Source organism: Pinus tabuliformis, chromosome 9, assembly GCF_031772625.1.
Source record: "Pinus tabuliformis cultivar Carrire ecotype Pingquan chromosome 9, CPIR1, whole genome shotgun sequence".
NCBI lineage: Eukaryota > Viridiplantae > Streptophyta > Pinopsida > Pinales > Pinaceae > Pinus > Pinus tabuliformis.
In genome coordinates, this window is record NC_142307.1 from 548,885,921 (window position 1) to 548,958,009 (window position 72,089).

At 37.7% G+C, this 72,089-nt stretch overlaps 1 protein-coding gene across 1 annotated transcript; it reads left to right on the forward strand.

Moving 5' to 3' along the window:
- Positions 1–465: 465 nt before the first annotated feature.
- LOC149149682 (inosine-5'-monophosphate dehydrogenase 1-like) lies at positions 466–42,494 on the forward strand. The gene is made up of 2 exons (XM_089440668.1): positions 466–722; positions 42,161–42,494. Exons 1-2 carry the CDS (start codon positions 495–497, stop codon positions 42,230–42,232), a joined length of 300 nt encoding a protein of 99 aa, XP_089296794.1. The 5' UTR covers positions 466–494; the 3' UTR covers positions 42,233–42,494.
- Positions 42,495–72,089: the final 29,595 nt, after the last annotated feature.

Here is a 72,089-nt window from a genome sequence, read left to right on the forward strand (position 1 = left end):
TTTATTATTCGATATTGAATATACATGTTACAAACCAAGTACAATCTGGGACTGCAGTCCCAAACAAAATCTCCTTTCCCTCTTCTTATATTGCCTTTTACCCACTTGTTCATGTTCGTGTTCGTGTTCATGTTCATGTTCATGTTATTAACATGTACGACCTCCCTCTTCATGTTCTGCATTTACTTTCTAACAATTCTGTGTACTGCTATTATGTTGATGTTCATGTTATTGTGTAACATGTACAACTTCTTTCTTCATGTTTTGCATTACGGCATAACAATTTTGTTTACTGCTATTATAAATTACAAGAAAAGAGATCATAATTCCCCCCAATTTATTTGTTGTTTGGCATATCTCTGGTTTTCTTATTTTAACATTAAGACATATTCCTTTGTAATTTTGTTAATTTGGGGCTTATTGACATTTTTATAATTTAAATCATATCTTTCTGGATTCCACAGGATGGGCAACGCCTTAAAAAGTACAGAGGGATGGGTTCTCTTGAAGCCATGGCAAAAGGAAGTGATACAAGATATCTGGGTGATAAATCTAAGCTGAAAATTGCTCAAGGGGTTTCAGGGGCGGTGGCTGATAAAGGTTCTGTTTTGAGAATGATTCCTTATACGATGCATGCAGTCAAACAAGGCTTCCAAGATCTTGGAGTGTCATCTCTGCAGGATGCTCACAACAATTGCAAATCGGGAGTTTTGAGATTAGAGGTATTTCTTTATTATTGTTACAGAACCAAAGGACCTGCAAAAAAAAGATAATCACATGAAACATTCTAGCTTTGGCTTGGCTTTTATTTAATTATTTTATATACATACATGCCTATTTTATTCCTTTCTAATAAAATATTCATGTGATGACACTTGTGTTATCTGGCCCCATGGTCGTGAAAAATTGGATCTGTTTCTGAACCACCTTAATTTCAAATCTGAATCCATCAAGTTCACAATGGAAGTTGAGGTGGATGGATGCCTTCCTTTCCTTGACATTCTCCTCTCTAGAATGGATGATGGTTCTGTTTCTTACCAGGTTTTTCGCAAAAAAACACCCGGAACAATATCTTCATGCTAATTCTCATCATTTTCCTGCTCAGAAATTTGGTGCTCTTAGCACCTTTTCTACCTGTGCTCTGAGAATCTCGGATGAAAACCACCTAGAGCAGGAAAAATCTCATCTCCTTGAAGTTTTTAAAATAATGGGTACAACAGAACTCAGGGCCTCACGGCCTTTCAAAAAAACCTGTAAATGATCTAGAGTTAAAATTGCGCATGTTGATCCTATCTCCAAGGTTCATCTCTCGTTTATTCAAGGGACCACAAATAGGATTGCCCATATCCTTAGAAGGAATAATGTCTCCTCTTCGTTCAAACCTCTAAGGACCATTAGAAATTCTCTTGGTTCGGTTAAAGACCCTATCGACCTGAAGGACATGAAAGGGGTTTACCTGGTTCCATGCTCCTGTGGTATTCCATATATTGGAGAAACGGGTCGATCAATTAACTAGAGGATCCATGAGCACGCTGCAGACATAAGGCACAATCGTTCCCGCTCATCAGCTCTTGCTGAGCATGCGGAGAAATCCAAGCACCATGTTGTATTGAGGAATCCAAAGTCCTTGCTAGGATTGATCATTTCCACCATAGGAAGCTTAGGGAGGCTATTGAGATTGAGAGGCATGCTAGAAATCTTAATAGGGATAATGGTTGGAAACTGAGTAAGAGTTGGATTCCAGCCCTCTCCTTATGATCCCCCTGTCCCCCCTTCCCCCTTTTTTATATTTTTTCCCTCCTTCCCTTTTTTTTAATAGATTTATATCATATTATCTACTTGGCATAATTAAAAATAAAAATAATTTTTCAAGCTCCTTAGTACTTGATATTATAGTAAATATTCCTCCTCGCTTTTTCTTCTTTTTATTTATGACTTATATTATCCCTTTATATTTACTTTGATTCTTTTTTTGACCCTATTTTCTTAATAAATTAATGAACTCCTAATTACTTCATTAATATATATACTCTTAACATCTCTTCACCTTATTCTTTATAATAATTTGGTATTTATCCTTATTAGTATGTAAATATAAATTATTTAGAACTTATTCTTAACCCCTTATTAGTTTTTAAAGTATTCTTAACAATACATTCTCATACCCCTATCTACTAGTCTACAACTTAATTTATAATATTAGATAATTCCCTGTCCATTTTATCCTTCTCTTTACTTCTCTTAACCTTATATGTTATAATATGTTTAATATTATATAACAACTATATTTTTATTAATATTTACCACCCCCTTATGGCTTTTTGTTATTTAATTTATATATAATATCCTAACACTATTTTTTAAACACTTTTAACTTTTTATTAACATCCTAACAACTAATTTATAAATAAATTCAAAATATTAAAATAATTTATAACTAATTTTAGAATATTAAACCAACATTTAGAATATTAAATAATTCTTATATACCTTTTTAAGGTTTTTTTTTTTTTTTTTTGGTTATCCTAAGAATTTAACTAATCTCCAACGACTAACCCTGGGCAATGATGCATCCATGCTATTTATTCATGAAGATTGTATGATTTCTTCCCACCTTGTTCTGAGGATGAACGCATTAGTTGGTTCGAAACGTCGACCAAATCCTAATAATGTGATTAATCCGAAAGACATTTACGTAGAATATTCTTATGTCGGTACTTGTGCATAGCATATGCTATTTGCAAATAATATGTATAGTTCCGTTTTCTTGCTAGCATTGTTGCACCTACGGTATATTATCTCTGGCAACATTTTTGTGATGTTGACACCAGTTTGTTAAATATTAAATAATAAAAGTTTTAGAATCTACTGTGAACTTTAGGGTATTTTTGGTTCTGGTGTCATTATAACTTTATAGTTTTCTAGGATTCCTGGGGTTAAGTGACTATTTTATAGACGCTCTTCTTATCAATTCAGTTGTGCGTAGGCAAATTTTTAAAACCGGAACCGGTGACCGGATCGGTCCACCTAATGAATTGGGTTTTGAACCGGAACCGGTCGAACCGGGACTGGTCAGGTCTAAACGAACTGGTTTTAAAAAAATACATTAAATAATTAATTTTTAATGAAAAAAACTATTTTTAAGATTTAAAACCATGATTCCGAGCCAATAGAAACAAAATATGCAAGATTTTCTCATCTATATATCGTGTAAAGGTGAATATATCAAAATGGCATATAGTGCAATACATATCCGCAACAAAATACATAATCAATGAGGCTCTAAATGGCCTCTAGAGTTCGAAAACAATGCTCTAAGCTATGGGGTCACTGGACTACTACAAGTCTACATATCAGTGATCAACAACATGATCACTTCTCATCATGATCAATCTCATCACCACTACTAGACAAGAGATCATCAACATGAGCTACATAAATAATATGCCTCCGAGTTTGAGGATTGCTAAAACACCTATACAACTTTAGTAGTAGTAGCAAAAATAGACATCAAAACTACAAATCATTGATCAACATGGTCACACATGAAACTCATCATTGATTCAACGCTACTAGAAATACATAAACATCATCAACAAGAGATACATGAACATCATCTAGCTCAAAGTCTTTAGAATTGGATTGCTCAAGCTTATAACATGATAGAAATTGAGAAGGCTTAACATGCCTAACCAATGATTTTGGTTTGAGTGAAGGGTTCATCTCCTCAACCTTATAATGTGGTAGAAAAAGATTAGCATGCCTAACCAGTGGTTTTCCTTTGAGTGAAGGGTGCATTCTTGTTCAGGCCATGGTAGAGGAGTTCAAAAATCAGTACCACCAACATCAACAAAGTTCAACAATCAATGCCACCATGGACAAGGTTCTTAAAGGGCTTCATGCTCTTGATCAAATGCCAATCTCATACCCTCACGCATGATAGCATCAAATGGAAACATTGCAAACCCCCAAACCATGAAATCTTGAAAACCATTAAGTCCACTGAATTTTGAGTGAAATCTAAAATTCTAGTTTCTCCATATGAAATCCAATGAGGTCAAAACCACTCTCAAACACCCTGAGTCATTTCATGGTAATGTTAAAAATTTAAGTAAAAGGATGAAAATGAAAATTAAAGGAAATGTCACTTTGAAAATTAAAGGATGAAAATGAAAATTAAAGGAAATGTCACTTTTACTTTAAGAATTTAACATTACCATTAATTTCCAACATTCTTAGGGTTGAGATGTGTCAGGAAAATGAGAGGGTAGGCATGTTTTTCTTGGAGGGACTATTTTTGGAGGAAAACAACCTCAAATTTCCCTCAAAACAGCTTCAAAACTCACAAAAATGCATTTTGGGGGGGTTATAGTTGCCCTGGCAATAAAACAACTAGTTTAGGACAAACCCGGCCGGTTTGACCACAAACCGACTGGTTCCATCCTAAATCGGCCGGTTAGGGCAAAAAAAAGGCGAAATGAGGAGGTAAACTGGGTTTTTAAGCTGGTTTGACCTGGTGGGCTTGCTAACCAGCCGGTTTGACCAGTTACCGGTTCAGATTGGCCGGTTTTTAAAACACTGGCGTAGGCACAAGATAAATTTGGTTTGTACAATATGCTATCAAGTTTTTCTGAATGTTGCTTGTAAAATAATTTGTTTCTAAAAACTTTTGAATGATGTGAGGTAATTATGATTAGTTTAGTATAAATACACATGTTTGAATCATCTCATCAGTGATGTGTGAAGAGACCTGTTAATCCTCATTTCAACAGGGTACATAAGGTCAAATTTTTTCACTTTGAAAACACCATTCTAAGTCCAAAGGATGCAAGTTAAAGCCTTGTAGATGATGTGAGGCAATGCATTATGGTATCCTAGGCCTATTATGGTCAGTCTCTTTGGTCCCTGCTCTTAGCTCCTTTTGTCTTGTATAGGATTGGAGGACTTGGAGTGGATCTCATTGGGACTCATGGTTTAAAGGAGCCTTTGGTTATGTAGGGGTGATTGCAATTGTAGGGCTAGTCTAGCCCATGTCATGCACACTTATGTATTTCCACATGGTCATGTGTCATAGAATTTGTATGCATCCTTTGCTTTGGTGCAGTGTTCATCATACAGTTCTCAACATGGCAGTCTCACACTTAGCATTTCATCTTTCCCAAAATGCATAGGATCCTAGGGTCAAAAAGTCAACATGTTTTCAAATTGCTCAGAATGATGTATCGATGACATGCCATGTAAATTTTTTTGCAAATTGTGAAGGTATCATTCAAATATTGCAGTCAAAGTTGGTTGTAATATGTACCCTGTCTAAGTGACAAGTGGGGTGGTGGCAAAGTAGAGTGAAGACTTGGCATGAATGGGTAAACTTTACATCAAAAGTTATGTGAAAAATCTGCCTGACAAAACCCATGTGGCAGATTCCTCAAATTCTCAATGGCATTGTGAATCTAGTTAGTGGGTCATCCATGCATGGTGGACGTCCTACCTTAGTGCCGAGGTCAAGATAGCTGTTGGAGGAGTCAAAACTAGTTGTTGGGGGTCAAGTGATTGTTGAATATGGTTAAGAACTCAAGGGTATACAAGTAATCAAGTCAAAAAGATTAAGGGAATTGAAGATCAAGCATCATGGAGCTATTCGACCCCCCTCTACAAGACATTTGGTCTCCGAACTGGAACATTGAGGTGGTTGAGGTCAACTAAGGGAACATTGGACCATTTGTGGCCAATAAACTAGCCATTGCAAGTGGATTAACTGTCTCTTCCCCACCAAATCAAGTTTCTCTTGGACCAAGTCAAGCTTCTTCCCAATGAAATTGAGCCAAGTCAAGTAATACGACCCTCATCAAACTAGCTATTGGGTCAAGTAAAGCAAGTCGTTGAGCCTTCTATGGTTACAATCATCATCTTATGCTTCTCCAAGGTCAAAGCAAGGGAAATGTTGCCTCCTCAAGTGGATTCCATGGTCAAATCAAGCAAATTGAACCCCCTCATGTGGGCAATTTTGTAATAAAAAATACTTTCTCGTAAATAGCTTAGTCTCTAGGTTGTGGATGACAAATTACAAAATTGTTTTCTTGAGAGAGAGGTCCCAGTAGCTATTACTAACGAAATCATATAAGGCTAGCCCCTCCTCTCCTTTTGGTTGTTGTTGAAACTGTGAGACATAATGCCATAATAGAACTTTTTCATTTGCAAACTTTGGGTACATTGTGGGTTGATTTTTTCTATTCTTTGTCTTCTTAGCACTTGTGGTAATTGCACTTCATAAGATAGACATGGGTAGATCTGGGTTACACAGATGTTTGTGGGTTGATCCATTGAGGGGCTACATAGTCACGAGGAAGGGATAATGGGGGCGCTACTCCTCGTTATATCCTTTGTTAGTGGTTGGTGTTACTGGATCCAAGCGGTTAGACAAATCCTTATTGGGGATATTTTCAACTAGGTTAAGATCTCAACCAACCCCATAGTCGACCCATAGATCGGAGACATTTTGCAAGGAATCGCTCCTAGTTGGTCTTCAGAAATCTGTGGAGCTGTCTTATACAAGAGTGGGGGCCATTAGTCTTTTCAACTCCAAGCCTATTTCTTGTCCAAATTGCAAGGCTAACTTAGAGGGGGCTGTGATTCGAGATGTGGCAAGTGATAAGGTGATATTGGGCCACGATAAGTCTCGTGTACAACAACCATTCATTTTAAAATCTCAAAATTTTTATTTTCCTATCTTATACAAATAAAAAACAAAAATCTATATAACTAGATTGTACTTCAAACTTCTATCTTGAATTAGTCAGTCACTCGGGGTTTTGAGCAGAAATTCTTTATTTTATCTAAGGAATATCTACCTTCTGTTTTCTCACTTAATAAACATATTTCACGAAGGTATTCTAAGCAGTTTTTGTAGATCTGCAATAATTTACAACAGATTACAAGCTGGATTTTGGGAAATCACATCCAAGTAAGTTTTATTCACATAATCCCTTTTTAAGATTCCATAATTGTTTTACAAGTATTATTTTCATTATTCTGTGGCTATTTAGACACATTCCAGCCATTAGGAATGCATGGATATCTATTGGAATTAATTTATGCGTTTTAACCCAATGGGGATTTCACCCCAAATCTTTGCAACAAGTTTCCAGCTTGCTGGAAATGCAGGTTTTGTTGTAGATCTGAAGTTTAAGAGGTTATGATTTGGTATATCCTTGCTGTCCTAACGTCCCCCACCCCTAGATTCTCAATATCGAGTGTATATACACTTTTGGGTGGCCTCGAAAGTGGATTTGTCTTGTTGTCCTTGCAATTTTTTCTGCGTTTTTCCAGTTCTGAAGCTACAGGACAACAAGCAGATTTACACAGCACAACCTCTTATCCAATTTACAACTCAAGAATACCTTCCATACTTGGTAGCAATATTCTTTATTCACTCATTTGAGTTCATAATAGTATCTTGAGTTGTGAGTAATTTCACTTGTTGGTCTACTTTATTTTCTGAGTTAACATTATTTCCACATTAGCATAAATTCAATAATTAACTCCTACCTTCATCCTAGACTCCATTACTAGGCACTAGTTTAGTAATCTATTGGGTGAAACATCTTTTGTGTAGGGAATCCTCCCATAGCCATTCAATATGGGTTTGGGCTTAAAGAGTGGGGACTTGTGTTAAGGTGACAGTATGCACTTATCCTATATGTGCCATCTTAGAGTCTTGTAAGGACCTTGACAAGAGCACTAGTTTGGGTGGTAACAAGATCCTCATAGTGGCCAGTTCTTTTTGAGCATATTGATAACATAAAAAGGTTTTTGTTTTGTTGTTGTTGTTGTTGTTAAATTAATACATATACTTTCTATATTTTCAATTTCCTTTCTTTATCACATAATGCATTTTTTTGGGGAAACCCACTAGGCACTTACCCTCATTTTGAAGATGCTACCTCTAGGGTAAACCGGATTCGGTATAAGCTCTAAGCTTTTCATGTTACCTACATTATAGAACCTGGGTATGGAGGATAACACACAACCACTTCAGCTAGAACCAATTGACAACATAAAAAGATTTTACTTGTTGCTACAATATATAATCTCTTGTTTTAAATTGAATATTCTAGCTGGCGTAAAATATAAATCTATATAAAAAATGAATGACGATTTATAACGAGGTTTAACTTTGGTTATAAATATTAGTTCAGTGGCGCCTTTATGGATAGTTATGTATTTCATGTTTTTTGTTTGTACTTTATTACTATTCATTATTTTTATTCTTACGTGTGTTATTATGTTTTACTATTTCTATCTTGATTATTTTATGTATATAATGTGGCCTTCTCCTTCATAAATGCTTTTTCCTTAGATCATGGGTAGAGAAGTGTATTGCTAGTGGAAATTTTTTGTATCCCATAATCAATCCTCCTTTGGAAGGTTCTTCTATTTAATGAGATATTTCGCTATTGTTTTGGAACAAAATTTTCTCTTTGGTGGAGAGGATCCTTTTTGGCGCTAAAATGATTCTTCTTTTATCATCCAATATATATAGTTCCATTTGTAATAAAAGATGTGCCTGCTACAGTTCAATTTAGCAGGGGTCCTAGGAGGAGTTCCCGAGGGACTACTACTAGATCAAGTGGCAACAATGGGACAAGGATCCATTGTCACCTCAGTTAATGCCCCCTGCTCTTTACAGACTTTCACCGATAGGAGGAGTCCTGGTATGAGGGAAATCACTATGAATGGTAAGTCAATGATAGGATGGATAGTGATTTCAAGAGCCCATTCACACAGGAGACTCAAATTATGGGGCTTTCTTGCTTTAGAAGCAAGGTGTGGGGCTCTCCAAGAAAGGTTCAAAGGAGGCCTAGACCTAGGGATTAGAGATATTCTTCTTGAATAAGGGATGTCCTAGACCCAAGATTCCTAAGGGAAGGTTTCTAGGTGGCCTAGTGGGATAAGGAATGATGAAGGTATGGGACCACGAAGAAGCCCAAGAAGACCCAAGCAAAGTCTAGGTTTTAGGGTGAAACTTCAAACAAAATATCTATACCAAGTAAGGGAGGAGGAGGGATAAAAATAAGTGAACTTCCTTTGAGTTTTCTAGCGAAATAGATCCCTTTGAAGGCTACTAACCTAGAAGGATTAAGGGTTAAACGATTTGGGAACTAGGGCTTTGTGTATCTCACAAACCGACCATGGGATTGACTTCAAAATTGGAGGGCATGTGGAGGACACCCAAATGCAACTCCTCACCAACTCATTGAACAAACCAATGGCTAGATTGGAAATCGTTGGATGCCCTAGGAAAGCAGTCTAGGGTTAGGGCAGAAAAATTAAAGAAAAGAGGTGAAATTATGGTGATCACCAAGGACTTGTAGACCAGTGCCTAGCCTATTGGGAGAATGGAGTCAAGAACAAAATTTGATATAGGATTATTGCACTTTCAAGGAGCCTAATTGCAGTTTTACATGCCCTAGAGAAGCAACTACATAGCTACAACAAGGATCTATACTTTGACTTGTCAATTAATGGAGTTTCAAGGTGTAAAGAGTTAATTGACCCCTAAGAGTGTTTCGATCTTCTTGCCTAGATGAGTAACATATGCAAGGAGCCAAAATTACCAAGTGTTTTAAGAATTTCACATCACAATTAGGGCACAAAAATTACCATACCAATAGAGTTCCATACATTAGACATTAAGCATGTAAAATTTCGCATAAAAGAGTACTTACAAGACAAGAAGATTATATCCATCCATTAGAATTGCAAGAATGAAGCTCCAAGATAAGAAAGCATGTATCCAAACATCAAAATGCATTAAAGATCCTCCAATTCGTCCATCAATAGGTAGTGCGAAGTTCTCAAGAAGAGAAAGATACAAATCCAAGTGATGATGAGGAGTGAATTGATCCTCTCAACAATATATATGATCCTCTAAGGGTTCGATTGGCCTAATTAGGGCTAATGATGCCCTTAATAATTTTTTTTTTTACAAAATGACATCCCTTGGGGACATGCCCACCAAGATAGCGCCATAATATGAAAAATAAACCTCTCAAGAGGGTTGAAATGATATACAAGTAGCTAGGAGGGCTGTTGGGAGGCCAAATGGAGTCCAACATGTGCCAAGATGAGTAAAAGGGCTCCAAAAATAGTGATGAAGGGCCAGGCCCTTTCATCTCCAAGCAAATGACTTGTGGTGCCCCAAGGTGGTTGTGGGTGCACAAAATCATCCTCATGGGTCTCCAAGTGAATCGAACAAACTTGTATCCTATCTGCAAGGGCTGGAACAATGATGCAAGCCCTCCCTTTGTCCCCCATGGTGAGACACAACCCCATCTGGGCTCTGGATAAATTGCAAAGTGTGTGGTGCAAGTGTGTAGATGGTTGGGCGAGGTGGTCTGGGTGCATCATCATCATCAATTAAGTGGAACACAAGCGAGCAATGAGTGGAGCCGCAGGATCCCATGGCATGGCTATCTGCACTTTGCTATAGTGGAGTCCCATGGCTCTCAACGCACACCCTATAAATGCCAATATGACTCTCTGGAGGGCTTGGACCCCGTATTGGAGACCGGAACCCAAGATGAAGACTCACCTGCAATCCTGCATAAGATCTGATGCGACTCCTCACCGTCTAGTAGAACAAATCATTAGTGTAATTGAGCAAATGAGCCTACAAATCATGGAACCAAGTGGGCACTTCATGGTGGCATGCCCTTCCATAATGGGCTTTAGAGTGTACAAGTGTCTCCAAGTTCAAGAGGGAAGTTAATCAAGGACCCTATTTGGTGGTTTCAACCTCTAATAGAGTGATAGGTCCATGGTACATCTTTCCTATGGCTAGTGACATGTGATATGATGATGGAACAAAGTGGGGCATCAAGGGAAAGGTCCAAGCCACATGCCATGGTACAGGGGTAGCTATGATGAGGAGAGCCCACATTGGGGTGTATAGGTGTAGGATGGAGCAATCCTGGTACATGAGTAAACCCGACCTTTGTTTTTCCACTTTTTTCATATACCTTTTGCCTTTTATTGTTTTTTCTTTTATAACTGCTCGAGGCTCCAGGGAATGAGAGTATGATGTGTAAGATATAACAATGATTACCCCTTTAAGTTTGGGTAGTTCATCGCCCACCAGGGGTTGGGACAATCATGGGTTCCTCAATGATGCAGGGGGTCAATAATAAATATAGTGGCCCTAGGAACTAGGGTGATGGCCATAATGATTGGGGGTAGAGCTCATGTTGGCTTTTGCTCATGTGCTAAATTTGTACGTTCTGGCCATTTTGCATTTTATGGTACATTTCTTGTTGAGACTGGCCAAATTATGCTTTTTACTTTCTTTTTAGCTACTTCAACCTCCGGGGCATCGTTCCAAGCCCGACCCAAAGTGTGGACAAGTGGAGGGGGAGGCTAACTCCTTGTGGACCCAATGGACAAACATGAAATTAGATGGGAAATATGTGAAAAGGGGTCGTAATGAGCATAGGGGAGTGATGTATGTGGTGTTGAGAAGGGGCACCATGCAACAAAATCGTGATTTCCCATGTAGTGGTACTCCTAAAGCTAGTAGCCAATAAAGGAGATCCCATGGGATTAGGATACATGGTTAACCACCAAATTGGACAAGGGGACAAGAGTACAAACCAAGCCCATTATTTTTGCGAAATTCGCTCACTAATCCATGCTCGAAGTCTCCATGATAAGTAAGCGAAAATACCCAACTACATAATGAAAGACATACCTTCGTGTTTGGAAGGCCCATCCTCAAACATACGATCATAAAAAATGGGTGAGGAAGCATAATTGCTTGCTCAGGTGGCGAAGATGGTGGCACATCAAGCTATTTGGTGGCTGCAAAGGGTTGCTAGCTGTCGACTAAGGACCGTCTAGGAGAAAAATTTCTTCTATGGGTGGATCACCCACAGGTGGTGGGTAACATCTCGCTCCAACTGCGACATGATCTCTTAGTAGAGTGCACAGACGTACTCGAACGGGGAGGTCATGAGAACACCGACAATCTCTTGGGACTGCAAACCTGTTACCTGTACATCAAATACTAAGCACATGTGGCAACGTGTTTTTATGGTGTCTTCTGATCACCCATGCTTATGTTAGGCCATAATAATCAACAAAAAGTAAAATTTATTCTAGATGCAATTCTAATCTAAATGCACTTAATCTATCATGACAAAGGAATATGATGTTAGAATTAATTCGAAAACCGATATGTAATGCATCCTACCCTAACATGCATATTATCTTAGGCAAAGACTAGGTGTAATCATACGACCAATGCAACTAACACATCATTAGATCAATATAAGAATTGCCCAAATGATTACTTATGCAACAAACCCCAAAGCCAACATAGAAATAAACACATGGAGGATGATGTGGTTGGGGGGCGGGAAAATATGATATCCATATGATGCAGAAAGGAATCCTGGATGAGGGGAAGGATACCAATTTAGAGGTTCAGAGCCTTTCTTGTAAGCATAAAATGGAAGAATGAATGACCAAGCTCAAGAATTCCCTATCATGATCATTGTTCATAACTTCATGCTTTGTGGTCGCCTCAAGGTCATGATGGGAAGGAAAAGGGGACCCGGGACAAGGAGAGACACAACAAACAGATTGCTCAATATGATGGTCACATTGAAAAGGGGTAACATTTGTGTGCTCACAATCCTAAGGGTATGATTGGGGAGAAGGGATACATCTAATGAGTGGCTCCTTCTCAACATCATACTCCAGAGGGGGAAATGATTCATCAACATTAGTGATGGTATGAGAAAGGGCGAGGTAAGGGCTAATGGATAATGTAGCTATGTCATTGGGATCTTGGAGAGGGCCATGGAAAGTAAGGCTCTTGTCAGTGTCATCTTCGGTATAATAAATGGGGCCAACTACTTCCAATAGACTTTCTTCATGTATGGGAAAACAATGATCCTCCTTCTCAGGGGTGTGAATAAGTATATCCTTGTGAGTAGCAACCTAAAGAATGGGAGAATCAATTTCAATTTTGTTGTTAGTATCATAAATAGGTTCATTGTCAAGATGATAGTTGCCCACATCCCATTTTCCCTCATGAATACATAAGAAATAAAAAATGTCACCTTTACAAGGAGCTATAATATCCATATCCTCTAACACCCTTTCTTGAATGAGAAACCCTCTTTCATGATGTTCATCCTTATAGGCTTGAATAGGGTTTTATTCATACCATGCTCATTTGCTGTGCTAAGATCCTCCATGGGATCATGGTCACCATGATCTCCCCTAGAATCATTCCATCCTTCCCTGTATCCCTCATTGTCATGATGGTCCCCCATATTTGAATTTTCTTCAAGGCTACCTTGATCATCCAATTGATCACATTCTATGGGGCTTTGTTGTCGATTATAATATTTTTCATTGACCAGGTCAATCAGGATATTGAACGTACAAGTATGGTGAGCAAGCTCAATGAGACGGTCAAGACCCCATTTATAGGCACACTATACATGGTAGAGTTCATTACTCTTCCATCTACAATATTCAAATATGAAATCCCTATCCTTGTACTTTATCAAATAGTCGTAATACTTAGCACATTGATCCACACTTTCTTGCAATTTTTGAAGGTCTTCATGATCAAGTTTATTGAAAGGAAAGTGAAGAGCGACTTCTCTTAAATAACAAGCCATCTTTCATGATTTTGCATATAATACCCAAAGGAAGTCGCCGGAGTGAATCTAAATGCCTCTATAGATGCTTGCTTCACCTTACAAGCATTAAATTTGGAATTCAGTGAAGAACTAGGGCTTCGTTCTTCTAATGGAGTCACCAAGAGTGATATGTCAATATTGTTGTATGGGGAAAATGACACATGTCTCGTCTCCCTGACAACGACTCCAAAAATGTTACTGCTCAATTTAGTAGGGGTCTTAGGAGTAGTGCCTAAGGGACTACTACTAGATCAAGTGGCAACAATGGGACAAGGACCCACTGTCACCTCAGTCAATGTCCCCTACTCTTTACGGACTTTCACCGATGGGAGGAGTCCCGATATGAGGGAAATCACTATGAATGGTAAGTCAATGATGGGATAGATAGTGATTTCAAGAGCCCATTCACATGAGAGACTCAAATTATGGGGCTTGCTTGCTTTAGAAGCAAGGTGTGGGGCTCTCCAAGAAAGGCTCAAAGGAGGTCTAGACCTAGGGATTAAAGATATTCTTCTTGAATAAGGGATGTCCTAGACCCAAGATTCCTAGGGGAAGAGGGTTTCTAGGTGGCCTCGTGGGATAAGGAATGATGAAGGTATGGGACCACGAAGAAGCCCAAGAGGACCTAAGCAAAGTCTAGGTTTTAGGGTGAAACTTCAAACAAAAGATCTAGACCAAGCGATCTAGACCAAGCAAGGGAGGAGGGATAAAAAATAAGTGAACTTCCTTTGAGTTTTCTAGCGAAATAGATCCCTTTGAAGGCTGCTAACCTAGAAGGATTAAGGGTTAAGCGATTTGGGAAATAGGGTTTTGTGTATCTCACAAACCGACCGTGGGATTGACTTCAAAATTGGAGGGCATGTAGAGGACAACCGAACACAACTTCTCACCAACTCGCTAAGAAAACCAATGGCTAGATTGTAAATCATTGGATTCCCTAGGAAAGACATCTAGGGTTAGGGCAAGAAAATTAGAGAAAAGAGGTGAAATTATGGTGATCACCAAGGACTTGTAGACTAATGCCTAGCTTAATTGGGAGAATGGAGTCAAGAACAAAATTTGATTTAGGATTTCTGTACTTTCAAGGAGCCTAATTGCAGCTTCGCATGCCCTAGAGAAGCAACTACATAGCTACAAGAAGGATTTATACTTTGACTTGTCAATTAATGGAATTTCAAGGTGTAAAGAGTTAACTCACCCCTAAGAGTGTTTTGATCTTCTTGTCTAGATGAGTAACATATGCAATGAGCCAAGATTACCAAGTGTTTTAAGAATTCCACATCACAATTAGGGCACAAAAATAACCATAGCAATAATGTTCCATACATTAGACAATAAGCATGTAAAATTTCGCATAAAAGAGTACTTACATGACAAGAAGATTATATCCATCCATTAGAATTGCAAGAATGAAGCTCCAAGATAAGAAAGCATGTATCCAAACATCAAAATGCATTAAAGATCCTCCAGTTCGTCCATCAATAGGTAGTGTGAAGTTCTCAAGAAGAGAAAGATACAAATCCAAGTGATGATGAGGAATAAAATGATTGTCTCATCAATATATATGATCCTCTAAGGGTTCGATTTGCCTAATTAGGCCTAATGATGCCCTTAATAATAAAATAATGTACAAAATATCATCTTTTGGTGACAAGCCACCAAGATAGCTCCATAATATGAAAAATAAGCCTCTCAAGAGGGCCTAAATTATAGACAAGTAGCTAGGAGGGTTGTTGGGAGGCCAAATGGAGTCCCACATGTGCTAAGATGAGTGGAAGGGCTCCAAAAATAGTGATGAAGGGAGTGGCCCCTTGATCTCCAAGCAAATGACATGTGGTGCCCCAAGGTGGCCGTGGGGGCTCAAAATCATCCTCATGGGTCTCCAAGTGGATCGAACAAGTCTGTATCCCATTTGCAAGGTCTGGAACAATGATGCAAGCCCTCTTTGTTTCCCATGGTGAGACAAAACCCCATTTGGGCTTTGGATCAACTGCCAAGTGTGTGGTGCAAGTGCGTAGCCGGCTGGGCGAGGTGGTCCAGGTGCATCATCATCATCAAATAAGTGGAACACAAGCAAGCAATGAGTGGTGCTGAAGGATCCCATGGCATGGCTATCTGCTCTCTGCTATAGTGGAGGCCCATGGCTCTCAACACACACCCTATAAATGCCAATATGACCCTTTGGAGGGCTTGGACCCCGTATAGGGAGACCAAACCCCAAGATGAAGACCCACCTACAATTTTGCATAAGATCTAATGCGTCTCTTTGTGAAAATTTCAAGTCTGAAATTTTATTGCAGTAATTGGAAATTATTCTAGTTGTTAATTAATTTAACAATTTATTTGCTACATCAAATATCAAATAACTCACATTGCAATCTTCACAAATAAAATTACGGAAAATAAAATGTTGGAAATTGAGAAATTCTAGCACACATAAAAATTTGGGCACTGTTATTTTTGGACAATTGTCCCCGGGAAAACCCAATTATGGAAAACTCGTGCAGCAGTGAGGGTTTTTATTATTTTGTAGTAACGAAATTTTTGAATAGGATAAAATGTCGCCAAATTGGCGATTCTACCCAAGAGAAATACTAGTAAAAATATACTGTCGAATTTTTCCCTCTCTGAGCAATTCTGGCAACTGACTCCCTCTGAAAGGCTAGCGGTGCAACTTCAGCGTAGACCCTTATGTGTTGCCTCTGTGCGAGTCCCACATGTGTCGCTGACAAACCCTCTCACAACAAGCCGTCCTGCTTCCCCTACTAGTGAAAGTGACTCTTTGACACTCTGGAAACTTTTGTTGGCTTTTGGAAACTGAATTGAGCTTTCTCTCAGCTAAATCGAACTGCTCAAACTAAGGCTCTGCGCAGTCCCTGCACAACTTCCGGGAGAATAATTTCGGCCTTCCCTTCTGATTCCTCTGGAACTTGAAACTCGTCCGGATATCTACTGTGTTGCCCCTTTGCCACTTGTTACTCAATCACTGGCTTGATCTCACTAGGAAATGAAACTGCCTTGATCACTGAGTATCTGCACTGGTGTATCTTCTGCAAGTGCTCTTCAACTTCTTATAATCCTATGTTGGGACTCCAACGACCAAGATTAAATCTTAATAAAGGGATATGATCATCTTGAGGTCGATCCGTGTGAGTTTCTAGATTATTCTCGCATTGACTTAATTATTTCTGGTTAATTAACCATATTCCCCAAGTTTAGACTTAAGAAATATTCAAAAGTTGGTTAATAATCTACTTAAGCCATCTCTAGGTGGAATTTCTAGAAACGATTTCTGGGTTTTGGAGATCTCATGTATTCTAGCCTCTCCACCAAATTTCGTGGCTATAATAGATCCGATGCTAAAGAAACTAACACTCCTCACCTTCCAGGACAACAAATCATTAGTGTAATTGAGCAAATGAGCTTACGAATCATGGAACCAAGTGGGCACTTCATGGTGGCATGCCCTTTCATAATGGGCTTTAGAGTGTACAGGTGTCTTCAAGTTCAAGAGGTAGGTTAATCAAGGGCCCTATTTGGTGGTTTCAACCTCTAAGGGAGTGACAGGTCCATGGTACATCCGTCCTATGGCCAATGCAATGTGATATGATGATGGAACAAAGTGGGGCATCAGGGGAAAGGTCCAAGCCACATGTCATGGTACAAGGGTAACTATGATGAGGAAAGCCCACACTGGGGTGTATAGGTGTAGGATGGAGCAATCGCGGTACTTGAGTTACCCCGACTTTTGTTTTTCCACCATTCCTCATATGCATTTTATTGATTTTTCTTTTATAATTGCTCGAGGTTCTAGGGAATGAAAGCATGATGTGTAAGATATAGTAGTGATTACTCCCTTAAGATTGGGTAGTTCATCGCCCACTAGGGGTTGGGACAATCATGGGTTCCTCAATGATGTAGGGGGCCAATATAGGGGCCCTAGGAACTAGTGTGACGACCATGATGATAGGGGGTAGAGCTCATGTTGGCTTTTGCCCATATGCTAAATTTGTATGTCATGGCCATCTTTTGCATTTTATGGTACGTTTTCTGTTGAGAGTGGCCAAATTATGCTTTTTACTTTCTCTTTAGCTGCTTCAACCTCCGGGGCATCATTCCAAGCTCGACCCAAAGTGTGGACAAGGTTAGCGGGAGGCTAACTCCTTGTGGACCCAAATGGGAAATTTGTGAAAAGGGGTCACAATGAGTTGAGGGGAGTGATGTATGTGGTGTTGGGAAGCAGGACCATGCAACCAAAATCAAGATTTCCCATGTAGCGGCACTCCTAAATCTAGTAGCTAATAAAAGAGATCCCACGGGACTAGGATACATGGTTAACCTCCAAATTGGACAAGGGGACAAGAGTACAAACCAAGCCCATTCTTTCTGCCAAATCCCCCCACTAATCCATGCCCAAAGTGTCTATGATAAGTAAGCAAAAATACCCAACTACAGAGATGGTGGCACATCAAGCTATCTGGTGGCTACAAGGGGTTGCCGGTTGAGGACCATCTAGAAGAAAAATTTCTCCTATGGTTGTCACCCACAGGTGGTGGGTAACAATGCCAACACTTTTTTGAGACATGAAACGTTATGGATGTGGCTTTTTTAAGGTAATTCCAAGCTATATGCTACTCGACTTTTTTGTTGTTGTTAATTTCATATGGGCCATAGTACTTGGAAGCCAATTTGTTCTTTCCTTGTTTGTTGACAAAATACTTGTTTTTATGGCATAAATCTTATAAACACCCATTCTCTCTTTGCAAACTATTGATGAATGGTGGCTAATCTTCACTTGTGGCCATATACCAACCTACTTTGCAGGTAGTTGAGGTTATTAATGAGCTTACCTATAGGTAGTAATGGGTAGTTACACTGCTATTACACGTGGATGTAATTTAGGGTAAGTTCTAACTAACCTCCTCCTTGGGGCTAGTGCCTTAATCCTGGTAGGAGTGGTATAAATATATCACATTCCCATTTACACTATCATCTCATTCAAGTATGCTTAATCATTCTTTGCCTAAGGGCACCTACATCAGTTCAATCTAATTGTGTTGCATTCTCTTGAAGTGTTTTGTGGTGTTTGCTATTTTCAACTTGTATATTGGATTAGGGTTTGTTGAATTCACTACGAATCCTCTATCTCATGATTTCTAATATGGTATCAAGGCTATTGTGGATTTTTCTCCATCTCGCTACTCATTAATTTTTCAAATTTGAAATCAGGGTTTCAATGTTATTTCAAAGGTGTTATAGATTTGAAATTTAGGTTTTTTTGTCCCCATTTATGACAAAATTCAATGTTTTAGTGTATTTCATCCTTATCTTCACTAGTGCACCCATACTTTCCAATTTTCTTGGGTTTTTTTTGGTGAATTTTGTTTAGAAACCACCTACAAGTTGATTTTCCCTTGTAGGACTTTTATCAAACACTTAATGCATTAAACTTAAACACATCCAAGTTGTTTTTTATGTGCTGAATTAGTAGCCTTTATTTTTGTGCCCTTCACAATTAGAAAATCATACTCACACAACTTTCTCCCAGAAATTTGTGCCCACAGATTGCCTTGAATTTCGAGCCTCAAAATTTGAGCTCTAATAGCCTAAAAAACAGTGCCCAACCACCCTCGAATGACCTCGTATTTTATGTCTTCTCTCTGCAATAAATGCAAACTAGTCGCCTCGATAATCATGATGTACATTCCTTGAAATCCATGCCTATTCTCTTCCTTGAAATTCATATTGCTCGGTTGCTGTCTTTACTGTTGTCCTTGTTGTAATTTCCCTTCTCTAGTAAACTTCTCCCTTGATTCTCTTTCTCCTCTTCTCCAAGTCTCATGAAAAATAAATGTGCCTCTTCACTCTCCCTTTCTCCTTTTATTTCTCATCAATGACTAAAATCCCTAACCCTAGATCTCAATGGCTGAGATTAAATCTCGCCATTTCAAGATCAACAGTCATGACTTAATTTCACATTTGGCCCACTTAAATCACTTAAGTGACCCAACTTTATAAAGTCACACTCACTTTATAAAAAGTCACTTTTTGATCATTAAATATAAAAAGTTGCTTTCTAACTTTATAATTAAAGTGCCTAGAGAGTGAAATATGCTTGGTCACTTCTTCATGTTAGGCACTGCCAATGCAAACATACCTCCCTAGCTACAGAAAATCAACACTCCCTCTTAACGAGAGAGGTACTTCTGGCACCTCTACCACCTGGATTTGTCTCGAAGCCCATTTCATCATCTGTAGCTACTCCCTCTGAACTTGAACCATGTTCTGCTACCTACCTTGAAATCTAAGCTAAGAGCCTGCCAGAACCAACCATGCCCCAAGGAGTCCCATCATTCTCCTGAGCCTCTATCATTCTTCCTTGCAACTTGCCCCCTCTCAGCCACTGACACTGATCCTAAATCCAAGATCCCCTCGGATCCACCCACAGGTTGTCCCAACAACCTATATGAATGCCCCTGCCTGATGCCAAGCACTATTGCTACATTCAAGGTCGCTCCCTTTGAACATAAAAGCACCTGTCCATCCCGAAACAAAACTCTATATCCATACCCCTCCAAGGTTAACACTGAGAGCAAGTGTATCGTCAGTCTTGGAACAAACAACATCCTTGTCACCTCCAAAAGTCCTCCTGACTCTAGTTGGAATCTGACACATTCAACTCCCTTCACTGCATGCGTGGTACTAGTCCCAATAATCACACTACAATCTATCTCTGAAACACTGTGAAACACTAACCTAATCCTTGTCATTTGATTGGATGCTCTTCTGTCCACTAGCCATAGCCCAATGTCCTCGTACACAACAATACTACTATTCGAAATACAGGCAATAAGATAAAACTCTTTCTCAAATTTCTCAACAAAGTCATTAATCTTAGTTAATGCTACTACTGCTGCTACCTGTGCCTCTTTCTTCTTCTCTAGCTTGCATAGTGACTAGTGTTGTGACATGCAAAGAATTTCACTTTGCTCATGTCCTTTACAAAAGCAGATCCCCCACTTCCCTTTGCCCTACCTTTTCCTTTGCCCTTTACAGTAAGAGCAACATTCTTCTCATCTTCCCCACCATGTTGCACACCGCTCTTGGCATTTCACCTTATCTCCTCTTGATGGAAATCATCCCACATTCTTCCCTAATATGGAAGATGCTTACGAGGAACTATCCCATCAATGAAGGCATCCCAATCCTTGGAAAAACCACTCATGGATGATCTAGCCATCTACACATCAGAGATGGTTTCTCCTACGACTGCCAACTCATCTCTCACTTGAGTGATCTTGGTGAGGTATGAGGATACATTGTCAGTTTTGGTCATCTTAGGTTGCGTTAGCTTGTTAAAATTGGCAACCAGGGCAAAACTTCATGTGGGTCATCTTATTCATGGCTGATAATATTTTTATTAGATTCCTCTCGTCGAGAGGTGTATGATTGATATAAAGATCATCCGATTCCGATAAGTATTCATGGAGATATGAATTTATTTTGATTATGGAATTATTATCAAGCCGACCTACAACTCATGTAGGCTCACAAGCCCAACAGTCGCATCTATTCACCCAACAACGTTGTGTATAAATATAAGAGGACTTTTCCTCATTTGGACTCATCTCATCACATCTCTCTCTCTCTCTACTACGCAGAAATGAGTCTCTTCTCTATTGCACTGAAATGGGTCTCTCTCTCACACATGTGAAGCCGAAAGCTGTTGAGTTAGAAGCTGCAACTGCAGAAGTAAAGATTGACTTGCGTGGCCTAGAAGATCTCCTATTTGGAACTGCGCTGTAGGTTCATCTGAACCTCCTTTGAAAGCCGCAACTTTTGGTGGTTGAATGAAGTCAATCTGATGAACGGTTTGCAAGATATCGACTGCCCTAGTTTGAAGCCGGAAATTGCTGAAACTGAAGCTGCAACTGCAGAAGTAAAGATTGACTTGCGTGGCCTAGAAGATCTCCTCTTTGGAACTGCGCTGTAAGTTCATCTGAACCTCCTCTGAAAGCCGCAACTTTTGGTGGTGGAATGAAGTCAATCCGACGAACGGTTTGCAAGATATCGTCTACTCTAGTTTGATAATGAAGCCGCTAATGCTGATGCTATTGATCTAGGGTTTGCTACTACTGATATGAATCAGATTTATTGTACTATTTCTCTCTGCTGAATTATTGAAGATAAAAGAAGATTTGATCAAAGGGTTTCCCCACACATTGTGGGGTTTGTCCCTGGCTAGCCGCCACATCTTATGTCTCTTGTCTTGGCTTGTTTTCTGTCGATCGTTTAATGTTCTATCTGCACTTTACTTTATGTACGTGTGATTGCTAATCTTTGGAATATAATAAGGAAAAGAAGTAAACTGTTATAAGCATAGAACATACCATAACTTAACATGGGATCAGAGCTGAGGTGAAGACAAAGCCCGAGCTAGAGCAAGAGCAATCATCGAAGAGAATATTGGCAAGGCTATCCTAAAAGAACTATCGGGTCCTCAACACTCTTTCCTGCTGAAGACAAGCTCCGTGAGAACGTTGACTATCACGGATGGAAGATGTCTATCGATCTAACCCTTGAGAATCAAGGAGTGTTGGATTATGTGAGAGGCAATATTGTTGAGCTTCCATCAAATGCATCCGCTGCTGCCTGGAACAAATGAAAAAATGGAGAAGTCAAAACAATAGAAAATCATCTGGGACTCTATCGACAAGCACTTGGTGGCTTACATCTCTGAACTGGACACCTCCAAGGAAATCTACGATAGACTGGTGAGTTTATTTAAAGTTAATGATGCAAATCAAGTTTTGTTTCTTAGAAATAAGCTGAGGGAAATCAAGAAGGGTAAAGATGAAAGTATGCAAGCATACTTCTTAAGAATCACTGAGATCAAGAACGATCTCCTATCTATTGGGGAAACTATTACTGATAGAGAAACGACACTCACAACTCTTGGAGGATTGCCATTTGAATGGTATGTGTTCAGGACTACTCTTTTGAACTATAATGTAATTCCTGGTTTCGAGGAATTAATGGCTAGATGCATTCAAGAAGAAACAAGGGAAGAAGTGCAAGAAATGCCCATGCTTAAAGGTCCTCCTGTTGCCTTTTCTTCTCATGCAAAGAAAAGAAATAATTCCGGGACTAAATCAAAAGGAAAGGCTGGACCTAAGGCTAGAAGAAAATGACGATGTTACATTTGCGATAAAGCAAGTCACTATGTATGAGATCATGAGCATCATGATGAATGAGATCATGGACATAAAGGGCAACATGAGATCATGGACATATAGGATAGCATGATGATGATGCACACTAGTTTGAGCAGCATTATGATGGATAAAATCATGGACATGGGCAGCATGATGATAATCATGATTAGAGAAGCATGGTACAGTATGCAGTGGTGCAACTCGAAATCCCTCTGATGGCAATCAAAGGAATGACAAATTCAACAGCAAAGGTAAGAGGAGAGCTGGGAATCAAGGAAGAGGACAAGCATTCAAGAAGGCTAGAAATTCTAGGATGTATTAAATGCACCTGACCTCAAAAGGAACCTAGTGTCCATCTTGGCAATGGAAGATAGAGGCTACAAGGTAACCTTCAGCAATGGCAAGGTATGTATATGGAAAAATAATGTTAAAGATGCCTTTACTATTGGGTTTAGTGTTGATTCATTATATCAGGTCGATGGAAGTCCGCTAGGTGTCATGTCTTGTGACACAACTCTTTAGTCCGAACTTTGGCATCGGAGGTTTTCCCACCTTCATTACAAAGCTCTACCCGATGTAAGACAAATGGTAACAGGGATGCCCGAATTCCAAGTAGAGAAAGAAGGTGTATGTCCGGGATGTGCCAAAGGAAAGCTCAAAAGGGGACCATTCCCCTCAAGCCAAAGCAAGACCTACGATATATTACAATTGGTTTACTCAGGCATACCTGAGGTTGGCATTAAGAGGGAGACTACTACACCACATACTCTTGAGCAGAATGGTGTGGTGGGAAGGAAGAACCACACGATGATGGAAGCTGTCCGGGCCATGCTACATGATCAAAGACTTCCAAAGTTTCTATGGGCTGAAACTACAATCACCGTCGTATATGTACAAAATCGATGCCCCCTCATCAAGCATTGGGTTCCTAAACTCCTGAAGAAATGTTCACCACCGGTCAAAGGGAAGTCGTGATTAGTCATGATGTCACTTTTGACAAAGAATGGCTCTCAGCAAGGTGGACAATCTGCTGACTTTGAGTAGCTCTCAAGAAGCCGACACCAGGAACCGAAAGAAAAGGATGATGAATCAATGCCTGATGTAGAAGAACCCATGGATCCGATTGATCCTCATCCACATGAGCCTTCCTCTTCTAGGAAGAGGCCTTCATGGCTTAGGGGATACTTGATGACGCTGAAGGACATGCTGCACCATACAACTGTCCCAAAGTTAGTTAGTTGTCCCTTGCATGCTGCTCTCCTTTGGAGACAGATGCTCCGGCTGTATCGGTAGTTCCCGACAGTTCTCGCAGTTTCTGCTGTTCCCGGCAATTCCGACAATTCCCAACAGTTCCGGCAGTTCCGGCTTTTCCGGTAGTTCTGGATTTTTCGGTAGTTTCGATAGTTCTGGCATTTCCGGCAGTTCCGGTTTTTTCGGCTTTTTCGGCAGTTCCGGCTTTTCCGGTATTTCTGGCTTTTTCGGTAGTACTAGCTTTTTCGACAGTTCCAGCTTTTTGCCCTCTGGATCAGGGCAAAGTTATTCCTTAGGATCTCTCCTCCTACTAAAACCCAAAGACAAGTAGAGAGAGGAAGAGATCCCAAGTGTGTTGAAATGACTTGAAGGCCACCTCTATTTATACTAAAATGTTGAGCACATGTGGGGTTTATTTGGTTGTTGGTCGACCTTGTCGAATTGTCTTATAACACAAATAAATTCATAACTCCATGAATACTTATCGGAATCGGATGATCTTTAGATCAATCCTACACCTCTCGATGAGAGGGATCCAAGAAAAATATCAGCTGCTATAAATAATATGACTCACATGGAGTTTGGCCCTAGTTGCCAATTTTAACACTCCCTCTCAACTAGGGAGAACTCCATCCGTTGATCCATATGTCCGACTGTACTATCTCTGCCATCAGTGCCCTGCACTGCTTTGCTCTGCTCTGATCTGCTGAGCTCTGCTTTGCTTTGCTGAACCATGAAGAAGAAGAATTGATCGAGAATGTCTCATACCATTCTCTACTGACCCGAAGTCAGTTTCATTTGAAGAGAGTGTGTCACATCACTCTTACTGACCCGAAGTCAGTTTTATTGATCCCAGATCAATATCACAAGAGAGTGTATTAAACCACTCATACTGATCCCAGATCAGTTTCATTGATCCCAGATCAATGTCACAAGAGAGTGTCTCAAACCACTCATACTGATCCCAAATCAGTTTCATTGATTCCAGATCAATGTCACAAGAGAGTGTCTCAAACCAATCTCTTGTGACATTGATTTGGGATCAATGAAACTGAACATGGCTGTTCCCTGTAGTTCTGGCAGTTCCGGTTGCTCCCGGCAGTTCCGACAGTCCCAACAGTTTTGGCTTTTCCGGCAGTTCCGACTTTTCTGGTATTTCCGACTTTTTCGGTATTTCTGGCTTTTCCGACAGTTCCGGCTTTTCCGACAGTTCCGACTTTTCGGCTGTTCCGGCTTTTCCGGCATTTCCGGCAATTTCGGCTTTTCCGGCATTTCCGGCAATTCCGGCTTTTCCGGCAGTTCCGGCTTTTCCAGCTTTTTCGGCATTTTCGGCTTTTTCAGCAGTTCCAGCTTTCTGCCCTCTGGATCAGGGCAACGTTATTCTTTAGGATCCCTCCTCCTACTAAACCGCAAAGACAAGTAGAGAGAGGAAGAGATCCCAAGTGTGTTGAAATGACTTGAAGGCCACCTCTATTTATACTAAAACGTTGAGCACATGTGGGGTTTATTTGGTTGCTGGCTGACCTCTTATAACGCAAATAAATTCATAACTCCATGAATACTTATCGGAATCGGATGATCTTTAGATCAATCCTACACCTCTCGATGAGAGGGATCCAAGAAAAATATCAGCTGCCATAAATAAGATGACCCACATGGAGTTTGGCCCTAGTTGCCAATTTTAACAGAGTCGAACCACGAGCCACAATATATAAATGCGATGTCACACAAACGAGCTACAAATATATACGCGTGCATCTGAGTTATAGAAAACGAACCAAATGATGAACGAGCTACATATATATATACTCGAACCACAAAAGCAGATCAATAGATGCGACTCACTGAGTGTGAATAGAATGAGCCATACAATATTCTTATATATGTGTTTGATGGTGGAAGTGATCCTTTAATATTGGAGTCGACGTAGGAGGGAAATTCTTTGCATTCAAATTTAATTTCTCTTTACATATATTTACCATTGCTTGCCCACATAAATATGACGCATCAATTAGGAAAGCCATGCCCATTAATAATAATATTTCTTTTATTTAGTTTAACTTTTCCTTCTTAGGGCAAGATGGGCTTCTTTGGGGTAGTAGGGTTTCTTATGGGGAAATTCGTCCCATAGCTGCTCCAATTTCAACACTCCCTCTTAGCTAGGGAGGAATTTTCATCTGCATCATAAATTTCGTCTCGGATGTACATGTTAGCTCATCTCGTCTCATCTCATCTCATCTCATCCTGTAGAGGAAGAATAATCCACAAGTGACGGTAGGGGAGATTGATTAGATTCTCCAAACCTTACTAGTTTCCAAGTCATGTTTCATGATCGTTATCTCAATTGCATCAACAAGACATCCATCACATTTCGTCTAAACTTGTTTCCTCTGATCATCAACTGAACAATGATGTCTTGATCTAAAGAAGAAGAATCATCACAGGGGAGCTTCGACTACCACCCTATATCCACGGACAATAGTGGAGATTAATCTACCACCCTATATATCCGATCGACAATAGGTAGGATACCCAACTTGCCATAATTACATGAGGTAAGGATCACAGTCTATCTTATTGTTCGACGATAGGTAGGATACCCAACTTGCCATCATTGACAAGGATCACACATCCTATTGTTTGTTGATCTTCCCACCTTGACCCTCAAGAGTCAAGTGGTAAAACACTTGCATCCTTTAACTTGAGGAGGATACCCAACTTACCAAAGGTAAGTATCACACACTTCTAAGTCTCTCCTCACCCATTGGCCAGATGGGTGGCAATCCCGACAAGCCCAACTTGTGGGTAGGATGCAAACTAGGATATACTCTATCAAGTCCCAAACAGATGGTAGGGGAGGATACCCAACTTGTCATAAATGACAAGGACCACATACGCCCTACAATGACAATAGGTAGGATACCCAACTTGTCATAAATGACAAGGATCACACATCCTATTGTCCAGAGTGAAAATTCCACAACCGAAATCCCTACCTCAACAATTGATGATATTATTACTATTTGTTAAATTCCCTTAAACAAATTACTTGCAGTTTCCTACGACAAATAGCGTAATACATACACTGCAACCTTCACTTAATTAAATATTATGCGGAAGCAGGAGGTTGAGCAAGAAAGAAAATACAACACAAATGGCACCGTTATTTTTTAGAAAATATCCTCAGAAAAACCTAATGCGGGAAAACTGGTGCAATAGATCTGAGGGTTTTATTGTTATGCAGTAGTAAATCTAAGTACAATTATTGGATGCTCAACTAGCAATCCGATACAGAGAGAAATTGGACAAAACGAACGGTGAAGTGCTCTCACCCTGTCACTGGGAAAATCTGAGTCTAATCACGTTGAACTAGAGCCTCTGTGTACCCTTTGCGCAAAATTGTGTCACTCCCACGCAGTTCCTGCGTCACCCCTGCTGGGTATCACGTTGCTCCTTCTTTGGACCCTCTGCTGGCTGGAAACTCTGGATCTCTTCCTCCCAGTCTCACACCCCGACTCTTGGCTACTGAAACTTGATTTCCTCAGCAGGAATTCGATTTCCCTCAAAGGCCTGCGCTACCATTGCCTCAGCTCTGCGTGGGCCAACGTTTACCTCTCTCTGGACGTCGTTTTTCCCTCTCTTTGTCTCGTACTCTCTAGCCCAGGAAAACTTCCTTCTTTTGGATACTCACTGCCCCTCTTTGTAAGAAATCTACTCGATCATAATTTCCTCCTGAGAACTTCTCACTTCAGAAATTCGATCTCTTGATCTCTCGTTGTGTTTTCTAAATGACCCTCAAGATTTTGTAAATAATCTTCTCATTGACATTCAACGGCCATAGATTAAAAGCTAATCAATGGCTACGATCATTTTAGCTTGATCCTTGTCTTCTTCTAGAAGTTACACCCACAATTAGATTAATACCCATTAATATTTTTAATTTGTGAAGTTTAGACTTAGGGTCCCATTAAAAAATATTAATTTTTTTTAATAAAATTGCTTCTGGTTGGAATTTCCCAAAACGCTTTTTGGGTTCTTTGGAATACATGTGCCCAAGCCTCCTTGCAAAATTTGAGACCTAGAGCACATCCGATGCTACCCCAAATCAACACTCCCTCTTAGCGAGGAATGTGCTCTAGCAATATACGCTGCTACATACTGCTTTGACTCTGAAGCATCGTCCTCTGCATTGTTGATGTCTGACATGCTGTCCACCAACTACTGCGCTGCTACTGCAACTGTACTGTTGCTGACACTGCCACTGTCAACACTGCATCCGTACTACAACTCCCTCTCAAGTGTTGCATCTGTGTTGCTGCTAGCACTGCCACTGCCAACTGCCACTGCACTGCAAACTGTTGCTGCTACTCTATTAGCAATGGAAAAACATCCAAAATCACTGAACTAATTGTGTTCAATATGATATCACGTGAATGCTGAAGCCTGACTGCTGCTAGTCTCTGCACTGACCCTCTGAATCTACTGCGTTGCTGCTGACCTTTACTCTGTGCCATCTGCATTGTTGCCAACTCTGCTTTGTGCTGTTCAGTCTCTGACGCTCCTAGCCCCTACGACTGTCTCCCCGACACTCCTCGGTAGCATCCGACACTAGTCCACCTTGCTACTTTTGATCTAGGCTCTCGTAGCAAGGAAATGATTCGAGAGGTGGAATCCTCAAGGATCCTGCCCATCTGTAGCTCTTTCGAACTACAACTCCAAATCAACCCACTTCCCTCCTGGAGGTCTCTCGGCTGTCATGGCGAACTCCTCTGTAGTGATATTTCACCACACCTGAAACACTTGATCTTCAAGACGTCCTTCTTATGTCTCTGCTGCTCCTGCTGTCCCTTTGATGCAAGCGCTGCATTATCCTCCTCATCCTTAGGTTTTGACCCACTGCTGCTGCTTCCGTCAAGTTTAACCTTGACTAAGTCTCTCCTCAACTCTTCTTGTTTTAGAGCTGCCCACATCTCATCCCAATTCGGCATTGCTGCTCTGCCCAAGATACTCTCGACAAAGACTTGCCACTCATTTGAGACAGAATTGAGGGCAAGTCTAACCAACTCTAAATCTTGAGGTGTATGCCCCGCAGCAGACAATTCATCACGGGTCTCCTTAAGCTTTGTGAGGAATGGATCCACATGCTCCCCCTTCTACCTCTGAGCAGATCTTAGCGTCTGCTTCAAGTACATCTTCCGCTGCTTGGAAGATCCCTGATATAACGTAGCCAAGGCATCCCACATCTCCTTAGCAATCCCTCTGTTAGCGACGTGACAAACCACGATATCCGTTACTCCAACCAGGATCATCCTCTCGGCCTTCGCCATTTCTGTTTGGTACTTCTTCAACGATCTAGATCTGTAGGAACAACCACCACGCTGTCGACATATGTCTTGAGGGCATGCTCATCTAAAAGGAATGACATTCTAGCCATCCAGATGACATAGTTGGATGCTCCGTCCAACTTGTCATGATCCCTCAACCCACTGGTTGACATTTTTGCCACAAATGTCAAAAATCTCCTCTTCCCTCTTCACTGTTGCTGGGCTTGTTTACATACTCCCTGTTGGAGCTAGTAAACTGATGCCCCTTGTTGTTGCTCAACTCTAGAGAATTTGAATTCCTTGGCTAGGAATTCTCTGAGTAAGAAATTCCCTCAACCGTGCTTCTCCTCTCTCTTTTGACGATTTTCTGCCCAGAAAACTGCCTGCAGAAAAATCTGCGTCCCACTAGATCTCCTCATGTTGAGGCTTCAACGTTGCTCCCTTTGCTCCGACAAAAATTCGAATTGGGAGTCCTTCTCTCCGTCGACTCACTCAGAGAGAGATTGCCTCGAAATTTCGGCCCTCCGGCTAAGAACTCTGCAAACCCCCTGGGGTTTCGAACTGCTACCTCCTGCAACTTTTCGATCTCCCTCTTTTTGCTTAGCACTGGGTTCTCTGGCACTGCTCTTCTTGTTCCACCTGCAACTTTGATACCATGTGAAAATTCCACAACTGAAATTCCTACTGCAACAACTGATGATATTACTCCTATTTGTTAAACTCCTTTAAACAAATTACTTGCAGTTTCGTATGACAAATATCATAATACATACACCGCAACCTTCACCTAATTAAATATTATGCAGAAACAAGAGACTGAGCAAGAAAGAAAGTACAACACAAATGACACTGTTATTTTTTAGACAAAGGTCCCTAGAAAACCCAATGCGGGAAAACCGATGCAGTAGATCTGAGGGTTTTATTATTATGCAGTAGTAAATCTGAGTACAATTCTTGGATGCTCAACTAGCAATCCGATACAGAGAGAAACTAGACAAAACGAATTGTGAAGTGCTCTCACCCTGTCACTGGGAAAATTTGAGTCTGATCACGTTGCACTGGAGCCTCCCGCGCAGTTCCTGTGTCACTCCCACGCAGTCCCTGTGTCACCCCTGTTGGGTATCACACTGCTCCTTCTCTGGACCCTCTGCTAGCTGGAAAATATGACTCTCTTCCTCCCGGTCTCACACCTCGGCTCCTGGCTACTGAAACTCGATTTCCTCAGTAGGAATTCGATTTCCCTCTAAGGCCTGCGCTGCCACTACGTCAGCTCTGCGTGGGCCAGTGTCTGCCTCTCTCTGGACGTTGTTCTGCCCTCTCTTTGCCTTGTACTCTCCGGCCCAGGAAAACTTCCTTCTTCTGGATACTCACTGCCCCTCTCTGCAAGAAATCTACTCGATCAAAATTTCCTCCTGAGAACTTCTCACTTCATAAATTCGATCTCTTGATCTCTCGGTGTGTTTTTCAAATGACCCTCAAGCTTCCTTAAATAATCTTCTCGTTGACATTCAACGACCCAATTTAAAGCTAATCAATGGCTAAGATCATTTTAGCTTAATCCTCGTCTTCTTCTAGAAGTTACACCCACAATTAGATTAATACCCATTAATATTTTTAATTTCCTAAGTTTAGACTTAGGGTCCCATTAAAAAATATTAATTATTTTAATAAAATTGCTTCTGGGTGGAATTTCCCAAAATGCTTCTGGGTTCTTTGGAATACATGTGCCCAAGCATCCCTGCAAAATTTGAGGCCTAGAGCACATCTGATGCTACCACAAATCAACACAGATTTCCCTCAACCCTAGGAGTTGTCCAACTCAATTCCTTTCCTTGGGAGTTCAAACAGGGGGGAAGAGCATAGCTCAACATTCTAGATCAATAGTGACCCTTACCCGGGAGGGTCACATCCATGAGTCCAAGCTATTCTTTGAAGACCAATCTATTCTATGCTCATCTGTTGAAGCCTTACTGCTTCAATTCCACAACAAATCAATTTCGAAGCCTCACTGCTCCCTCTGCACCATATTGAATCTCGAAGTGCTTGGACCGATCATAAAACACAGGATTCTCTGAAAGTCATATCCTACTCTTAATATCGCAATATATCATAGTCGTGCCCAACACATGCTTAAATAGCTCTTCAAAGAGCTTTCTTAACCACACTGCCTTAGCTATCCTTTAAGCAACATACTTCTGTTTCCAGCTCATCCAAGAATTCATGGCAGATCTCAAGCTAGAACAACACCCATATGTGCTTTTCTTGTCAACAACATTTTCAGTCTCAGTTAGCATTTGTGTATCCATTAAGTTTCAGACAGTGTGTCTTAGTCCATGATTATTAGTTTCATGTAGATATCTCAACATATATTTAGCAACAACCCAATATACATGTCCAGGCTCTATTTGCTCAGAGTACATAATGCAAAGCAAGGATCCATCTGACTATTAGGCTTTAGCTCATCATGAGATCCATCAAATTTGAAATTGAAGAAGAGTCTCTCACAACTGCTTCAGTGTAATCCATCAAACCAAGTCTCTAACAACATACTTAACAAGGAAGTCATCCTTCTGTTACACTGTTTGGGCTCAAAGGTCAACTCCCTCTATCACTGAACTTGAAGATGATCTGATCTTGTCATAAATAAATTGTTAGCATAAATGACCAAATATCATAGACATACCTTCAACCTTGAAGAGAGGTCGGGGTCTGCATCAGGTGTCCATCAATCCAATCATGCCAGGTTCAGGGGACTAGCTTGGGTCCATATGGGTCTTTCTTCAATTAGTAGTCATGAATCTCATCTTGTGTGCCTCAAAGCCTTTAGGTAGCTCCAACTATGCTTCTTCCTTAATAACATCATGAAGGAAGCCAAATTCACATACATTTGATAATAGTGCATTTGACAACGGGAGCCAAGTTCTCATCCTAGCCCTCTCCTATTTAGAGCATATTCCTTATCCTTGTTTAGTATCACAGAAGCATTAGGCACTACAACATCTTGACAACTAGAATGATCCTCGCATCATCTCATCAGATTGGTACATTCAACCTGACACTCTACTCCCTTTGAATAGGAAGCTTCTTCAAACATAGATATCAACCTGGGATCATTCCTTCAAGGTTTGAGCTCTTGTCCATTTTTCAAGTGCCACTCTAATCATGGGATGGTTCTACATTCTTCTCAATCTCGATTTACATCTACCCACGATGCTTGCTGACCCTAGGACAAGAGCAAGAGCAATAATAGCAAAATAAATAAACATAATGAAATTGTACTTGACATGCCTTTATTTCTTCTCTAAATATGAGAGTGGCTCCTTCATTTTCCTGCACCAGCTCCCTCTGAGAGCCAATTCTTCCTGCAATGCTCTACATCATGATGATCCTTAAGAAGGATTTGCTTTCCTTGTTCACATCCTCATTCAACGAGTCAATGCAATAATCATTTTGGTATTCATGTAGGAAGAATGAATAATAACCTAAAACAATAAATCTAAACAAGAGCAGAAAATAACATAAGTCTTGTAAAGTACTTATCTTTCATGAGGATTGTAGCAAGCTATTTGCTCCCTCTTGATCCTGCCTCCATGAGTCACCATAGTCCATCAACCATATGTCAATGCTATCCTCACTTAGGGTTTCTCTAAATCTGTCCTAAATAATCTTCTCATTGATCATATCATATGAAGAAATTTTGAAATCATACCAAGCCCTTTCCATATCAAGGCCACTCCTAGGGTTTCTCCCAAATCCTAGCTTCCATTCGCAAGAGAAACGACTCCCTAGGGTTTCCTTCAAACCCTAGCATTCTTTTAGGTCTCTGCCATCTTCATCCCTTTCACTTTGCTTTGATCATGAACTTCATCATAGGTGTTTTCACGAGGGTGATCTCATTGACTTTTTCTTCAGCCCACATCTCATACCATGTTAATTTTAGAGGTAGATTGTTCTATGCTATAGATAATTACATTTATAAACTTTTTCAACATTTTCACATTACATTCATCCCATCATATCATATCATCATCAACAATTATATATAGAGAAAAAAAAACATCAACAATGCAACGAAACAGTAAAGAACAACAAAAGAAAGGCATACATAATAAAAACATCGGGATTTAGGTCAAAGACCAGGGCAAAATCCCACAAGGGGAAAACCCAACTAGATTCTTCTTCTATTAGATATTCATCAAATGTTCAGCTGAGATACAAAGTACAATAAGAATGAGATAATTAATCACGTCGGGCCTCCTAGGGCCAACCCAAGTTAGTTCACAACTACGTTTGTGAATTGAACGATCTTATCTCCGATAATCAATCAAGTGCAAGAGAGCTACTATCATATCACTGTCACATACAATATGAAGATCACTGTTATGAAGATCAAGGTCACTGATATGTCATTTGTCATAGTCACTACTATCTCTGCCATGTCGTTCATCAAGGTCTTTGCTATCTTTGCCATGTCATTCATCATGATCTCTGCCACACAACAAGGCTATTGCCATACAAGATCACTACCATACATATGGATAAATGTCTTGTATCAAAGTCATTGTATTAAGTTCACTAACATATATGGGGTTACTGTCAACTAGGGTATGTTATTATTATCATCAAAATCACCGTCAACAAGAGTATGATATTATAGTCATCGAAGGACACTCGTCATAGCCATATGTCAAAGCTACTGCCATAGCAAAGATCACTGTCAAAGTTATTGCTACTCCAAAGATCTCTGTCATACAAGGTTATTTTCATCATTGTCACCAAGGGTACCTGTCATTGTTGTTCTACAGGCTCATTGTTATACATTTAGGACATATGCTCCAAGTTACTGATACATATATCATGCCTATGTATTGTGTAGGAGAAACCAACACTAGTAGCAGTTGTGACTCAATCTTTAGATCAGGAGGAGGAGTTGGAGCCTCCTTCCAGTTTTATCGGGAGGAGGTTGAGATAGCTTCATTAGACATTGAGAGATGCTCAGGAGCATGTGGAGGCTCTTAGGAAGACGTTTAGGAAGAGCAAACTATCATATAATTTTTCTAGTTCTATGGCACTTTTGAATGACATTGATTATTCTGAGCCTTGTTGTTTTGAGGAGGTTGCAAACTAATAGATTTGGAGGTATGCCATGGTGGAGGAGTATGCCTCCATCATGAAGAATGATGTGTGGGACATTGTGCCTAGGCTAGAAGGCAAATATGTGGCTAGCTCTAGATGGATCTAAAAGATTAAGCATGCTGTGACTGGTAGATTTGAAAAGTACAAGGTGAGGTACTTTGTGATAGGGTTTTCCTAGAAGGAGGGAGTGGATTATGAGGAGACATTTGCTCCAGTTGCTAGGTATACTTCTATCAGGGTTGTTATATATGTTGCTTCAAAGATGGGGTGGAGGATACATTAGATGGATTTGAAGACAACCTTCCTCAATGGAGTAATTGAGGAGGTGTACGTTGAGTAGCCTCTTGGTTTTGAGGTTCATGGGAAAGATTCTTATGTATGTAGGTTGAAGAAAGCACTATGGACTCACGGAGGCAGCGAGAGCATGGTACTTGAGGATTGATGGGTATTTGCTAGGCATGGGCTTCACCAAGAGCGAGGGGGATCCCAACCTGTGCTATATACTTCTTGTTGATGATCCACTCATCTTAGTTCTTTATGTGGATGGCCTTTTTCACAGAGTCAAAGAAGCTCATAGAGATGTGCAAGTGAGATCTTGCTTTGGAGTTCAAGATGAAGGACATCAACATGATGCATTATTTTATGGGATTAGAGGTGTGGTAGTAGACAAGTGGATTTTCTAGAGACATGGAAAATATGCAATTGATATCTTGAGATTTGGAAAGGTGGATTGTAGGCCTATGTCTACACCCATGATTACTAACTTGAAGAAGTTGAATGCTTCTGAGTTAGAGTTGGTGGATCCCACACTGTACAAAAAACTGATTTGTTCCTTGATGTATCTAATGCTTTGTTGTGAATACCTTGAGGCAATTTATGGTGGATTCGAGGAGGGTGCATTAGGTTGTAGCGAAGCATGTGATCAGGTATCTACGAGGTACAATGGGGTATGGGTTGAGGTATGTTAGAAGTGGTGGAGTGTAGTTGCAGGGCTATATAGACTCAGATTAGGTTGGGAGTGCAATGAACAAGAACAACACCTTAGGACGTTGCTTCAACTTGGGGTCAACAGTGATCTCGTGGTTTAACAAGAAGTAATCTTTTGTGGCACTCAGTTTAGCAGAGGCCGAGTACATGGCAATCAATTTGGCAAGTTGTGAGGCCATTTGGCTTTGCAAGGTGCTCATATGGTTTTTGGTTTCAAATTGGATCTTACAATGATTCACTGAGATAATCAAAGTTGCATTAAACTCTCGGAGAATCCAATGTTTCATGACAAGTTGAAGCATATACAGATCATGTATCACTTCATCAGACATAGGGTTTGGAGGGGAGTTGTGAAGCTCTTGCATAACTCCATAGATGAGCAAGTTGCAAACATTCTCACCAAGCCTCTAGTGAAGGGGAAGTTTGTCTTTTATAGGGACAAGTTGGGGGTGGTGCGAAATGCCTTCCTCACTAGGAGGAAGTATTGATGATATAGTGGTAGATAGGTACTTCTACACAGGCTAGGTGTCAAACATCTAGGAGTGGTCCAAGACTCTCTAGGAACTTGCTCGTGTTGAGTAAGTGACTTTTATGATTTCTTTCCTATATCTAACTTAGGAAAAACACATTAATTAACTTAATTAATCAATGGTGGCTATTGAGCTAAAGTTTTCTAAGGAAAAGTCATTTAATCACTTTCAAGAATTAGATCTAATATCTACTGTTGATCTAAGTTGGTTAGGATTTGATCCTAGTTATCCATCACTTTGGAGATTAAGGGTTAGGGTTTTGTCTCAATGATAATTATAAAAGAGACTTTGAGGGAGAAAAAATACACATTGAATCATTGAGAGAGAGATTTTATCTAGTGGACTAAGAGATTAAAGGCTAAAGAAAAGGATGAAGTGCAAAAAGGAGATTCTCGTGAGATAATTTTGAAGGCACTAAGATATTGGAGAGAGGACGCTGAATTTGCAGGGAAGTTGAAACTCACCTTGGAGGGTTGCACAGGGGGCCGTACAGCCTAGGTGAAGGGTGGGTTATTCTTCTAGTGTGCATGACGTATAGGGATATGAGAGAGGAGGATGAATTGTAAGCTAGAGAAGTTGATTTTTCTAAGGTTAAAAATTTCCAGGAGGTTGAGTTTTTATAGGGTCAAAACTTCAAGGGGATTGAAATTTCCAAGTTCCATTTTGTCGTATAATTTTTGTATTTCTCTAAGGGCTATTTTCCTTGTTAAGGGATCCCTTATGTTTTTGAGAAATTTAATGAAGGATAAATTGGAGGGCAAAATTTTTTGTTGTTTGCAATTGATTTTCCACTTGTTTCTGTTGCAAATATTTATAAGTTAAAATGCTAATGTATTTATTCGACATTTTTTCATAAACTAATTTACTGGGGTGAATATATTTTTCTGGGCATAAAATAATTTTCTCGGAATTTAAGTTAGAGTTGACATTGGAAAATCAACATAGAAGCAACCTAATGTGATGTCAAGATAAGCTCTTTTAGTGAATCACTCTATATCTAAAGTGTATGCATGTCAAAGCAAGCTTTTCAAGTGGTGTGCTCTATGTTGCCACAAAATCTAGCAGGCCTTGGAGAGGGAACCCTACAAGGCTTAAACTAGACCAAGGGACAACAATGGAGTAGTGGCCCACTTTCACCACAGCTAAACCCCCTGTTCTTTACGGATTTTCACTGATGCAAGGAGTCCTGATATGTGTGCAATCACTTAATTGATATTCTATGGTTAGGGTATGAGATGACACAAATAATCTACAATGGAAAGACTCAATTTGATGGCTCAAGGCTCCAAGAGGAGACAATATGTTTTCCTTAGAGAGACCTATGAAGGGTGATCTAGAGCCTAGGGTTTGATAGATAGGTTGAGTGTTGGTGAGACCCAGGGCTAAGATGCAAGAGAAAGGGTTTCCAATAATGATTTTCAATAAAGCCAAGGCACATGAAACCCTCAAGAAAGCCTCTAGGTTGAAGCGACACAAGCTAGGGTTTACCTTAGGGCAAACAACTAGGTCAAAGAAATTTATGGATGAAATTGAAGTGTATGCCCACCAAAAGGAGAGATTTTGTAGCAAATACCCTCTTGATGTTTAGGCTCTCCAACCACCAAAATACTCCTTGCTTAGGGATTCGCACCAAGCCATGGTTTATGAGCTTATCCTTGAAGAGGCAGAATTAGGGCGAAGAGAAAGGAGGAAATTTATGGATAAAAGTTAGAGTGATAACCAACAAATGAGGGCAAGTGCATTATTCTTGGGTGAGTGGAGTCTATAATGTGATAAGTCAACCAAAAAGTTTCCAAGGAGGTCGAGATTTTGATGCCCTAACAACCAAAATTTCAACAATTACCTATGCAATGGATAATGGATTTTTCATGGGAGAGCTACAAGGAGTTCACCATTAGGACAACTCATTCACATGTTATATGAGTAATTAAGTATATCTTCAACAAATTAGGGCACAAATAACATAACCTAGAATCAACATTATTCCATACATTAGACATGAAGAAAATAGATATTCAACAATTAGGTACACTTACAAGATAACATGCAAAGATTCTATCCATTTCTCTGAAGAATAGCTCCAATGATAACCGAAGTCAACTCCAAATATCAAAGTGCATTTATAGATCCAATCTCTAACACAAGAAAAAAGGGCCGAAATTTCTCTAGAGAGATAGAGGCCGAAATCTCCAATTGTGTGATGATGATTTACAAGAATGAAAGGTTCTTCTACATATACGAGGAATCAAAATCCTAATTTAGCATATTATCCCTTGAAAATAATAAAATAATGGGTAAGTAACAATCTAGGTCACAAGCTAACTTAGTAGCCAATGAAATAAACCAACTCTTTCCCACATGTGTGAGTCATAGGAGTGATAAATGATGATGTCATACATGCGTAGGCCCTTCTAGGGTTGACATTGAGGGGTAGGGGTGCCATGAAGTGTGTAGAAGCCCTCTAAAATTATCCTCTGGGGGTTGAACCTTAGACCTTTGTCATTATGCCTTTGTGGATCCCAATTTTGTCTTTGGGGCACAAAAGTGGTCTCATGTGTCTCTAGGCGGATAATAATGCTGTCTCTAGGGGGTTGGACCCTACCTCCTTGTGCCTAGCACTCCTCCTCCAAGGTAGATGCAACACCCATGCAAGCAACCATCTTCCTCAACATTCATGTTATGTAGAAGATATCAATGCCACATAAACTAATCACCTCATCAAGGATTGTGCCATGTCTAACACTATGTCCAAGGTCAAGCAATCACATATAAAATGCTTTCCAGATTTCATCAACCAAAAGCTCGAAGATACACCGAAGGGGCTAGGATTTCACATCGCTCCAATGTCAAACGAAGGCAACCCTAGCATGGTGTAAACACTTTTGGAGCAATCCCAAAGATAGCAGATAGGAGGTCAACAAAGTTGGCATGCAACTTAACAATTATTAAACAATAGCAAGACTGCAGCTTATTTATCTTGCTTCAAAGAGTCGAGAGTATCCTTGTAGTCATTTTCCTAGACTCTCAACCTAAAATGTGCTTGATAACATCCTTGTAAATATTATCCATGTTCTTGTTGTCTTCATGCAATCTCGCATGTGCATATTCCCTCTAGGCCTCTATTTTCTCTATGCCTTTGCAAATTTAAATTGCATGGCTTTGACAGTTGTTGTATTTTTCTTTGTGTTTCCTCCAACTTTCTTGACATCCCCATAAAAGTCGGATAATATGCATACTTTGCCATCGCCTGCCAATTTTCCTATGGGTCGTAGAGTAGAGCCAAAACCTGCATTTGGGGGAAAGAACCTCCTCTCACGTTTGAGAAATTTGGACAGATTCAATAAGTCATCAATTGAATGCTAATGAAAAGTGATATCTTCATGAACAGATCCCTCCAGCTTGGTGAAGCGAAGATATGATGATCTGCAAGAGTAATTGCTCCTATGTTGGGAGGGACTGTTTCGCATAGGCTGTGAAATGGTTGAGGAAGGAAGAGTCTTGAGACATGTTGACTTCAATCTAATAACCATTAACTTCTACGTGCATTAAGAGGAGGAACAATGGGCCTCCATGTGGAGCAGTGACAAGGAGATGCTGCGCCGACTCCCTCTACTGAATTGTGATGTGAACCTCACATGACACTCTTTAATCACCTCAAAGCTTCTCCGGTTAAACTCCTTGTCATGGACCATGAGAGATATTGGAGAGCTTCTTCGGTTAAATATTTGGCATGGAGTATGAGAGATAATGGATGTTCTATTCCCTCAATTTTTTATAACCCCCGGCCTTTCTAGGACCCTTTATTGCCTTTTTCCTTATTATATGAATTGAAATTTTGCTTTACCTGGAAGTACTGAATTGAGCCAAAGACATGCATGAAAAGGTTCAATTTATAATAGAGGTGAGCTAAAGGGGGAAAGGAGAGAGAAATCCCTTGACTTGATACCTCTATGATTACAGTGGAATCACCAATTATGATAACGTCAGTACCATTGATTTCCATGAGTTGTTTGATCCCATTATATGCCATCAAAGTCTCTGCCTCATTGTTTGTAATGGCTCCTAAACTCAACGTGAAATAAATATTGTGATTCGCTGTTGGGTTTGAGATGACGCCCCTTGCACTTCCTACTCTAAAAAGGATCATCTCGTAATTGATTACAACTTGCTGATAATTTTCTTCTAAATTGCTGTCAATAGGTATAACGATCTTAGTATGTTCACATACATCTTCTCTATATTTTCTTCTTCCATGTGATCCTCGAATCAGTCTTCTCAGATACATATTGGGATAAGTGTAGACTTTATTTATTTATTTATTGGACATCTATGGGTAGTGTATCCAATTTTTTGTCCATCTTTTATAGCTCAAGCAAAATTCGTTTTGACCTATGTTTTGGGACATATTGTTTATGTGTTTTGGAACAATCTTGTCTGCTAGAGTGCTCCAAGTTGTTTTTGATATTGAATGAGTCTCAAGTTGAGGTCACCTGCTTGAATTGCTTCTATGATATTCACTCCTGAAAAATTCAGAATCATGTAAATGGTGATATGACATGTCAGAATCATGTAAACGGTGATATGACACGTGCTCAATACAAGGGATATGAAAATTGTATTGTTTTGTTCCTTTTTCTCCCAAATTGACATACAATAACTTGTCCGAGATAATGAGCATATTCCTTCTTTGTCCCATGTAAATGAAATATGTGTTGTTCATGTCATAATTACCATGTCTTAAAGTTATCAATACAAAACATCTTAATGATTAGAATCAAACTTAGTCACAAGAAAATTTTGATCTATCAAATTTAGGTTAATGGAAGTAACTCAAAAATTGATGAGAAAAATTAACCTCTGGTAAAGTATCTTCGGATGGTCTAAAAATTTATACATAGATGTACCTTGAGGTGTCCATGATAATTTTCTTTGTTCTGAAACCAAACAAAAGATTAGGAGATTAAAAATAAATTCAACAGAATCACAATGTTTCAAGATTAATATTTGATGCCAATTGAAACAATGCTAATGGTTACTCTAGCACATTTATAGGGTGGGTCACCTCTCGGATATACCTTGAGACTAATATTGATATATAAATAAATAGATAAATTGATGAATAAAATATTGATTGTTTCATAAAGATGATTGTTGTGACAATAAATGTGAGGCAAATTATATTTCTATAATGCCTATATTTGATGGCAATATCCTTTTTCTAAATATACCCCTCAACATTAATTAGTTCTTAACATTATTTAACCATGGTTATATAAAGTTAAACCTCAAAGTAACCACATTTCACCCTAGTTAGCTCTACGTAAAGGAGTATTATAATAGGAATGCACAGTAGCACTATCTTCGTGTTCCATTGTATTTTTCAGAACAAGCATTCTCGTGGCATACGAAATTTGTCATTTTGTTATTAAATCGGCAGTGTTTAGCATTGTTAATTAGTAAGCTATTCCTATCTAAGCAAGGCACACATTCACTTAAACAACGAAACATAAAATGCAATCCATACATGCGTATATTGCAGTTGTTTCAGGTTTTCTATTCTTTTGATTATGGTCATTTTATAAGTGGATGAATGCAACACCACTCACGAGAAGGTGGCATTTTAGTGTATTATTTCAGGATTTTTAAATAGTGCATGAATGCTTGAGCTTAGAAACTCCTATACAACTATAATGAGATGATGCTTGCAAGGTTGTAAGGTGTATATTACCCCATGTCAATTTAAAAGTGAGGCCCATGAATAAAACTATGCATTTAAAGTTCTAGTTTTGCCAACCTCAAAATTTCAAAAAATGGTTATCACTGTATTTTGTTATTGCAAAAGCTGTTGACTCTCCTTGAGGGAGAAAGTTGAGTATAAAATATGTGCAACCTATTCATTATTGCTCCACATTGTATTACATCCCAAAAATTTTGCTTTAGTCTATATTGCTAGGAACATTCCATGTATTTCAAAGTAACCGAAAATGTATCTTTTGTTTAATTTGCAGACGCGCACCGGTGCTGCTCAGGTTGAGGGTGGTGTTCATGGCTTGATTTCCTATGAGAAGAAGCGGTTTTGAGTTAGTTACTAGATTTCAAGTTATTCATATCTAACCTTAAATGCATTGTGGACGCATAGAAGGATCTATGTTTCATGGATCAGTGGTATCATGTCAACTGAAAACTCTTGGTGGAAGTATGTTTTGACGTTCGATGGGATCCCTCTTATGTTTTTTTCTTTAATTTATTTAAAGAAAAGTGAATTATAAAATGGTTTTTCTTAATAATGTAGTATTTTAATTTATTTAAAAATGAATTAAAAAATGGTTTTACTTCTTATTATATTATTTTTAGCTTTTTTGTTTATTATTATTAGCCTTTTTTTTTATTATTATTGGTTTTTTTGTTTATTATATATATATATATTAACATTTATTTTGATTTCTCTATCTATTTTGAATTTTTGAATTTATCATTTATAGTGGTTTTGTTTAAGATATATTCCAACTGTGAGATGTTAGAGAGATTTTTTATATTTTTATGACTATTTTTTTGGAATGATAAATTTTAGCTCTGTGATTTTTGTAATTTAAAATGTCCAATACTTTTATGCATTTAGAAAAACATTTTAAATAACAAAAATGTATAATCTCAATAAGATTTTTCTATTGCTAAATTATAACAAAAAAAACTAAAAAATATTTAATAATTAGATTGCTCCCTCGTTTTATAGTATTAATTTGATTTATTTTGCTTATTTTGAATTCATAATTTAAAAAATAATATTGTTTTAAGTAAGGTATTTTTTTAGGGTATTATTTTGATTTTTTTCCATTTCATAATCCAAAAAGGCCGAAGATTTATATATATATATATAAAACCCAAATAAGGTTTCAAACATTATCAAGTAATATTTCAAACAAATATATACAATTCTTTTATCCTTTAGTATTATTTTTCTGTTTTAATAGTCATGAAATGGATATATGTGTAAATGCTTCGTGTATAAATATTTTTGGTCAATATATCTTTAAAATATATGATAGTGATAATGGTTAATATCCATCCATTTAAATACAAGTCTTTAAAATAATGTAAATTAGATTTAGTTTAAGATTAGTGTATTGATATTCATTTCCTTTTAGAATTCATCAATGAAAATAGTGGGATTTAAAAAAATGTAAATTAGATATAGCTTAAGATTAGTGTAACACTGATACACTTCCTTTTAGTATTCATTAATGAAAATAGTGGGATTTTTCAAAAAAATGTAGTTTTGGTTAGGTTTAAGTTTCTTTGAATAAGTGATACTATATTAGATGAGCACTATATGTATTGAAAAGAAAAGGTCCTAAAATATAGAAGTGTGCTTTTATAATAAAAATCTAAATATATAGGGCTTTAAAAATGCAAAGTGTATCAAAATTTTAATATTAGTAAAATTTTGGCATCTATGTCACATTTTTTATAATTAAAAATTAGGCAGAAGAAAGTTTATGTTATATCAAAATGGGTATTACATACAAATGTTTGCATGTGACTGGTCTCCGGTTGGGAAACCAGATCTCCATTAGTTGTTTGACCCCATTATATGCCATTAGAGTCTCTGCCTCATTGTTTGTAATGGCTCCTAAACTCCACGTGAAAGAAATATTGAGATTCGCTGTTGGATCTGAGATGACACCCCTTGCACTTCCTACTCTAAAAAGGGCCATCTCGTAATTGGTTACAACTTACTGATCATTTTCTTCTAAATTGCTGTTAATAGGTATAATGGCCTTAGTATGTTCACATATATCTTTATATTTTCTTCTTCCATGTGATCCTCAAATCAATCTTTTGAGATACATATTGGGATAGGTGTAGACTTTATTTATTGGACATCTATGGGTAGTGTATCCAATTTTCTGTCCATCTTTTATAGCTCAAGCAAAATTTGTTTTGACCTATGTTTTGGGACATATTGTTTATGTATTTTGGAACAATCTTGTCCGCTAGAGTGTTCCAAGTTGCTTTTGATATATAATGAGTCTCTAGTTGAGGTCACTTGCTTGAATTGTTTCTATGATATTAATTCTTGGAAAATTCAGAATCATGTAAATGGTGATATGAAATGTGCTCAATACAAGGGATGTGAAAATTGTATTGTTTTGTTCCTTTTTCTCCCAAATTGACATAAAATAACTTGTCCGAGATAGTGAGCATATTCCTTTTTCCTTTGTCCCATGTAAATGAAATATGTGTTGTTCATGCCATAATTACTATGCCTTAAAATTATCAGTAAAAAACATCTTAATGATTAGAATCAAACTTAGTCACAAGAAAATTTTGATCTATCAAATTTTGAGGTTAATGGAAGTAACTTAGGAATTGATGAGAAAAATTAACCTCTGGTCAAGTATCTTCGGATGGTCTAAAAATTCATACGTAGATGCATCTTGAGGTGTCCATGATTTTTTTTGTTTGTTTGTTCTGTGAAACCAAACAAAAGATTAGAAGATTAGAAATAAATTCAGTAGAATCACAATGTTTCAAGATTAATATTTGATGCCACTTGAAGCAATCCTAATGGTTATTTTAGCGCATTTATAGGGTGGGTCACCTCTAGGATATATCTTGAGACTAATATCGATATATAAATAGATAAATAAATTGATGAATAAAATATTGATTGCTTCATAAAGATGATTGTTGTGACAATAAATGTAAGCCAAACTATATTGCCATAATGCCTATATTTGATGACAACATCCTTTTTCTAAATACGCTTCAACTTTAATTAGTTAACATTATTTAACCATGTTTATATAAAGTTAAACTTCAATGTAACCACATTTCACCCTTGTCAGTGCTATGTAATGGGAGTATTATAATAGGAATGCATAGTAGCACTATCTTCGTGTTCCATTTTATTTTTCAAAACAAGCATTCTCGTGGCATACAAAAATTGTCATTTTGTTGTTAAATCAACAATGTTTAGCATTGTTAATTAGTAAGCTATTCCTATTTAATCAAGACACACATTCACTTAAACAACAAAACATAAAATGAAATACATACATGCGTATATTGCAGTTGTTTCAAGTTTTTTGTTCTTTTGATTATGGTCATTTTATAAGTGGATGAATGCAACACTGCTCACGAGAAGGTGACATTTTAGTGTATTATTTCAGTGTGGGATTTTTAAATAGTGCATGAAAGCTTGAATTTAGAAACTCCTATACAACGATAATGAGTTGATGCTTGCAAAGTTGTAAGGTGAATGACAATCTCCAATCAAAGAATATAGGGGGCATATGGCATTGCACAAGAGCAAAGCAATACTCACTGTCTAGTCGTTGTTGTGATCTAAAATATTCTCTTTGATGCTAAGGGAGGGGTAGGTATATTACCCCACGTCAATTTAAAAGTCAGGCCCATTAATAAGGCTATGCATTTAAACCTCTAGTTTCATCAACCTCAAAATCTCCAAAAATGGTTACAACTGTATTTTGTTGTTGCAAACGCTGTTGATTCTCCTTGAGGGAGAAAGTTGAGGTATAAAATATGTGCAACCTATTCATTATTGCTCCACATTGGATCAATCACATCCCGAAATTTTGCTTTTGCTTGTTGATATGCTTAGATAAAGTCTATATTGCTAGGAACATTCCAAGTATGTCAAAGTAACCAAAGATGTATCTTTTGTTTAATTTGTAGACACGCACCGGTGTCGCTCAAGTTGAGGGTGGTGTTCATGACTTGATTTCCTATGAGAAGAAGCCGTTTTGAGTTAGTTATTGGATTTCAAGTTATGCATATCTAACCTTAAATGCATTTTGGAGACAGAAGGATCTATGTTTCATTGATCAGTTGTATAATGTCAACCGAAAAATCTTAGAAATCTTAGTGGAACTACGTTTTGACGTTCGATGGGATCCCTTCTCTATTCTCTTCTTTAATTTATTTAAAGAAAAATGAATTATAAAATGGTTTTACTTAATAATGTGGTATTAAAATTTATTAAAAAATGGTTTTACTTCATATTATATTGTTTTTAGCTTTTTTGTCTATTATTAGTAGTTTTTTTTGTTTATTATTATTAGTTTTTTTGTTCGTGGATATATATATATATATATATATATATATATAAACATTTATTTTGATTTCTCTGTTTAATTTGAATCTTTGAATTTATTATTTATAAGGGTTTTGTTTTAGATATAGTCCAACTGTGAGATGTTGGTGAGATTTTTTATATTTTTTTATGGAAATATTCTCTGTTTTGGAATGGTAAATTTTAGTTGTGATTTTTGTAATTTTAAATGTCCAAAGAGTTTGATGTTAAATCCATTTATGCATTTAGAAAAGCATTTTAAATAAAAAAATGTATAGTCTCAATTTTTTTATTGCCAAATTCTAACAAAAAAAACTAAAAAATATCTAATAATTAGATTGCTCACTTGTTTTATAGTATTAATTTGAATTATTTTTCTTATTTTAAATTCATAATATAAAAAATAATATTGTTTTGAGTAAGGTAACTTTTTATTTTGAGTATTATTTTGATTTTTTCCCCTTTCATAATCCAAAAAGGCCTTGATGATTTTTTATTATATATATATATATATAACTAAAATAAGGTTTCAAACATTTTCAAGTAATATTTCGAACAAATATATAATTTTTTTTCTTCTATTTTTTAGTATTAATTTTCTGTCTTAATAGTCATGAAATGGATATATGTGTAAATACTTTGTATATAAATATTTTTGGTCAATATATCTTTAAAAAATATGCTAGTGATAATGGTTAGTATCCATCCATTTAAATACAAGGCTTTAAAAACATCTAAATTAGATTTAGTTTAAGATTAGTGTAATACCGATATTCATTTCCATTTAGTATTCATCAATGAAAATAGTGGGATTTAAAAGAAAATGTAAATTAGAAAATAGTGGGACTTAAAAAAAATGTAAACTAGATTTAGCTTAAGATTAGTGTAACACTGATACACTTCCTTTTAGTATTCATCAATGAAAATAGTGAGATTTAAAAAAAATAAATCTAGTTTTGGTTAGGTTTAAGTTTCTTTGAATAAGTGATACTATATTAGATGGGCACTATATGTATTGAAAAAAATAGGGTTCTAAAATGTAGAAGTGTGCTTTTATAATAAAAGTCTAAATATATAGGCTTTAAAAATGCAAAGGAAGTCTAGCAAAATTTTAATATTTGTAAATATTTGCATCTTACATCTATGTTACATTTATTTTTATAAATTAGGTAGAGAAAACATTATGTTATATCAAAATGGGTATTACATACAGATGTTTGCATGTGACTAGTCTACCATTGGGAAACCAGATCTCTATAAGTTGTTTGACTCCATTACATGCCATCAAAGTCTCTGTGTCATTGTTTGTAATGACCCTTATGCTCCATGTGAAAGAAATATTATGATTTGTTGTTGGGTCTGAGATGACACCCCTTGCACTTCCTACTCTAAAAAGGGCCATCTCGTAATTGGTTATAACTTACTGATCATTTTCTTCTAAATCGCTGTCAATAGCTATAATGGCCTTAGTATGTTGACATATATCTTATCTATATTTTCTTCTTCCATGTGATCCTCGAATCAATCTTCTCAAATACATATTGGGATAGGTGTAGACTTTATTTATTTATTTATTGGACATCTATTGGTAGTGTATCCAATTTTTTGTCCATCTTTTATAGCTCAAGAAAAATTTGTTTTGACCTATGTTTTGGGACATATTGTTGTTTTGGAACAATCTTATCCGCTATAGTGCTCCAAGTTGTTTTTGATATTTAATGAGTCTCAAGTTGAGGTCACCTGCTTGAATTGCTTTTATGATATTAACTCCTGAAAAATTCAGAATCATGTAAATGGTGATATGACATGTGCTCAATACAAAGGATGTGAAAATTGTATTGTTTTGTTCCTTTTTCTCCCAAATTGACATACAATGACTTGTCCAAGGTAATGAGCATATTCCTTCTTCCTTTGTCCCATGTAAATGAAATATGTGTTGTTCATGTCATAATTACCATGTCTTAAAATTATGAGTAAAAAACATCTTAATGATTATAGAATCAAATTTAGTCACAAGAAAATTTTGATCTATCAAATTTTGAGGTTAATGGAAGTAACTCAGAAATTGATGAGAAAAATTAACCTCTGGTCACGTATCTTTGGATGGTCTAAAAATTTATATGTAGATGCATCTTGAGGTGTCCATGATTTTTTTTTGAAACCAAACAAAAGATTAGGAGATTGGAAATAAATTCAGCAAAATCACAATGTTTCAAGATTAATATTTGATGCCACTTGAATGTTAGGTCCCTATACTACTAGTGTAACCCCTTATTGTTATTAGTACAATCCCCTTATTATATTGTTGTGTCCATGTAGTTCCCATATTGTTATTATTGTGCCCCATAGAAGCCCACTATTGTTATTATTGTGCCCTTACATTATTATTGTTATGTCAGCTCTAATTATATTATGACCCCTTAGACTCCTATATATAGAAAGGAGGTCTTGTCATTTGTATCATCCAAGAATTGTTCATTTGTGTAATGTAAAGGAGGTTTCCTTCCCGAAGAGGCTTATTTCTAAGGTGTTGTTCTATCTTTTCTATCATTTTGTGAGCTGGTTTCATAACATTTGGTATCAGAGCGTGGATTCTAGGGTTTCGCTGCTCCAAACAGGTCATCGTGGCATTTTCGCTATAAATTTTTCGCTATGAAGTTTTAGAAGCTAAAACAAAAACTCATTTGAGGAAATCGGTCTGAACCTCGCATCCAAATTTGAGATCTTGTCTCGCTATATTTTCAGAGATATGATTTGAGGAAGTTAGGGTTTTTGCAAGCTCCAGAATTTCATCTCAAACAGGTCATTGTGGAATTTTCTCTATAATATCTGTTATACAAAGGTTCAGACTCTGAAATTAAAACCCATTTGAAATGAAGTCTTGGTGAAGCTTGGGTCCAAATTTCAGATCTTGTATCGCTATATTTTCAGAGATATAATCTAAGACATTTAGGGTTTCTGCATGCTCCCGAATTACATCCTAAACAAGTGACCTTGGGAAAATCGTCATAACTTTCTCTTTGAGCATCAAATTGAAATTTCGTAAGAAGTTTCAGAAAGAGGACAAACTTTAGTTTTCTATGTATCGGTTTCAGGTCCTAAGGTTGAAACAGTGACACGTGGCACTTTGTATAATTTCGCTCTGCTGAACTAGTCTATAATCGAGTCATCGTGGGAGATTTGACATAACGCTTCCTTACAAAATCCAATGTTGATCAGAATTTCGGGGTTAGAAATAAGACTCAGAGGGCTACTACAGGATGAAATTGCAGAACTTGGAGATATGAAATTACAGAGTTACAATCGTTTCAAAATCGAGCTCCTAAAATCAAGAAAAATGAGATGATGAAGTTTGATGGCAAGGATTTGGTAAATTGGATACTACAGATGAAGAAATATTTTGATCTACATGGCATATCACCATTACAAAAGGTATGTATTGCATCTAATTATTTAGAACCAGATCAATTTTTATGGTATAAAGGGCTTTGTTCTCGTAAACCACTTGTTATGTGGTCAATTTTCACGGAGCAAATGATAACACATTATGAGGATACAAAGAGCAACACCTTCTTTAACCTATTGATAAATCTAAAAAAAAAGTGTTCAATGGCAGAGAACATTGAGGACTTTCAAAAATTGAATATAAGGGAAAACGATATTCCAGAGAAGCAGATGATTGATGTCTCCATAGGGACTTTAAAGGATAACATTCAACATGAGGTTCGTCATTGGGAACTTGATTCATTGGAGAGGGAAAGAAAAGTGCAAAGCAAAATTATGGCAACAAGGAAGTCTACCCCTCACAACTATAAAGATGGAAGTATTGTTTCTCCTATCCTTCCACAACCTACAAGGTTGACACCACAACAATTGGAAGAAAAAAGAGCAAAAGGGCTTTGTTACAATTGTGATAAAAAATACACTAAAGGTCATAAGTGTGCTGAGAAGAAATTATTTTACATAGATTATGAAGAGGAGGAAGAAAAGGATCAAGAAACATCAAAAGAAGAGGATATACACCAGGAACCAACCCCAGAGAAAGAAGAAATGAATCCGACCATATCTTGTAAAGCATTGGCAAGAATTACCATTCCTCAAACTCTCAAGATAGAAGGACACATCAAGAAGAAAAAGGTTCAAGAAGTGAAAGATCACATCGAGAAAGAAGAAATGAATCTGACCATATCTTGTAATGCATTGGCCGGAATTACCACTCCTCAAACTATCAAGATAGAATGACATATCAAGAAGAAAAATGTTCAAGAAGTGAAAGATCACATTGAGCATCAAGAAATGAATCCGACCATATCTTGTAATGCATCCGAAGAAATTACCACTCCTCAAACTCTCAAGATAGAAGGACATATCAAGAAGAAAAATATTCAAGCAATGAAAAATCACATCGAGCATCAATAACAAGTTCTCCAACTTTTAAAGGATAACGCTACTTTGGTGTAGAATCGAATGAAACAACAAGCATATCAACATCACAGTGAAAGAAGTTTTGATGTAGGCGATTGGGTATTTTTACAACTACATATCAAGCAAGCAATTTATGAGAAGGAAATATTGGCAATATTACACGCACTTAAGAAATGGTGACCTTACCTAATGGGAAGACACTTCAAGGTAAAAATGGATCATGATAGTCTTAAATACTTTTTAGAACAAAGATTATTGTTAGAAAAACATAAAAAATGGGTCACAAATATGTTGGTTATGACTTTGAAATCATCTACAAAAAAGGGAAGAAAAATGTTGTTGCATATGCACTCTCAAGAAAGGATGAGGATGTGGAAGCATTGTTTTGTGCTATTTCTATTATCCAACCAGATTGGATACACGAAGCAATGGATGAATGGAAAAAGGACGAAGAAGTGTGGCCACTCATTCAAAAGTTGTAGAAGATCCCAGTTCAAACAATATTGACAAAGCTTTATGTGGAAGGAAAAATCACATTGGAACCTGGAGCATTCACCGAAACAAGAACCCGATAGCTACGAAATTGATCAATTTCAGAGTATCTCATGAAGTGGAAGAACTTACCCGCACCTAGTGGAACTACATTTTGACGTTCGATGAGATCCCTCCTCTGTCCTTTTCTTTAGTTTATTTAAAGAAAAATGAATTATAAAATGGTTTTACTTAATAATGTAGTATTTTAATTTATTAAAAAATGGTTTTACTTCATATTATATTATTTTTAGCTTTTTTTGTTTGTATACATACATACATACATACATATATATATATATATATATATATAAACATTTATTTTGATTTCCCTATCTATTTTGAATTTATCATTTATAGGGGTTTTGTTTTAGATATAGTCCAACTGTGAGATGTTGGTGAGATTTTCTATATTTTTTATGGCAATATATATATATATATATATTATTTTATTTATTTATTTATTTTTATTTATTTATTTATTTTATTTTATTTTATATATTTTATATTTTATATTTTATATATATATATATATATTTTTTTTTTTCTTTTTTCTGGAACGGTAAATTTTAGCTTTGTGATTCTTGTAATTTTAAAAGTCCAAAGAGTTTGATGTTAAATCCTTTTATCCATTTAGAAAAACATTTTAAATAACAAAAATGTATAATCTCACTAAGATCTTTTTATTGCCAAATTATAACAAAAGAAAACAAAAAAAATCTAATAATTAGATTGCTCCCTTGTTTTATAGTGGTTTTTTTTTTTTTTTTTTTTTTGTCCAGTGGAAAAATCTGTAACCTTTTATTTAAAAAATGAAAAGTTACAATTGCAGATGCATTGAGCATTTCCATAAGCTGCCCATTGGGCTCAAGTGCTTCCGCACCCTACACGACAATACACAACTAGCGTGCAAAAATGAAAAAAGAAAAGAGAAAAAAGAAGAGGGAAGAAGAGAGAGAGCAAGGAAAACTGAATTTCGGATCTTCAGGTTTTCCTTCCCTTTTTCTTTTCGACCTTGCGCCACTCTCCTTGAGTAGGCTCAATCGAAGCTATGACTAACTGTGTTTCTGCTCTCTGCGTGCCTACTTCCTTGTCTGAATCTGAGGTATCTGATTGATGAAGTCGTTTAATTCCTCCCATGCTCTGATCTTCGTTTGTCCTCTCTGCCTGATTTGGGTAGAAATGTGGAGTCTTGTTTTCGGATGTATTTTCCTTCTGGTTTTCCGTTGCTCGAGGTACCTCAACATTCTCTGTGGGGGTATCGTCCTCTTCTGCTTCTGATTCTTCATCCTCTGAGACAGGGGGGGAGAATTGCCATCCTTTCCTTTGCTTCCCTTTCTGTTTTCTTTTACTGTTAGCTTTCTTGGCTTCTGGACACGTGCTTTGCAGGTGTCCAGTTTGTCTGCACACCCTGCATCTGAAGGCGATATTTTCGTAGTCTAGTGCTTGCAGCCAATTTTGTTGTTTGTAAATCAACCTTATGTTGTCTGAGCCCTTTACTTAGATATACTTCCACACAGATGCGTGCGAAAGTGTAAATCCTTTCATCAATCCTTTCCAGATCTGTTTTGATGTATTTCCCTATGCTGTTCCCGATTCCTTCCAAGACACTTTCACTCCAAAAGTGAAGGGGAAGGTTATGTAGACGAACCCAAACCGACACTTTTGATACAGTCATTTTGTTTGGATCAAAATCTTTAAACCATGGGGTCATGAACAGCCCCACCGTACCCCAGAACCAAGGCCCAACACTGATGATAGTATCTTTGGCCTCCTTAGATATAAATCTGACTATGAAAAACCCTTTGGAGCATAGATGAATGTCGCATTCCATGGTCCAAGTGGTAAAGATCTAATGAAATAGATCCGATGGTTTTGGCCAGAAGCTGTTGAAGCGACATATTAGAGCTTGTGTTTCATAGGACTTTACATAATCATCCAGCCCTGCGGAATCAATATTAAACGCTGGAGTTTGTCCTAGCTGGTCTACTATGTAAGGCCGAGGTGTATATCCACCTTGGTCTGGGGAGGATCCTGATTCTCTGTTGCCTTGGAGAATGTTTTTATAGGATGAAACTCCCTTAGGTTTGTGCTGGGGTGCCGTTTTCCCCTCCTGAACTGCTTGGCTGTCCCTGAGATGGGGCCCCTCCTCTCAGCCTGAGATTCAAGACTATGGTTTCTCCTGGGCTGATCTCATAACTTCCCAGGGTTCTGTTGTCCTGGAGGGACCACCTGCCACTGACTAAATGTTGGATCTGGCTAGGATAGCCAGTCAAAGCACAAATTTGCTGCTTTAGCAGCGAAACAGAGCTGTCTGCACTTACCCATACTAAGAAACATTTCTTCTCAGGGGTTTTAATAAAAATCTGAAAACTATTTTTGGTTACCTGATGTCTGAGTTTTGGCTGAGCTCTGCCTGAACCAGTGTCTTTGCTGGTTGCCAGATGGTCCGGCTGTGTGCATTCTTCCAGATCTTGCCTCCTATTGGGTCGATCTGCCTTTTGTATGACGAGAAACGCGTGCCCTCTGCTCAATCGGTGCCTATTCCCGCCGATCTGCTGCCTGGGTTCTGTATAATCTTGAAACTTGCTCCGATCAGTTAGATCCGGCCTGGATCTGGAGCATTTGAGCCATGCAATTGTGTGATGGGTTAGATCTGCTGCATGCAGTCCCCCATCTTTGCATACAAAGGACGGCAGTGTAGTGATTGGCCTGATGAACAGCCAACTGGCAAGGCCTACATAAATCGGCCCAAACCCTGACGATTCTCCGCCTCCGAAATAGGTTCTGAGCCAAAAAACAAATATTGTCTGCCGATCTCTGCCCTCGTTCAGCTTCCCGGGCTTTTCCTTCCGTTCTACCTTTGATTTATTCAGCCCTTCAATCTTATCTGCTATGCCAAGAGCGTCGAGAGCTTCCCTGGCGATGGGCCAAATAACTGCATTCTTACAGATTGATTGAAAGGGTTTCGGGAGCTCCGTCAACACGCACTTGAGGCCAAACCTGCAGAGGCCAGAGGCTATGGCCGTCCCTTCCGCGCCGCCTCCAACAATCGCACAGTCGGTGACTCCATTTCCGGCGCAGGGAAAGCTCGCTACGATGGCCATCTTTTTTCAGAACCCCCAAATTCTCAGTCCAAATTTCAAGTCACAGTTCCCAATCTCCCTTGTTTTATAGTGTTAAGTTGATTTATTTTTCTTATTTTAAATTCACAATTTAAAAAATAATATTGTTTTGAGTAAGGTATCTTTTTATTTTGAGTCTTTTTCCCTTTAATGACCGAAAAAGGCCACACACACATATAACTCAAATAAGGTTTCCAAAATTTTCAAGTAATATTTTGAACAAATATATAAAATTCTTCTATTTTTTAGTATTATTTTTCTATCTTAATAGTCATGAAATGGATATATGTGTAAATACTTAGTGTATAAATATTTATGGTCAATATATCTTTAAAAAAATATGATAGTGATAATGGTTAATATCCATCCATTTAAATACAAGGCTTTAAAAAAATGTAAATTAGATTTAGTTTAAGATTAGTGTAATACTGATATTTATTTCCTTTTAGTATTCATCAATGAAAATAGTGGGATTTAAAAAAAAATGCAAATTAGATTTAGCTTAAGATTAGTGTAACGTTGATATTCACTTCCTTTTAGTATTCATCAATGGAAATAGTGGGATTTTTCAAAAATTTGTAGTTTTGGTTAGGTTTAAGTTTCTTTGAATAAGTGATACTATATTAGGCGGGCACTATATGTATGGAAAAAATAGGGTTCTAAAATGTAGAAGTGTGCTTTTATAATAAATGTCTAAATATTTAGGGCTTTAAAAATGCAAAGGAAGTCTAACAAAATTTTAATATTAGTAAAATTTTTGCATCTTACATCTATGTTACATTTTTTTTATAAATTAGGGAGAGAAAACTTTATGTTATATCAAAATGGGTATTACATAAATATGTTTGCATGTGATTGGTCTACCACTGGGAAACTAGATCTCCATGAGTTGTTTGAGTCCATTATATGCCATCAGAGTCTCTGCCTAATTGTTTGTAATTGCTCCCAAACTCCACGCCAAAGAAATATTGTGATTTGCTGTTGGGTTTGAGATGACACCCCTTGCACTTCCTACTCTAAAAAGAGCCATCTCATAATTGGTTCCAACTTGCTGATCATTTTCTTCTAAATTGTTGTCAATAGGTATAACGACCTTAGTATGTTCACATGTATCTTCTCTATATTTTCTTCTTCCATGTGATTCTCGAATCAGTCTTCTCGAATACATATTGGGATAGGTGTAGACTTTATTTATTTATTATTGGACATCTATGGGAAGTGTATCCAATTTTCTGTTCATCTTTTGTAGCTCAAGAAAAATTTGTTTTGACCTATGTTTTGGGACATATTGTTTATGCGTTTTGGAACAATCTTGTCTGCTAGAGTGTTCCAAGTTACTTTTGATATTTAATGAGTCTCAAGTTGATGTCACCTGCTTGAATTTGTTCTATGATATTAACTCCTGAAAAATTCATAATCATGTCAATGGTGATATGACATGTGCTCAATACAAGGGATGTGAAAATTGTATTGTTTTGTTCCTTTTTCTCCCAAATTGACATACAATAACTTGTCTGTGTTAATGAGCATATTCCTTCTTCCTTTGTCCCATGTAAATGAAATATGTGTTGTTCATGTTATAATTACCATGTCTTAAAATTATGAGTAAAAAACATCTTAATGATTAGAATCAAACTTAGTCACAAGAAAATTTTGATCTATCAAATTTTGAGGTTAATGGAAGTAACTCAGAAATTGATGAGAAGAAATAAACTCTGGTCACGTATCTTCAGATGGTCTAAAAATTTATATGTAGATGCATCTTGAGGTGTCCATGATTTCTTTTTTTTTTTTGAAACCAAACAAAAGATTAGGAGTTTAGAAATCAATTCAATAGAATTGCAATGTTTTAGGATTAATATTTGATGCCACTTGAAGCAATCCTAATGGTTATTCTAGTGCATTTATAGGGTGGGTCACCTCTGGGATATATCTTGAGACTAATATTGATATATAAATAGATAGATAAATTGATGAATAAAATATTGATTGCTTCCTACGAACATATTCCCTTCAAATGCAAGGTATGTCACGAATATGGACATTTTGCAAATAGATGCCCTAAAATAGTTAATGTAGAATCTGAAGAGCAGGAAGGACAATGGGAAACTGTTAAAAGGAAAAAATCATCCCTTCCTCTCAAACCTATGGATTCTGATGTCCCTGGCCCATCCCATCAGCCCCCTCCCCTTCATCCCCCCCCCTCCCACCCCTCCTCTTCCTCCCAACAATCCCCTATTCAGCACCCTTCATCTCCCCATCGGACCTCCGACCCTCCCATTCCCCCTTCTTCGAATCCCTTTGCCTCCCTCTCTGAGGAAGGAACTGAGTCTGAAATCCCCTTCTCTGAACCTCCCCTTCATTCCTCCCCCCCCCCACATCTCTCATCCTTCCCCTGATACTCTTTCCGCTCAGGTTACTAGAAGCTCCTCAAAGGAGCATGGAGCTCCCAGTGATATCCCCAAAAAGCATGGGCCGGGCAGGAAATCGGCCAAGCAGCATAGAGAAGAAAGCACCCAGAAAGATATTGCTATGGGCTCCCAGACTCCTATAGAATCCTTTATTCTTGGGCTCTCGGACAAAGAAAATAATAACAAAGGTAAAGAGAGGCGGGCACCTCTCCATGTAAGCAGTAAATCATGATGAAAATTCTTTCCTGGAACAGCAGGGGATTAGGGCACCCCTCTAAGATAGTAGCCCTCAAGGACCTAATTCAAAGTGAAAACCCTGAAATAGTTCTTATTCAAGAAACAAAGCAAGACCAATCTGAAATTAATAAATTCATCAGCCAACAAAAGTGTTACAGTGGGTGTGCAAGTGAAGCAAGAGGAGCCTCAGGTGGCATTCTAACAATGTGGGATTGCAACAAATGGAACTGCCAGTCCTCCAGAATACATCAGCACTGGATCTGTGTTAATCTAGAGAATAAGACAGATGGAACAACAGTAAAGATTTACAACATATACGCCCTGAATCATTATAGAGAGAAAGAAGAGTGTTGGAACACTTTGGAAACAAGTATAGGAGATGAGCAGGATAACAACCTCATTCTTGCAGGGGATCTAAACTTGGTGTTGCATTCCAATGAGAAAAGAGGGGGAAATTTCAACCCAGATCCTTTCAGGAATCGACTTGAAAACATAATGCAGGAGCAAGATCTGGTCGATATCAGACCCAAGAACAGAAGGTACACCTGGAGCAATAGACGAATAGGAGCTGGCAATATTATGGAACGTCTTGACAGATTCCTCATAAGTATTGCTTATTTATCCTCCTTCACCACTGGCCAGTCGAATATCCTCAATGTCTTCGCCTCTGATCATTACCCAATCACGCTTAATCTGCATAGTCAATGCCAGCTAGGACCTCTTCCCTTCAAATATTGCTCCATTTGGAATCGAATCCCAGCAGCAAAGGATGTGGTCTGGCAGGCTTGGTCTCAGCATGTGGAAGGCTCCCCATCTTTCATATGGGAAACAAAATTAAGGAGAACACGACAGGCTCTAAAAGAATGGGCAAAGAACAACTATCAAGAGCCCGAGTTGAGCAAGAAAAAAATCAAACAAGAATTAGAGGATGTGCAGCAACACATAGAAGCCATTGGGCTGTCCCAACAAGCCAAAGAGAGAGAAACAAAATTATACTCTCAGCTGCAGCAAATTACAAAGGATGAAGAAATAAAATGGAGGCTGAAGTCAAGACAGCTCTGGCTGCATGAGGGAGATAAAAATACTTCCTATTTTCATAAGCAGGCTACAGTACGAAAGGTCAGAAACACTGTGAATACAATTAGAGATAATGAGGGGAACAACTATTATACTCAGGAAGCGATAAAAGAAGCAGCCACAAATCACTTCAAAAATCTTTTGACTGAGGACAAAAGTGAAGAAGATTACTCAAGTTTTTTACACCACATGAATAAGGAAGTCACTCACGAAATGAACAACAGTCTCAAGAAGGAAGTCGAAGAGGAAGAAGTTCAAAATGCAGTTTGGAGTCTACACCCAGACAAGGCCCCTGGACCTGATGGGTTTCCAATTAGTTTTTATAGAGAGTATTGGCAAATGATCAAGAAAGACCTCTTAAAGATGATACGTTGGGTTCTAAAGAAAGGCAAAATGGGGGGATTCACCAACTCAACCCATCTTGCTTTAATACCAAAAGAGAACAGACCTTCCTCCTTTTCAAGATTTCGGCCAATTTCTTTATGCAACTCATCTTACAAAATTATCACAAAAATCCTGTCATCCAGGCTCAAACCTCATCTCTCATCTCTGATCTCCGAAAACCAAGGGGGATTCCTCCCCAATAGGCACATCTCTGACTCTATCCTGCTTGTGCAAGAGGCCATTCACTCCAGTCTAAGTAGAAAGGAGAAAGGGTTTGTCCTCAAGCTAGACCTTGCCAATGCCTTTGACAGGGTTCGACACTCCTTTCTGTTTGCTGTCCTTCATAGAATGGGTTTTGACTCCTCCTTTATCACAATGATCAAAGCTTGTATTTCAGACCCTTGGATATCCCCTCTGATTAATGGAAGACCGTGTGCTGCTTTCCAATCCTCTCGAGGCCTTAGGCAAGGTTGTCCCCTGTCTCCCTACTTGTTTATCCTCATGGCTGAGTCCCTTAGCCAAACCCTGGATTTCAATCGAAGAATAGGCCTTATCACTGGTATCAAATTTGAGCATGGCACAAAAAATATTAATCACTCCCAATTTGCAGATGATACTCTCCTAATAAGAGGAGTGTCCATCACCATTGCAAGGCACTTCAAGAAGATCTTAGACCAATTTATGGATTATTCAGGAGGAAAAATTAATCAGTTAAAAAGCTGTATCTATGGTTGGAACACTCCCAGCCATACCATCCACAGCATTGCAAGCACTCTAGGAGTTTCCTACAAGCTCAATTGGACCCATTTCACTTACCTTGGAATGCCAGTAAGTTTGGGACCATTGAAATCTGACACCTGGAGTGAAATCCTCGACAAAATAAAGAGGAAAATCCAACAATGGGGCACCATGTGGCTGAACCCAGCAGGAAGACTTGTTCTACTGAAATCAGGCTTGGCCTCTCTGCCCATTTACCGTCTCTCTTTATACCAAGCACCTGCAACCTTTCATCAGAAAATGGAAAAGAATCTCAGGCATTTCCTCTGGCAAGGAGGCAAAACGGAAAAAAGAAAGTTCAACCTTGTCAGTTGGAAGAATGTCATCCAATCTCAGGAAAAAGGAGGGCTAGGAATAAGATCTCCAAAAATACTGAATTTAGCTCTTGGAGCTAAAATAGTTTGGAGAATGATCACTGGTCCCGCAGCTTGGTGGAAGAAGGTCTTAGAGGCTAAATATCTGAACAGCACGAGGCAGCAACTTCTGGATACCAATATTCCCAACAGAGACAGCACAAAAATATGGCAGCTCTGCAAGAAAGCCATACCCTTCATGACCCAAAATATCTCAAAGGTCCCTGGAGGAGGGAACAGTGTCAACTTCTCTACAGATAGAATTCTCGGACAGCACCCAATTGGAGCACAAACGGAGGCAATACCCGCAATAAACTGGCTCAGCAGTAGAGAAATAGTATACCTGTCCCAAATAACACAATGGGGAAATTCTACACAAGCATGGATAGGTTGGGATTTTCCGGAATACCCTAGAGAGCTAGAGACCAGCTTTGCTGCTCTCAAGAACCTCCTTCACAGCAAAGCCCCGACGCAAAAAGGCAAGCAAGATGGCTACCGTTGGGATCCAACTGGAACACAGTACACGACCAAGGCAGGGTATCAATACCTATGCGATAACCTCTCCCCTCAGGAGGTTTGGAGTCAATGGAAGCTGGTATGGAGAGCAGAAGCACCCCCCAAGATTAAATTCTTTATTTGGCTCCTTTTAAAAGGGAAGGTTCTAACAGTAGAAAATTTAATAAAAAGAGGCATAATGGGACCTTCTCGATGCCCAAATTGCTGCAGATCAGAAGAGACACTACAACATCTGTTCATAGATTGCCCTGTAGCCGAGGAATGCTGGAGGACGATGGCATCTCTCGGGAATGCTCCATGGGAGCCTAAGGCATCTATCGCAGACACTCTTCATAGCTGGAAGAAAAGCTGTCCCTGGAAAGGAAAACAGAGTAAATTAACACAAAGGATTTGGAACACCATGGCAATAACCCTCCTTTGGCGAATCTGGTTAGCCCGTAACGCCAAGATCTTTCAAGAAAAAAATTGCAATATCAGAGTTATGTGCCACAAGGCTAGGATCTTAGCGGTAGAGACAATCACAGCCCATACCAAAGGCAAGATAGAGGTCACCAACTGCAGTGTCGAAGAGAGAAGTCTGATTAGCCATGTACAAGAAAACATAATCAGTGCTCAGGAGATAAGCCAAAGCAGGGTGCAAACGAAAGAGACATACATGACATGGAAGTTGAGATTAAAGGAGGAGGAGTTCGCAACTTGGCTGAGAAACTGTAATAGGTTCTTACTGTTCTTTGATGGCGCATCTAAATCTAATCCTGGCCAAGCAGGGGCAGGGGGCCTAATCTGCAATGCGAATGGTGAAAAAATTCTTCAATTCGAATGGGGATTAGGAGAACTATCCAATAACAGGGCAGAAGGATTGGCTTTGTACCAAGGGCTCCTCCAGCTGATCAAGATTGGGATAAGAACAGTAGTAGTCCTCGGGGATTCAGCAATCATCATCAGGCTCATGGTGCAGCGGCAAAGCACACCGAACATCCTCCTGCAATAGATCAACTACAGGAACCAAATCCTCCACAATTCCATGAAAGAAGTCCGTTACTACCATATCCTCCGTGGATTGAATAAGGAGGCTGACAAGTTCGCCAGCAAGGCTTGTGAGCGCTCCAAGGGCAACATGTACTGTAATAACACCTCCTCCTTCCAACCGCTCCCATGAAATACACGCAGCCAGTCAAAGCTCATTGTACCACTGCTGACAGTATCTATGACTACCGGCAAACAATCAGTGCAATGGACAGAATAGGTATGGTTGATAGGAATTTAATCAGAATTTGGATTGGGAGATCCGCTCAAAGCGTGGGAATCAGGCGAACAACAGGAGGCAATCGTCCCGTCAAGCAGATCCCCTGTGCCTATCAGGATATGCTTTGGGCTGTGTGGACCTTTTTTGGAAGTCGCAGACGAGCCTGTTCCCGCCTCAACAGCATGTATTCGCTATATATTCCTGTTTTGAGCTTCAGGATCCTTCATTCCGGAGAAGCCTTTTGTGACTGTAATCACTGCTTCAGAGACGCTACAGTCTATTTCCCTTCTGCCGAAGGTGCCGACTACAAGAATTCCGAGTATTCAGCGGGAGCCATTAGTGGCAAGCAGCAAATCCAGCACCCCCGCATCAGAGATAAGCACAGAACAGACAGGCATACCCCAGTGCCAATGGAGCGTCCTGAACAGTGCTTCCACTGCCGTGATTTGCAGGCAGAATTTGAGGAGGTGCGCGCAACAGAGGACCCTGGAAGACCATGTCCGCAGTATGGAAACAAGGCATGCAGACAAAGTTCGGAATCTGGAAGCAAAACTCGACGAACAATGCAGAATTTTACATGAAAAGTATCGAGCCGAGATGAATCTCTTCCTGCATAGAGTTCACTCTTTGCATGAGCAGTTCAGCAGCCTGAGCAACAGATGTGCTCATGCTGAAGAAACGATCACCGTCCTCAAATACATGATGGATAAAAAGTTCAAAGAAGCGTCATCCTCCTCCAGTGCAAAACCGAACGAGCCAGACCCGAACCCGAAAGATTCTACAGCAAGGAAGATTAGTCACATAGAGATAGATTAGCCATGTGTTGCAGTTGTAAATTTTGGTGTTTTCAGTTTGTAAGAATCTATAGTAGTAGAAGATACCTCATAGGTAAGAACACTAGAATCCGGATCAAGGAAATGAACTTTTTTGTAATTCCTTGGATCCACAAGACTCAAGAAGTACTATATGTATGGCAATCTGCCTCTCTCTTCTTTTTTCAGATTAATACATAGCAACCGAACTTGTTTAAAAAAAAATATTGATTGCTTCATAAATATGATTGTTGTGACAATAAATCTGAGGCAAATTATATTGCTATAATGCATGTATTTGATGGAAATATCCTTTTTCTAAATGCCCCTCAACTTTAATTAGTTCTTAACATTATTTAACCATGTTTTTATAAAGTTAAACCTCAATGTAACCACATTTCACCCTAGGTAGCTCTACATAAAGGAGTATTATAATAGGAATGAACAGTAGCACTATCTTCGTGTTCCATTGTATTTTTCAGAACAAGCATTCTCGTGGTATACGAAAATTGTCATTTTGTTATTAAATTGACAATGTTTAGCATTGTTAATTAGTAAGCTATTCCTATTTAATCAAGGCCCACATTCACTTAAACAACGGAACATAAAATGAAATCCATACATGCATATATTGCAGTTGTTTCAGGTTTTCTGTTCTTTTGATTATGGTCATTTTATAAGTGGATGAATTCAACACCTCTCATGACGTGGCATTTTAGTGTATTATTTCAGTGTAGGATTTTTAAATATTGCATTAAAGCTTGAATTTAGAAACTCCTATACATTGATAATGAGTTGATGCTTGCAAAGTTGTAACATTAATGATAATATCCCATCAAAGAATATAGGGGTTGTATGGCATTGCACCAGAGCAGAGAAATACTCATTGTCTAGTTGTTGTTGTGATCTAAAATATTCTCTTCAATGCTAAGGGAGGGTTAGGCATATTACCCCAGGTCAATTTAAAAATCAGGCCCATGAGTAAGGTTATGCATTTAAACCTCTAGTTTTGTCAACCTCAAATCTCCAAAAATGGTTACCACTGTATTTTGTTATTGCAAAAGCTGTTGACTCTCCTTGAGGGAGAAAGTTGACGTATAAAATATGTGCAAGCTATTCATTATTGCTCCACATTGGATCACATCCCGAAATTTTGCTTTTGCTTGTGGATATTCACAGATAAAGTCTATATCGCTAGAAACATTCCATGTATTTCAAATTAACAGAAGATCTATCTTTTGTTTAATTTGCAGACGCGCACCGGTACTGCTCAGATTGAGGGTGGTGTTCATGGCTTGATTTCCTATGAGAAGAAGCGATTTTGATTTAGTTACTGGATTTCAAGTTATGCATATCTAACCTTAAATGCATTGTGGAGAAATAGAAGGATCTATGTTTCATGGATTAGTTGTATCATGTCAACCAAAAACTTTTGTGGAACTGCGTTTTGACGTTTGATGGGTTCCCTCCTCTGTTCTTTTATTTAATTTATTTAAAGAAAAATGAATTATAAAATGGTTTTACTTAATAATATAGTATTTTGATTTATTAAAATGAATTAAAAATGGTTTTACTCCATATTATATTATTTTTAGTTTATTATTTTTAGCTTCTTTTTTGTTTGTTTGTTTATTATTAGATTTTTTTTTGTTTATTATTATTAGTTTTTTTGTTCATGTATACAACCCTAAAACATGGTTAAATAATGTTAACTAATTAAAGCTGAAGGGTATTTAGAAAAAGAATATTGTCATCAAATACAGGCATTATAGCAATATAGTTTGGTTCGCATCTATTGTCACAACAATCATCTTTATGAAGCAATCACTATTTTATTCATCAATTTATCTATCTATTTATATATCAATATTAGTCTCAAGATATACCCCAGAGGTGACCCGCCCTATAAATGCGCTAAAATAACCATTAGGATTGCTTCAAGTGGCATCAAATATTAACCTTGAACATTGTGATTATGCTGAATTTATTTCTGATCTTCTAATCTTTTGTTTGGTTTCACAGAATAAAAAAAAAATCATGGACACCTCAAGATGTATCTACATATGAATTTTTAGACCATCCAAAGATACTTGACCAGAGATTAATTTTTCTCATCAATTCCTAAGTTGCTTCCATTAACTTAGGAATTGATTTAACAACAAAATGACATTGATATGTGTAAATACTTTGTGTATAAATATTTTTGGTCAATATATCTTTAAAAAATATGCTAGTGATAATGGTTAGTATCCATCCATTTAAATACAAGGCTATAAAAACATGTAAATTAGATTTAGTTTAAGATTAGTGTAACACTGATATTCATTTCCATTTAGTATTCATCAATGAAAATAGTGGGATTTAAAAAAAAAGTGTAAATTAGATTTAACTTAAGATTAGTGTAACACTGTTATTCACTTCTTTTTAGTATTCATAAATGAAAATAGTGGGATTTTTCAAAAAAATGTAGTTTTGGTTAGGTTTAAGTTTCTTTGAATAAGTGATACTATATTAGATGGGCACTATATGTATTGAAAAAAAATAGGGTTCTAAAATGTTAAAGTGTGTGTTTATAATAAATGTCTAAATATAGGGCTTTAAAAATGCAAAGGAAGTCTTGCAAAATTTTAATATTAGTAAAAATTTTGTATCTTACATCTATGTTACGTTTTTTTTATTATAAACTAGGCAGAGAAAGCTATATGTTATATCAAAATGGGTATTACAAATAGATGTTTGCACGTGGCTGGTCTACCACTGGGAAACCAGATCTCCATGAGTTGTTTGACCCCATTATATGCCATCAAAATCTTTGCCCCATTGTTTTTAATGGCTCCTAAACTCCACGTGAAATAAATATTGTGATTTGCTGTTGGGTCTGAGATGACACCCCTTGCACTTCCTACTCTCAAAAGGGCCATTTCGTAATTGGTTACAACTTACTGATCATTTTCTTTTAAATTGTTGTCAATAGGTATAATGGCCTTAGTATGTTCACATATATCTTCTCTATATTTTCTTCTTCCATGTGATCATCAAATCAGTCTTCTCAGATACATATTGGGATAGGTGTAGACTTTATTTATTTATTTATTGGACATCTATGGGTAGTGTATCCAATTTTCTATCCATCTTTTGTAGCTCAAGAAAAATTTGTTTTGACCTTTGTTTTGGGACATATTGTTTATGTGTTTTGGAACAATCTTGTCCACTAGAGTGCTCCAAGTTGATTTTGATATTTAATGAGTCTCAAGTTGAGGTCACCTACTTGAATTGCTTCTATGATATTAACTCCTGAAAAATTCAAAATCATGTAAATGGTGATATGACACGTGGTCACTACAAGGGATGTGAAAATTGTGTTGTTTTGTTCCTTTTTCTCCCAAATTGACATACAATAACTTGTCCGAGGTAATGAGCATATTCCTTCTTCCTTTGTCCCATGTAAATGAAATATGTGTTGTTCATGTCATAATTACCATGTCTTAAAATTATGAGTAAAAAACATCTTAATGATTAGAATCAAACTTAGTCACAAGAAAATTTTGATCTATCAAATTTTGAGGTTAATGGAAGTAACTCAGAAATTGATGAGAAAAATTAACCTCTGGTCAAGTATCTTCGGATGGTATAAAAATTTATATGTAGCTGCATCTTCAGGTGTCCATGAAATATATATATATATATATATATATATATATATATATATATATTTGATGCCACTTGAAAAAATCCTAATGGTTATTTGAGCGCATTTATACGGTTGGTCACCTCTGGGATATATCTTGAGACTAATATTGATATATAAATAGATAGATAAATTGATGAATAAATTATTGATTGCTTCATAAAGATGATTGTTGTGACAACAAATGTGAGGCAAATTATATTGCTATAATGCCTGTATTTGATGGCAATATCCTTTTTCTAAATACCCCTCAACTTTAGTTAGTTGTTAACATTATTTAACCATGTTTATATAAAGTTAAACCTCAACGTAATCACATTTCACCCTAGTTAGCTCTGCATAAAGGAGTATTATAATAGGAATGCATAGTAGCACTATCTTCATGTTCCATTGTATTTTTTAGAACAAGCATTCTCGTGGCATACATAAATTGTCATTTTGTTATTAAATCGGCAGTGTTTAGCATTGCTAATTAGTAAACTATTCCTATGTAATCAAGGCACACATCCACTTAAACTACGAAACATAAAATGAAATCCATACATGTGTATATTGTAATTGTTTAGGTTTTCTGTTCTTTTGATTATGGTAATTTTATAAGGTGACATTTTATAATGCAACACCGCTCATGAGAAGGTGGCATTTTAGTGTATTATTTCAGTGCAGGATTTTTAAATAGTGCATGAAAGCTTGAATTTAGAAACTCCTATACAACTATAATGAGTTGATGTTTGCAAAGTTGTAAGGTTAATGATAATCTCCAATCAAGGAATATAAAGGGCATATGGCATTGCATCAGAGCAGTGCAATACTCATTGTTTAGTCGTTGTTGTGATCTAAAATATTCTCTTTGATGCTAAGGGAGTGGTAGGTATATTACCCCAGGTCAATTTAAAAGCCAGGCCTATGAATAAGGCTATGCATTTAAACCTATAGTTCTGTCAATCTCAAAATCTCCAAAAATGGTTACCACTGTATTTTGTTATTTCAAAAGATGTTGACTCTCCTTGAGGGAGAAAGTCGAGGTATAAAATATGTGCAACCTATTCATTATTGCTCCACATTGGATCACTTCCTGAAATTTTGGTTTTGCCTGTGGATATGCTGAGATAAAGTCTATATTGCTAGGAACATTCCATGTATTTCAAAGTAACATAAGATGTATCTTTTGTTTAATTTGCAGACATGCACCAGCGTTGCTCAGGTTAAGGGTGGTGTTCATGGCTTTCTTTCCTATGAGAAGAAGCGGTTTTGAGTTAGTTACTGGATTTCAAGTTATGCATATCTAGCCTTAAATGCATTGTAGAGACATAGAAGGATCTATGTTTCATGGACCAGTTGTGTCATGTCAACTTAAAACTCTTAATGGAACTACATTTTGACGTTCGATGAGATCCCTCTTGTGTTCTTTCCTTTAATTTATTTAAAAAAAAAAAAATTAAATGGTTTTACTTAATAATGTAGTATTTCAATTTATTAAAAAATGAATAAAAGAATAGTTTTAGTTCATATTATATTATTTTTAGCTTTTTTGTTTATTATTATTAGCTTTTTTTTTGTTCATAGAACTATACTATATATATATATATATAAACATTTATTTTGATTTTTCTGTCTATTTTGAATTTATCATTTATAAGGGTTTTGTTTTAGATATAGTCCAACTGTGAGATGTTTTATATTTTTTTATGGAAATATATTTTTTTTTGGAATGGTAAATTTTAGTTTTGTGATTTGTAATTTGTAATTTTGAAAGAGTTTTTGATGTTAAATCCATTTATGCATTTAGAAAAAACATTTTAAATAACAAAAATGTATAATCTCACTATGATTTTTTTATTGCCAAATTCTAATATAAAAAACTAAAAAATATCTAATAATTAGACTGCTTCCTTGTTTTATAGTATTAATTTTATTATTTTTTCTTATTTTAAATTCATAATTTAAAAAATAATATTGTTCCGAGTAATGTAATTTTTTATTTTGAGTATTATTTTGATTTTTTTCCCTTTCATAATCCAGAAAGGCGTTGAAGAATTCTATATATATAACTCAAATAAGGTTTCGAACATTTTCAAGTAATATTTCGAACAAATATATAAATTCCTTTTATTTTTCTACCTAATCATGAAATGGATATATGTGTAAATACTTCGTGTATAAATATTTTTGATCAATATATCTTTAAAAAATATGATAGTGATAATGGTTAGTATCCATCCATTTAAATACAAGGCTTTAAAAAAATGTAAATTAGATTTAGGTTAAGATTAAGTAATACTAATATTCATTTCCTTTTACCATTCATCAATGAAAATAGTGGGATTAAAAAAATAAATGTAAATTAGCTTTAGCTTAAGATTAGTGTAACACTTATATTCACTTCTTTTATTATTCATCAATGAAAATAGTGGGATTTTTCAAAAAAATGTTGTTTTGGTTAGGTTTAAGTTTCTTTGAATAAGTGATACTATATTAGATGGACACTATATGTATTAAAAAGAACAAGGTTCTAAAATGTAGAAGTGTGCTTTTTATAATAAAAATCTAAATATATAGGGCTTTAAAAATGCAAAGGAATTCTAGCAAAATTTTAATATTTGTAAAATTTTTGCATCTTACATCTATGTTACATTTTTTATTTTATAAATTAGGCAGAAAAAACTTTATGTTATATCAAAATGGGTATTACATACAGATGTTTGCATGCGATTGGTCTAGCACTGGGAAACTAGACTAGCCACACCCCAAAATAGACTTCATCTAACTGAAATATCTAAAATTGTAATAGAATTTTGTACAAATGCAAGATACCACTGACCTAGCTAGCCTTGCCTATAATATCCCGAACATTTTTAGTTGCCAAACAAGAAAAGAAACCAAACTAACTAACAAGATTACAAAACATAGTAGATCATTTGGAGGGTGAATCCATGTGTATGGTGATAGGTGGGCTGGAATCATCCTCAGAGTTTGTGAATTCTAAATTAGCTAAAGCGTGGCCATCTTGGTTCCGCTCTTGTCCAATTTCCTTATTTTCTTTTGGGACTCGTCCTCCCTTTATTGCTTTGATATGCCAATAAATATCTGTTGCCTCATGTATTTTGTTTTGCGAGTCTTTGTTGCGCTTGTATCGGGGATCCATTTTCCTACTTGTGGCAACACTTCCTCCTTGGTCACAAACCTCCTTTCAAATCTAGCCTCCTTTTTTTCCTTTTCAATCTCTTGTCGAGCATAAGAAGGAATGGAACTATAATATATGTTGGTTGAGTTTTTTGTAGCTTACTAATCTGAAGATATAAAGGTCCTCGGATGTTAATTATAGATGAAAATGGTATGTTCTATGCTTGCAACAATTACTTCTATGTCCTTTTATTAGCCCAACGATAATTTCCACTAATTTTTTTAGCAATCACATAAACAATAAACTGCAGAAGACAAGCCAAGATAAGAGAACACAAGAATTTGGCGAATGTCAGGGAAAAACCCCAATATGGACAAAACCCTTGATCAATTCTTCTTATGATAAATATCAAATGTTCAGCAAAGAGAGAGAGAGAGAGTACAATACCAAGTCAATCTCAAAATTGACTTGCCAAATCACTGTGAAAAATAACCCTTTCAAATTTGCAATTTTTCCCTCAATCAAGAGTAGTCAAATCAACCCTAACTAGAAAGTCAACAACAATCAAAGTTGGTCAAACTTATCCAAAACAACTTGGTTAAAGAAGAGAGGAACTCAACCTCTCTTGTTGGTCAAAGTCAACCCAAAACAATCATTAAAACAATAGTCAAACTTGGTCTTGAAGTCAAATTTGCAGTCAAACAAGCCTATGGTCAATGTAGGTCAAAGTGCCCAAAAAATTCTCGGTTTATGTGCCAAATAGTATGGCTTGCCCAAATAGAAAGATGCCCAAAAGATCAAACTCAAATTTTGCCCAGAAAGTCAAAGTCAACATTGGTCAATGTTGGTCAAAGTTGAAAATAGCTTCAGATTTTCAGCCTCTTGAAATTCATCCTCCTTTATGCCACATGTGTGAAAATAATAGTTTCCCAATGAGGTGTACAAACCAATCAGATGAGGAGAGAGAAGAATGTGTTTTGTGAAGATGATGCCAAATGAGGGCGGAGGTCTCTCTTATTTATATGAATTGATGATGGTCAAAAGACATGTCTATTGGGGTTCATGAGCCTACATGATGATGTGGCAGACCTTGACAATTTGCACATGTGTGGGCTTCACTTCAAAAACATATTTCCCTTTGCCCAAATTTAGTGATCTTTAGGTTGATTTTGATCCTCTCGAAAAGAGGAATTCAATGCAGTAATTATCTCCATCAAATGAGTTGCCCAAAGTGAAATTTGGCCATAATTCCCAACTTTAACAATCCCTCTCAACTAGGGGAAATTCCACCTATCAATATTTGGCCATTGATCATCATGCCATCCTGTCATCATGAACCATATTTGCATATCGTCTCAACTCTGCTCAACATTGATATAGATAATGAAGAAGAATAAATTGAGAGTGAGTCACAAGGCCTTACCACTTTCCATTGAAAAAAGTCAGTCAACATAACCAGAGGTAGAACCCTAATCAGACTTGATCTTGAATGATCAAGTTGTTGAACATCATGCATCCTAGACATAGGGAGTACGACAGTACATGATGCATCCATATGTAGTGCTATGGTCCTTATCCTCTTTTCCTAACTCATTGTCTAGATGAGAGGTACTTCCCAAGAGTCTTGGACTACATGGGTAGGATGTATGTTGGGGCATCCATAGGAGAAGGTGAACCACTCACCCTATGGTCGTACATAGCTCCAAGAAGTACCCCGGGCCCCTAGGAGCTACCAGAGTTCAATGTACAACTCAAGTGGGACCCTCATGGGAGGGTCCTTCTACGACTCCAAGTCTCTCTTGGAAGGCTAAGAACTTGACCTTTCCCAAGGGCTTTATAAGGATGTCAGCAATCTGCTAATCAGTCCTGATGTGTTGGAGCCTTATTTCTCCCCATTGTACCATATCCCGAATAAAGTGGTACCTAATATTAATATGCTTGGAGCGGTCGTGGAACACGAGGTTCTCTGAAGGGAGAATCCCACTCTAGTTATCATAATAGATAACGGTGGTAACTAACACATGCTCAAATAGCTCATTGAAGAGCTTCCTCAACCAAACAAATTCACAACATGCCATAATAGCAACAATATATTCAGCCTTGACAATGCTTAAAGCAACTGATTTATGCTTCCTGCTCATCTAATAAATTGAAGCAGATCCCAATAAGAAGCAACATTATAACATGCTCTTTCTATCCACTACATTGCCAGTCTAGTCAACATCATAATATCCATGTAGCCTCAAATTCTCGACAATGTATCTCAATTCATAGTTGATAGTGCCATGAAGATATCTTAAGTGATTCTTAGCAGCAACCCAATATATGTGATAAGGCTCAACCATAAATTGACGAAAGTATTTACAACGAAGCATATGTCCGGACGAGATTTTACCAAGAACATGAGGCCCTCCACAAGTTGCCTATACTCAGAAGGGTTTTCCAATTCGGGCCCAACAACACTTCCACATAGCTTCTTGAAGTTAAGTTCCATCGAAGTAGACACAAACTTGCATTCCACCATCCCACATCTCTCTGGCAACTTCACAATGTATTTTCCTTTAGAAAGGAAAATCTCGCTTGATTTTTTCCAGACCTCCAGGCCTAGGAAGTAATGCATCAGTCCTAGGTCCTTCATCTCGAACTCAGAAGTCAACTCCCTCTTGCATTGATAAATGAGAGGGTTTGCACCAATCAGAAAGAGATCATCAAAATAGAGGACCAAAATAATAGGCATGTCCTTTTGAACCTTGAAGTGTAAATTAGGATCAATATTGCTCCTCATGAATCCTAGCTTCATAAGATAACTATCAATCCTCTCATACCAGGTCCTAGGGGCTTGCTTCAACCCATAGAGGGCTTTCTTCAGTGGGCAGACATGTGTCCTTTTATCTTGTACTTCAAGCCCTTGTTGTTGTTCCAAGTAGACTTCCTCCTTAAGCAATCCATGCAAGAAAACAATTTTGGCATCCATTTGTTGTAGGCTCCATCCCTGGCTGGTAGTGAGAGCAATAATAGATCAAATAGTGGCATATCGAGAAACTGGTGCAAATATTTCGTCATAATCCACTCCTTCCTTTTGAGAGAAGCCATGAGCTACAAACCTGGCTTTATATTTTTCAGCACTCCCATCAG

What these genes read in the sequence shown, in the direction of transcription:
- LOC149149682 (XM_089440668.1), top strand. Translation starts at nt 495, where the DNA reads ATGGGTTCTCTTGAAGCCATGGCAAAAGGAAGTGATACAAGATATCTG. An exon ending in CGGGAGTTTTGAGATTAGAG is followed by an intron (nt 723 to 42,160) that starts GTATTTCTTTAT and finishes TTTAATTTGCAG; the next exon opens with ACGCGCACCGGTGCTGCTCA.